The 60948-nt window shown below is 38.9% G+C and overlaps 1 protein-coding gene across 2 annotated transcripts; it reads left to right on the top strand.

Moving 5' to 3' along the window:
* Nucleotides 1-2803: 2803 nt before the first annotated feature.
* On the top strand, nucleotides 2804-41926 carry LRRN1 (leucine rich repeat neuronal 1). 2 transcript variants are annotated; one of them, XM_038565801.1, is made up of 2 exons: nucleotides 2804-3250; nucleotides 35110-41926. In XM_038565801.1, exon 2 carries the CDS (start codon nucleotides 35406-35408, stop codon nucleotides 37554-37556), a length of 2151 nt encoding a protein of 716 aa, XP_038421729.1. In that variant the 5' UTR covers nucleotides 2804-3250; nucleotides 35110-35405; the 3' UTR covers nucleotides 37557-41926. The 2 variants fall into 2 exon arrangements, with proteins under 2 accessions (XP_038421729.1, XP_038421731.1); XM_038565803.1 differs by lacking the exon at nucleotides 2804-3250 and adding an exon at nucleotides 16039-16057.
* The last annotated feature ends 19022 nt before the right edge of the window (nucleotides 41927-60948 follow it).

Below are 60948 nucleotides of genomic sequence, written 5' to 3'. Positions count from 1 at the left end.
TTAGGCCCTTCTGTCTATTTCCATTGTCCTCCAAAGCCTCCAAGGTCTTCTACGATGCCCAAAATAAAAAGTATTGAGATAAAGTCCTTTTCCACTAATAAATTTAGGACCCCAGGACTGGGAGAACACTCTAGGAGCAATTCAGATGGACTTCTAAAAAACAAACAAGTGAGTTTGGTTTAGTTGTCCTGGTCCATTGACTGGGTGTTTCCTCTTCATTCATCCTAATAACAAGGGGCTTTTAAACTATATCCTGAAATCCTTTTATAGAGTCACTGAATGGCAGTTTCTAAAATCTGACCAGTTAGCCGTTCAGGTAATTTATTAAATTTCCAACCACTAGACCAAATTTCAGATTCCTCTGTAATTGTGATGCCTATTTTATCCTTTTCTGTCTCACAGCAATTTTTCTAACACAAAACAATCCCCATTGCCCTGTCCAAGCCCACTCCCCATCTCTGACAGATGCATTTCCTCCCAATGATAATACTTCTGTCTGGAGCCAAATAAATGCACTGGTCAAGTAGAATTAGGCAGAACTTCCATTCTTACTCTTGCCTTGGGGAAGAGGGAAATAAGTTCAAATAAATGATATGCTGATTTTAAAAGAAATGAATAGTTGAGAGAAAAGTCTATTTCTCTCATTGGCGGGTGCTAATGCCTTTAAGAAATCCTGTCACCCGTATCAGTTTTATGAATTGATTATTCCAACTGTCTAATCCGATATTTGGCTTTAGTCTTCATTACCTGGCTAATAATGCCTACTGCTTACATTTATTGATTGCTTACTATATACCAAGAACTGCTATAAGCATTTTATGTGCTCACTCCTTCCATCAGCACAAACCTTTGGGATTGGTAGTTATTACCCCCACTTTACAGCCAAGGAAACTAAGGCTCCACCAGAGGGACACATCTCATAAGCTGCAGTACTGGGATTTAAAGCAGTGTTGGCCTCATACACTGGTGCCTGATTTAGTTTCTTCTTGGCTGGACTTTATACCATTCTCATGAAATCTCTTCCAAAACCTGGAGGCCATTATCAATCTTGCCTCCTAAGAAGAGAATTCCCCACCACCATTAATTGCTTCAACTGTCGCCTAGGACATAGCTCTGTAAAGCCCCACTATAACACTATGCAGGATACAGCATCAATTCCCCTCCATTCCCAGAAAGACAGGCTGGAAAACCTAAAGGGGACTCCCCAAGAAACCTGTGTTCTATCTTTCCCAGATCATTCAAGTTCTATATTTTTACCAGAGGCCTGCCTTCTTTCAGACAAATTCTAATTTGCGTATAATCAGTATGAGATAGGGGAGAAGAGACAAAAGCATGAATCTTGGGAAAGGCTCAACTCCACTTGCTTAGAATGTTCTTAAATCTTATTAATTTATAGGCACTACCCTCTTACCCTAGTTGCATTGGGCCTTTTTACATAGCTATTCTATTCTTCACCTACCTTCTACCCTAAATCCTAATGTCTCCTTTCCCTAGAGCTTTCTAAGGTGCACTGTGACCCACTGGTATCTCCATGATAGTTTCAAGATAGCATAAAGGAGATGAACATTATTAGCATCAGTATTTATCAGACATCTATGAAGGACATCAAGAAATGCTAAAGAGACCAGGATAGATTATTCTTATTAAATTTACACTATGTCTTTAAGGAATTCAAAAGATGATTCTGTAATAATGTATCCTTCCAAATTCTCCAAAAGTTCCAAGCTTGGACATCATGAGGAAATGTCACCACATTGTGGCCTGAAGTTGCTCTGTAGTAAGGGGTTAATAATTGTCTAGCAGATTCCCCAGTGACAAGTACCAAAGGCTTCTCACCAGCCTGGTTCTAAGCTGGTCACTAGAAGTTGAGATTTAGGTTCAGGTGCAGTGTCCAAAAACCCACTTCCACCTTTTGCTCTCAACCCCACTTTCAATAGATTACATCCCTAATCTTCGGGCTATCTGAACACACTTGGACACCAAACAAATCAGAAAGCTGTAATTAAGAAGTTTCCGAATTGTCTTCCTGAAGCCTCCCTAAATGAGGAGTGGCTTCACCATTCACTTAAGAGTGGGCAAATACTACTTCCCAGGACAAGGGCACAAGGGCACCAGCCAGTTCCATAGCCACCTAGGAATGCAAACACACAACCCAGGTAATCACCATGAGTGCGGCGTTGGTGGTATGGTGGTGAGCACAGCTGCCTTCCAAGTAATCGCCATGCATTACAAGGCGAAGGTCAGATTTCATACTGAAACTTGGCTCTGCCTCTGGTTGGATTTTGTCTGATTATCAGCCTCTGAGCCCAAGTTCTATGTTGCGCAGAGATTGGGCTCCATTGTACCTAGCCTGGCCTCCTATCAAGGGCTTTTTTTTTTTTCTTTCTTTCTTTTTTTGGGTGGGGGGGTAGTATGTCTTTTGCTAAGAAACGGCAGTACGCTTTGCCTCCCTAACCCAGCCGCAGCCTGCCGTCCCCCAGACAAAAAGCGGCGGCCCACTGCTCCCTGCAGCGGCGGCGGCGGCGGCCCAGGGCGGCCGGGCTCCCCGGGCTCCCCGGGCCACCCGGGCCACCCGAGCCCCGCGGCGCCGCGCCTTTGTTGGGCGGGCTACAGATGGTGCCCAGCACGGGGCTGAGCCGGGGGCGGGAGGCCGGGAGGGGGAGGCCGGGGGGGGGTCTGGCGGGAGGGGAGGAGACCGCGGTGCAGCCAATCGGCGCGCAGCCCATCAGCTGACCGCTTTTGCTTACACCAGGTGCACGCCGGCTGCGGGGAGCACAAAGCGGGGCGCACCGAGGGCGCCGGCAGCGAGCCGCCGAGCTAGGCGAGGCCCGTGCGCCCGCGCCCGCAGCGCCCTCCGGCTCCGGCTGGGGAGAGGGGCCGGTGGCAGTGGCCCGGGCAGCGGAATCCGCGCGGTGGCATCCCTAGTTGCCCCGGGCGCCTTCCTCGGGACCTGGTCGCCCCCTGCCTCGCCCTCTGCACCCTACTTCTACCCTCCTTCCCAGCCCTGCCCGCCTCTGCCCCAACCCCCGAGAGTCGGGTTGAGCCCAGGCCCGCGCAGCAGCTGTTGCTCCTGTCGCTGCCTCGCCTCCAGTCTGGGTGCTCTGCTGGGGGCCCCCCGAGGAGGCAGCGCGCGCTGCGGGCTGGGAGGGAGGCGCCGCTCAGCCCGCTGTCCTCCTCCTCCTCCTCCTCCTGCTGCTGCTGCCGCCGCGGGTCCGTGCGCACCCCACACCCCCCCCAGCCGGGCCTCGGGGTAAGTGCGCTCGCCTAGCCGGGCGGTGGCGGGAGGCTCGGGCTGCAGCTGGGGAAGTCGAGGCAAACTTGGCGGCGTGGCGGGCCGGAGAGGGTCTGGGGGACCGCGGGGTAAGATCGCGGGCCTGCGGGGGACGAGGGGGCGCGGCTCCTGGAGCTCAGGGAAACGGCCAAGTCTGGGAAGCGGGACTCTAGTGACCCTCTGCCTCCCCTCTCACCAGCCCCCTCCCCCAAAGCCCCTCAGTGGTGGGGTACAGCGATACAGTTGGCACTGAAGGCCACACAGAAATGGGCAAAGGCCAGTGACAGGAGGCGAGCCCGCGGAATTTCAGGCACCAAGGCGGGGGAGGGTGGCGCCCGGGCATCCAGAGGAAGGAGGGCTGCCGGGATGGGAACCGCGTCCAGGGGGTCCGGGGAGTTGGAGAGAGAACCTGGAGACGGGAGAGGAAGGTGGCCGGGAGTGGGAAGAGCTAAGAGGAAGGAGGGCTTGGCTGTGGCCTGGCTGATCAAGAAAGGGGCAAGGGACGAAATTCACAGAGCATTGGGTGGGATGAAGTCAGAGCATTCGGGAGAACCTACTCAATTGTCGGGCAGTGTAAATGGGGGAAAGACCTCTCACCCTACACGTTTTGAGTCCAGGAGTAGCAGCCTCAGGGGGCTGCCAAGGGGATGCTCAGATGTCAGGAAAGCCTCCATCCGCTCCAGGAACCCACCCGGTGCTGGGTGGAACCCACCCCGCTCGGTCGGGGTCGGAGCAAGGAAAGTTTGCCAGCGAGTGTCCTTTGTGCAGCGTGGAGAGGGGTGTGGGCAGCCCCCGACGCGGCGGTTCCCAGGGCCCTGCCGCCACCGCCTCCCGCGGTACCAGTCCCTGCCTTGGGAGGCCGGGGTGGTGTAGAGAGATCCGGCCACGGGAGCGGACCCGGCACTCAGGACTGGTGGAAAACCCGTCCCGGGACCCTTGCGAGGGAGTCGAGGTGGATACGCGGAGTGGGAGACGCGGCGGTGGTCCCTGTTCCGGGAGAAAGGGATCTTGCCTGATGGGTTCACCGCTGTAGCCACAGGGCTAAGTACAGTGCCTGGCGGTACTGAATGAATGAATGAGTGAGTGAATGAATGAGTGAACGACCGGGTATGACTAGTTTTGAGGCATTTGAACTACACGGGCAAAGGCCAAGAGTCCAAGAAAATGGATCCTTTCCTAAATTGTATGTCACCATTAGCATTTTCATTTCCAGATCTGCATAATGAAAAGGGAGATTCAGTGAGGGAAACAGGTATTGCTGACTTGGGCTTTCGCTGGTAGGATTTTCTGAAAGACAATATGTTGTTCTGTTTGCAGTACGCTTTGCCGCCACAGTCTAAATAATATTACTCAGATATGCTCATTACTTCATTATGAAGAGCTAGGACTAGAGACGTTGAAAGTTCAGGAAGACACTTTGATCAGTGTTAAGTCTAGAGTAAAAGTGGTGTTGTTGGCTCCTTGGCCATGTGTGTCCCGAAGTCTCTGATTTGCATGCAAATGTGAGCGAATCCTGGCAGATGTCTGGCCTCATCCTTTCACACGAAGGAATTTGAAAAGACAAGGAGTCTTTAGTTAACAATAGACCTTAAGAAAATGGAATAAAGGCGCAGTGTGAGTTTTTCTGTTTAGGAATTCCATGGCTTGCTGACACCTTTATTCAAGAGCCAAATTCTCTGAGTACTATTGTGTTGAAAGCTCAAAGTACTACTTGCTCTTTACCTGGCGGAGTATTTTTGTGCAACATTCAAGCTGGATGTTCTGAGCTGGATAGTGAGGAAAATGTTTATGTGAAGCAGGCAGTGACTTTAGTCCATTTCTGGTGGTTTGAGGTGATTACTGAATTGACCTTCCAACTTTTAGAGTTTCTTTTCTTTTTATTTTAGTAATTTTACCTCCTGCTCACATTTGCTCTCCATCTTCAGATGGACAAATAGGAAAAGATAATTGTAGTTGGCTGACATGAAGAATGTTTGCTGTTCAATCAAAATTATTTTGCTTGTTAAGGCATCAAACTCGTAGACCTGAAGGTGATGAAACCATCATGTTCCTAGTCAACCTGAGAGGTTTTCACAATGAGTGAGAGGTAGTCATGCACTGGACGGCAAACTAGGGAAATTTCTGCCTTGTCTAATATTAGCTAATAGACCACCGCATTGCTCACCTTCTGGAGCAGTGTGACCACTGAACAAAGGGCTGGCAGTGTGGGCTGCACGTGAGCCCTGGGATTATACCTACTGACAAGCCAGTCCCCTTGCCCTCTTTTGTCAGTCAGAAACACTGTTGAAGGGAAAAAGAACCTATTCACTAAACAGTGCTTGCCCCTGTATTCTATATATTCACTGAAAGGGACATTAAAATACGCCCCCCCCCACCCCCACCCTGCCAAGACAACATTGTTTTGAGGGCTTGGTGTTTGCAGGGGAGGGGTGCACAACAGATGTTAGTCTGCTATTTTACGTGTTTCCTTTAAGTTATTTTTGCTGGTTCAGTGACTTTTACACATAAGGCAGAATTTTCCCAGGAGGGGAAACATGAATTGAGTCCAGTTTAAATAAGAAAATGTTATAGCTAAGATTACATTTTGTGTCTTAAAGCTATCAAGAGGTCAGAAAGTAACAAATCATAATAAACACTTATGTGACTTAAGCCCAAGATTCTGTCCTCATTATGGACTTGAGGGTTAACTATAAAATAGTTGACTTTTCTAAACTAGGCTATAAGCCATTTTACTGTAAAGTATCTAGATATTTTTGAAACAAACCACGTAACTTTAAAATGACCACAGCCTTACATTTGTGAGAACCTATTTTAGTTATAATCCTGCCTGTGTGAAATCTTTATTCTGCAATTCTAATAAAAGGGATGATTAGAGCTCATTCCTTGGTAAATGAAAGTAATAAAATACTTATTGTTTAAAAAAAAAATCACTGTGCTAAATAAAATCTTAGACCAGATCTAACTGCAGACTCTGACCCTGAACAATACTACACCTAGCTATTGAGAGTGTCTGGAATTCAAAAAAAGCAAGGAAAACTCAACCATTGATCTCTCTCTCTGGTTAGTCCCTGCTAAAGCTAGCTTCTTGACCTGAATTGCTAGAGCAATTACCACATATCCTAAAGCAGTGGCACTCAAGGGAACAAACTGGTAGGTACTAAAGAAAATCTGCCTCTACAGAGTTATATTGCTATTTTCCAAGCCAGTTGAGTATGACTATAAATAAACAGAATGGTGGGCTTTTTATGCCACCATAAATAAGCCATACCCCACAAATAAAATATAGTAAATTATAGGATCTGCATGTCACTTTTTACTAGACTTTCATAATGCTTTCTTAAAATTTATTTTAAGCTACAAAATAATAGTTCTTTGAATGATTCACTTGAACACTAATGTAAGGTTGCTTAAATATTATATTTAATTTTTCAAAATTATTATGCTGAATATCTATTTGGGGTTAAGCCAATCTGGAGATAAAGCAAATTCCATTTTAGAATCATATTTTGGTTTCTGGGAACAATGGAAGTTTCTTTGACTCATGAATAGAGCTTTGATTAATATTTTATTCAGGGTGAATATATAATTATACAGATGAAGTCAGGAAAACATGTATCCTCTCTTGTTTTGGGTTTAAAGTATAGAATGTAGACAAAAGCTGAACCCTATCTGTAAAATTCAGTAGTTACTATCCAAGGGAACCATTCGCTCTTCAAATCTTCTTAACTGAAGTTTGTTTTTTAAATTTTTTGTTTTAGCATATTACCGTCTGCCTACTTTACAGATATATTACAGGGGATAGCCTCCCAGTCTTAAAACATAGACAAATGCATGCATAATACATAGTTGACATTGCATTTACAATACATTAGAAAATAATATAGTATATGTTTTCAGACTTATGGCACATATAGAACTGTTAGGCATATTATTCAATAATTAAAATATATACTATTTGATGTTAAACTTTTTTAAAGAGAAATATTTGGATTACCTATTATTTTTTACTTTTTGGATGTTTTTAAAAGGTCTAGCAAAGGTAGGATGTTATTAGCAATTTTATTCATTATTTGGTTGGTAAGCAAGCTACCATCTAGTCCTAGCTGGGTTTTCTTAGACATTTCATGACCCTGCCAGTCCTCAGTGTTCTCATTTGTAACATGACCGTGTTGAGAGAATAGAGTTTAGAAGGATAACTTACTCAGTGAAACTGCTACAGGGTTTGTGAAAGCTGTGCTTCCAGTACCATAACCAACAAACACGTAACTCAGATGGAACCATTATACTTACTGGAGTGAAAATCATCCCTGACAGGCAAAGAAACTAAACTTTAACTTTCAGTGATACGCACCGAAGTTCCATCAACGCGGACGAGAGAGTCCTCTCCCAAGATGCTTCCGCATCTACTTACAACACTTTGTTTTGAAAGCTATGGAATGAAAGTGCTTTTACAGTGGCTTATTGCCTTCCATTTACACTGCTTATGGCAAAGGGTTTGGAATGTTATTTGAAAGCTCTGATTAATACAAATGAGCTGTAATTTTCTGACCCAGGCCATCCTACCTCATATCCATTATACCACTGGCAGACATGTGGATTCCACAGCTGTCCCCTCATTTGTGTATGAAACAAACACACTGGTGGCATTTTTTGGTTACCATAGTTACAATAACAATATACATGTGACATGACATCCTTCTACACGAAAGGTTTTTGTATTTTGTAGAACTGAGAATGAAGGACAACTACATAAAGTTTCAGAGATACGTAAATTAATCTGCATTGTTTTCTGGAGCCACCATTTCAATCATGAGAGGAGAGCTGTCCCTCAGTGGTGTCCAGGAAAGGGCAATTGCAAGAGTTTGGCTCACAAAGATTTCCAAAGGAGGCATTTCCACAATGCCTAACCTCTATAGGAGAATGCTCATTAAATATTCATTTCAAAATATTTGCTCTTCCTATTTAGGCCTGCCCTTTGTGAGATAATGTATTAGCATAGTCATTTTCAATTCATACAGGAAAGAAAGACAGCACCAGTATCAGCATCCATCTCACTAAGACCTAGGAGACAAAAAATCAGTTTGCACTATTAAGCAGTAAGCACAAAGAGAGAATCTTCATTTAGGAACACTAAAAAGCTTTGCAAAGAAAGAAAGGTTGCTTAATTGGTTTCATGCCTATAATTTTCCCCTCTAGAAAAAATGTTAGCATGGCAATAAAGAATATCATTAACCTGCATTGTTATTTCACAATAGTAATAAGTCTTAATTTGCATCCATAATAATCACTGTAATCAAGTACTGTACAGGGAGTCAGGAAGGCACAGGCTCATTTCCCAGCTCTGACACTAATGACTGAATGTGTGACCTTCTAGCTGTCCTGTAGATATCCTGCAACCCTCCCAGTGCTTCATGTCCCTAACTGAGGACTTTTGAAGGATGCAGGAATGCTAGATGTTTCTAGCATTACCACCTGAAAGAATTGTATTTCTGCCCTAAATGCCACAATTGGATGGAGAGCTAAAGGTTTGGATGGAGAGCTAAAGGTTTGGGGAACGTAGCCATGATGCTCTTTTCCACAAGGTATTTTTTCTGGTTCTAATCCCATAGCTAAGAAAATTTTTTGTTTTAAAAATTTTCTCCCACTAATATGACAATTCCCTATCACCTCACCTGGGCCTTCTTGAGGGAAATAGTTTTACCTGGGATACAGGAAGCTGTTTATGGTCTTGGAACACTTGTTCTCCCAATGAATATATACTGAGCTCCAGCTGTGTGCCAGACGTTATAGGAGGTACTAAAACCAAAAGAAATTAGCTTGATTTTTCTGCAGCTTGTACATTAAATCCATCAGAAGCATTTTGTTTCCATCAGTCATGTATTCTTCTACAAATATTTATGGAGTGAAAAAGGCACTCTGCTGGATCATACACAGGGGTTTTCAACTAGGGGTGATTTTGCTGCCCCCCCCCCCACCTGCCCCGGAGAAACTTGGCAATATTTGGAGACATTTCTGCCAGTTGTGACAACTAAGGTAGACGATAATACTGGCATTTAGTGGATAGAAGCCAGGGATGCTGATAAACATCCTAATATGCATAGGACAGTCCCCTCACCACAATTATTTGGTTCAGTGTTAATAGTATCAAAGTTTTGAGAAACCCTGCTCTAAAAGACATTGGCTAAGTTAAAGTCCATTAGGAGTTACAGAAGGAATGACAAGTGCAATAAAATGTGCTGTGATGGCGAAAAGAGTGAGCTACGAAAGTACAGTAGTAGGAGCCTTGATTCAGATTTTGGCCATCAGCAAAGACTTTTAAAAACCTTATGGTGAATTCACAAAACAGGCTTTCACCTGGAACACAGTGTTTGACAGGAGACAATTTTAAATCTAATCTCACTGAACACAAATGAGTGGGATGGTTACTACCCAGGAGGGGAGACTCCTCTACGTTGCTTAGAATTCAGTGCCTTGAGCAAGCAGAAGAGGAATCTAGAAACAGAATGAAAGTCAGTTATAAGAAACCTATAATAGCACATGCTGCATAAAGATGGGCTTCATTGACAAAGAAGGTGAATAATGCCTTGTGTTTTAGAACATTTTGCAGAGTCCTTAAATATGTATTTCATTTGACCTGTATCATTCTGGGACATCAAGTATCATTCTTTCTCTCCTTTTTTTTTTCAATAACTAAGGGACCACAGGCATGGACAGTTCAGTGTGACCTTGGACAAGTCACTTAATACATTTCTAGGGTTCCATTGTAAAAGAAGAAGGGTTGCAACTTTCTTTATCCTACCGTAAGTTGCATTTATGTAAGGTCATACGTCTAGGGTAAGGCTGAATCTGGGATGAGACCTGAGGCTCCCTGCTTGCACCAAGCCTACTTCCTGGCCCATGGTGACAGAACAGGTAATATGACAGTGACTCAGCATTCTAGCTCTTGGGTTACTAAGGAGAGCAAGGATCTGGGATGTATCAATTAAAATATATCATGCAGGGAAATTTAAGCTGGGTTTCCCAGACACCTAAGGACTAATCAGACTTTCTTTCTAGTATCTTACCTTAAACTGACCTTAAGAAGCTTAAAACAATACTTGTGACAAGCTGGGAAGAAACATTCATAGAAAAATGATGGCTAGGATAAGAAAATGACATATCCCAGAACGTGGGCAGGAATTGAGGGTGTTCTGCTACAAAAGAAAAGCAACAGTGGCATGGTTTTCTGGTTTTGTTGAGCAGAGGCATTTTAACTTCGTGTGTAAGATTCCATACAGAGAAGTTTGTTTTTGTTTTCAATAGTAAGACTTGTTTATCAAAATGAGTTTTGTAAAGAGCCTTCTCTCAAGGTCTTAAAGATGTAACTTCCCACTTCTCTGAGATAGTGTAATGTTTGCTTGTGAGAAGGAAGACTGAGAAGCTGTACGATCACTCAAGGTTCTTTTCATCTTCACAATTCTTTGATTGTCAAGATCATGAGTGATAGTTACATAGGACTTCAGCCCATGTCCTGAGAGTTTCCAAAACACTGATGGAATCCATAGTAACTCATCCAACCATGATAGAACCACTGAAAACACTGGAGTGGCAATTAACTGGATTTCTCTGCTTGTTCTTTCAGCTCATTATGGTTCTATGTAGTGAAGACTACATGTAAGGTTTAAAACCCTCAAAGGACTAGTTAGTTCTGTTACGTCCTTTGGGGACAACTTGGCTCTGGAATCCCAGCCAAACTCACATACTCGCAAACTCATCGTTTCTCACCTGGGAGACCAGGTTAAAAAAAAAAAAAAAAAAACTGAGCGTCTTCAAAATCATTTGAAAGAAAAACAGAGTATGTGGGCAAATGCTGGTGAGCTATTTTCCTCTTCATGCATGAAGGATAGATAGTACTGTCAAAACAGAACCATAGTAAAGAAGCTTACAAGAGGCTTTACCCTCAGGAGGGACACTGGAGGAAGAGATTCATTCCATGCAAAAGCGATGCTTCAGTAATTAGGAGGAAAATATTACACAGGATTCCTGAATTATATCCCCAGAGCCCCACTATATTACCTAATATAGAGTGTAGTAGCAGTAGGAGAATGGTGATGATGATATCCAACATACTGTGCCAGGAACCATCCCATGCACCTTATATGTATTAACTCATTTAATCCTTGCAAAAACTCTATAATGTGGATACCCACTTTACAGTGCAGGAAACTAAGGCACAATACAAGTAACTTGCCCAAGGTTACACAACTAGTGTATAATTGATAAATATTTGTCGAATGAATGAATACACATCTGTTTTAGAGGAGAGAGTCTTTTTGAATTCTCAGTTTATAGCAGTCGTGCTTTCTAGGCAGGGCACATGAAAAAACTGGCTCTGTGACTGAATGACAGGTAGTTTTAGAGCTGGTAAGTGGCTGAGCAAGAATGTGAATTTGGGTCTGTCTGATTCTGAAACTGCACTGTTAAGGCACTGGGCTGTTCCTTCATCTTTAATTACAGCTATAAAACAAAAGGATTGGACTAGACTACATCTTGTAGCCCATCAGGCCCTAAACATTCTGTAATTCCATTATTAAAGTAAGGTTTATATAAAATAAGATGATGCATTTTATTATTTAAACTTTAAAATCTACCTTGGTATTTTTATTTAACCAATCATCATTGAATTATTCTTTAAATTGATATTGGCATTATTAACAGCATTTTTTAAAAAGATTTATTTATTTTATTTTATTATTTTTTTAAAGATTTATTTATTTATTTTATGATAGACATAGGGAGAGTGAGAGAGGCAGACACAGGAGGAGGGAGAAGCAGGCTCCATGCCCAGAGCCTGACGCAGGACTCGATCCTGGGACTCCAGGATTGCGCCCTGGGCCAAAGGCAGGCGCCAAACCACTGAGCCACCCAGGGATCCCCAGATTTATTTATTTTAGAGAGAGAGAGAAAGAGAACAGGAGGAGGGGAAGAGAGAAAGGGAGCCAGTGTCAGGCAGACTCTGTGCTGAGTGCAGAGCCTAACGCTATTCTCAGTCCCATGACCCCAAGACCATGACCTGAGCCTATATCAAGAGTCAACCAACTGAGCATCAACGTGCTCAATCAACTGAGCCACCCAGGTGCCCCATTAACATCATTTTTAAGTGTATTTACGATTTAAAAAAATTTTAATGAATAGAAATGCATAAAGATTGCATTATCCTAATCATTACCATCTCACATTGTCATATCATCATTGTCTAAATTTAGAAGGTCTCTAAAAACTGGAAAACATCTTTCTGTTACACAGAAAAAGAAGTAAAATGATTAATTTTGAGAAAAGTTTTTATCTTTGATATTTGCAGAGTTTAGATTGCTGAATTTTATGAAAAGTGTTGAATGATTTTTACAAGAACTTAAAACTGCTAGCAATATTAAAAACTACTTGAGTTTGCTTTTATAGATTGTTTTGCTTTAAGGGATCTTTCTGACATGCAAGTGATACATCAGAACAATGTGAGTCACTACCATAATGATAGAGAATGTATAGCTCAAGGCAGGGCAAAGAGAGGGGATAACTAGGCAGGACTCAGAGTTGGGAAGGATTACTTCCAAAATTGCATCTTTGCTGTGTGGTCTGGAGTGATTTAAGTGAACCTCTTAGTATCCTCATCTGTAAAGTAGAGTTAATAATAGAACCTGCCTTATGGAATTATTGGATTCGTTCAATGAGATCATGCATTTACAGCCCTTTGCACAATTCCTGGACCAACGTAAGTACTTTGTAAATAGGAGCAATTAGTAGAAGTGGTATTCTATTGAAATCTGACATTTCTGAATGTATGGTGTCTACATTCCAAGGATGCTCATTGAGAGGCAAGTGGAGGGATTTTAAGAGACAACAAAATTCAGACTAGATGTTTGTGAAATCAGTAGTTCACATGGTTTTCACCTTTGTGGTGGACCCTAAAAGAGATCTTTTTGTCCAGACATTCAAGAAATCTTAAGTCAGCTGACATGCTTTAAAAGAAAAGGCAGACAGATGAATACATTACAGCCTTTTTTGTTTGTTTCTATATTATGTTCTGTATCCACTCTCTTTTCTCACTCTGAAGTATAACAATGCCCCTAAGTTGTAATTCATATAAGTTGTAAGTTGTAATTCTGACCAAAGAGAATAGATTTGGTTCAGAGCTACCATTCCTCAAAGAGGAACTGAATTCAATACATTGTCAGAACTAACAGATGCAAAAGCTTCAAATTTGAGGGATCCAGTGTTATATAATAAAGCTGTTGGGGCCTGTAAAACTGTTAGAACAATGGTTAGCATCTTGTAAGTGCTCAGTAAATCATGCAGCTACCATTGTTATTGTTGATTCTTGGTATCATCATCATCTTCTTCATCTTGCTTCTAGACCAAACTGCAAGACTCCTGATTGGGACTAGATTAGAACCCAATGCAGTATAACCAAGAGTCCTCTTGACAGCAGGGTCAATTACAAAGCAATAGGTCATCAGACAAGCCAAATAGGGTAACCCTTAAGGAGACATAGCCTCTACCCTGTTATAGCTAGCAGATAGATTTTCATATACACATGAAGGAGAACATCAAGAATATGTATTAACTGCCTCATTATTCTATGAATTCTTTTGGAGCTATAAATAATATTTACAAAGAACTTCATTTTTATTGTCTTATTTAATCTTCCTAATCAGTGTCCCAGTTGAGAAGTGACTGCATGTATAGGTAATTAGAGATACCTATACTCTTAGTTCTTGGATACAGCAAGTACCACCACCAAGCTAGTCACATCTGGCAACTCTTGTAGGACAATAAATAGCATTTTCTAAGTGTGCTGAGAGAAGTACACAGCAGCTCTGGTAGGTATTAGCCTCACTTTTAAGATAAAGAAATCTGAGGCAAAGAATTGGTCCAGTATTTTAGAGCCGATAAATATATAGGACCAGGTACTTGCTCTCGGTTTTCCTCCTGGCTGAGTTAGTCACAATGTCCTTGATTTTCCCACATTTGCTTGTTTTCAAGTATAGGATGTGCTATCTTAATTTAGGATTATTTATTTTCATCTCTCTAATAACACCACCAACAGAAACTCTGTGAGGGAAGACCATGACTTACTTAGACTTGGATCCCTTGCAACTAGAACACTTGGCGCATGGAAAATGCACTTAGCAAATAGTCAATGAATGAAAGAGGAAAGGGATTTTCATATCCTATCTATTTTGTCATACTGCTTTTTCTAAAATTTTTTTACAAAATTATTTCCTATATAGTTTGGTGGAAATGAATAGATTATAAACCTGTATTATATCAGAGATGTGCTGCATTACTATTTGAGAGAGGTTATTACAGAAAGTTGAACTCATTTGGGGACGCTTTTATGATATTAATGCCAGGGAAGTGTTATTAATCAAAAAGTATTCATTAAATGCATGTAGAATATCAAGTGCCATTAGAAGGGTGATGTGGGGGATGAAAAAAGTGTACATCATGTTACTTCCATCCCAAATGAATTTTAAGACTCACTGGGGAGAAAGAATGAACAGAAACAAGACAGAAAATAATTAAGTGATCATCTATGGAAATTCCATGACAAAACAGAAAGAAAACAGCTCAGATGAGATGGGTCTGTGTATGATTGCAACTCTATTACATACTAACTGTATGATTTTGGTTAAAAGACTCAATTTATTTGACCCCCAAGCTCTTTCATCAAAGAATGGAAGAATGATATGAACCCATAGGTTTGCAATGAGAATATGTGAGAAAGCATTTGATACAGTGCTTAGAACACGACAGTTATCAACTTCAGTCATTTGGCAAATATCAACAACACCACCTCTGTGCAGATCATTTTCTTTGAGCTGGTGATACAGTGAGGAGCAAAATGTGGTCCAGTAATTCTGATGTATGGCTTGCCATCTGATGGGGGTAACAGCATTAATCCAATTACCACACAAGTAAATGTAGAAGTATGGCTGTATTAACTCCAGTGAAAGAGAAGTACACAAGGCCAGAAGAAAATATTACATGGAGGATTCTAAGAGAAATCCTTCCTAAAGAAATAGCATTTCAATCAAAATCTCAAGGGTAAATGAGAATTACTGAAGCAGGAGGAGTGCAAGGGAAGAACTTTGTAAGCCAAGCCCTGGACATCTGAAGGAGCTTGATGGGTTTGAGGAACAGAGAGACCAATGTGGCTTAAAATAGAAAAAAGGGGAGATCATTAATGTCAAACCTTCCTTCGCCCCTTCCTCCAAAGCATACTTGGAGTTCAGAGAAAACAGAATTGCTAATTAGTATGAAGTTCCACAGAAGGAGAGTGTGCATTATGCATGGAGGGATTGGGATATGTTGAATCTCATCACGGAAGGGGGGGAAGATGACAGAAGGCTTTAATGTCTGGAGAAATGAATCACATAAGCAAGGATTCAAGGGTCTTGTCTGGGTTAAGTGCATGCTGGTACTTGGCATGTTTGGACTGGCACATGCCAACCTCCAAGAGCTAAAGGGCACACCAGGAAGAAAATATCTCCTTCATTTCTATGACTCTTGGTTAAAGATATAATGTATGTGAAAGTGGTACACAATGTCTAGTGATTTAGTTTATCTTCTTTTATTATTTGCTTTCCATTGCCTCTCCCTGCCCCCTTGTAATACATTTCTCTTTTATTGTGGATGAATCTTTCATGATCTCCATTTTGTAAATTGTACTTAGCCACATCTGGCTGGTGTTAACATGAAAGAGGTGATGGGTGTTGAATGTTCAAGATCCTCCAAGAGAGTTAGATGGTAAGTAATTTCATTAGGGTGCTAATGACCATAAAACCTAGTTGTTATTGATTTGTCCTCCATGGAGAGATCTACTTTTCTGCCTCATCTCAGTTATTATCATTCATAATGCAGAGATCATTTCAACACTAAGTTACTAATGCATGTCCCTATAATAATTCGTTTTAGCTCCATCTTTGTATTGACATATAACTAAATTCAGACGCTATCACCAAGTAGTTATCAAAGGAGATGGTGGAGGTAGTGACTTACTCTTCAGTAAGATGCAGAGTTAACCTTCAACTTGTACTGTGTTTTGTAGTGGTACATCTCGGGCTCCACTGAGCCCTTTCATTTTCTCTCTATGCCTCTTGAGATCTTAAGTTTTCTATACTATAACCTCATGAGAAAAACATCCAACTTCTCTATAACTTCACTCCCAAACTCCAAATGCCTGCTGGCGATTTTCACCCTAAAAATCACATCACCAAAGGGTCAAAGAGATGCAGTGGTATCTAGGATCCAGAATGAGCTATGGCTGTACAAGAGTATACCATAGCCTTCTTCAGAGGAATAAGCACCAAAAACTGGCCCAGCAGAGAGAACTAGAGGAAAGCATACTCTAACCTCTCTCTCTTCCAACCCTCTAATCACACAAATGGAAACTCAGCCCACTTTCAAAGTGAGCTCTTGCTTTTGCATCCCCCTATCTTGTTTTGGCAACCACTATCCTCAAAGTCAAACAGGCTGAATACCTTGATATTATTTTCAATTCTTCCCTCCCCATTTCTACATCTAGTCAAGGGTTATATGTAAGTTACCTCTCTACTTGTAAGTCTCCATTGTTTCCTAATATGGCTCTTCTCTGTTCTTACTATCACAATTCCAGTTCCATCACCTCTTATTTCACCTATTGTGAGTGCTTCTTAATGAGTTTCCCTATATCCATCATGTTCCCTCTCCACAGTCTGTCTAACACATAGCTGATTGATACATTTTTCTGAATTATAGAAATGATTCCGTAGTTCCCATTGTAAGACATTTAGTGATCCCCACTTGCTGTAGGATTGTGCTGGATATTTTCTATACCCTTCCAGATCCATCCTGCCCTTCTCCACTTTTCTTTGTACTCTGAGTATCAGACTTGAACGGACTGCCTCAGTGGATCCTTTACCACCTGGCTTCTTGTTGGCTTTTGCTTCTTGCAGCAGCTAACTCAGAGGTGTTTGGTCATCCTCTGTGAGTCTGCCTTAACCTTGCCCATGCCTTGTAAATGGTCGCTATTTAAAACTTTCCTTAGTCACTCCTTTTTGAGTGTACCATCTGTTTTCTGCTAGATCTTGGACAAGGATAATAAATGAAAAAAAAAAAAAACTCTTTAGTGAAGCAGTAAGAGCCTCCATATCTAGGTACCATCCAACCTTTCTGACTTGATTTCCATTCCTAGCTTGGCAGATCTTAAATCCCAATAAAAATGAAACAGTTGCTGTTCCATATACCTATCCAGGCTCTGTTGCTTTGGTACCTTTACATCTATGGTTTGCTGGTAAATGTTTAACACCAGCTCTCCAAAAACATAAAACCCTGATTCATAGTGTTCGCCAATTTCTGTGGTGTAAATACACCACTAGTACCAGTTTTAAGCTATGGACATGATGTTTCTGAACATCATCACATTTGGAAGGAAATGGTGACAATTAACCAAGGATGCCACTGCTTCTCATACACGTTCCCCTTCACCAAGAATGCACGGTTTCCTGCCCCATGACCCCCAGAGCCTTACACAGAATTCTTGCTCAGTAAACCATTATTCAGATTGATTTCTATCATTCCTGTGGGCATTTGGAATGTTACTGAATTGCCAGCCCACGGTGATGGTATTACTTCTTAACCCAGAATTTGCTCTTCACTGCCAACATGGGTGCTAGATTTTTGAGACTTAAAAGCCCTAAAGCAAGAATAAGCTACACATTTTATGCCAAGTTGCAGAAGCTTACTACTTAAAGTTGCCTTATTCTCCAGGAAAATGAATCTCATTTGCTGGTCTTGTTTTCAAATGTGGTCTTCCTTATTCTTTTTTTTTTTTTAATTTTTATTTACTTATGAAAGTCACACACAGAGAGAGAGAGAGAGGCAGAGACATAGGCAGAGGGAGAAGCAGGCTCCATGCCGGGAGCCCGAGTGGGACTCGATCCCGGGTCTCCAGGATTGCGCCCTGGGCCAAAGGCAGGCGCTAAACCGCTGCGCCACCCAGGGATCCCCGGTCTTCCTTATTCTTATTTAAATATCATTTGAAGTAATAAACCATCATTAAAATATATTTCTTCTCCATTTTAACAATTTGAATATTCCACAATTTAAATTGTGTCTCCTTAAACCTAAAGCTCTACAGAAAACTTTTAAGGTGCATGTTAGTTCTAGATAGATAGGATTGCACTACAATTTATCTAAATTATATTTCATTAAGAAATAGCCTTTTTATTTAGAGATCATTTTAATTTTGTTTCACTGACAAAAATGATTCCTATATTTAAAGTTCAAAAAATAACTGCAATTTCTATTAGAGTTGGAGGTAAATAATAAAGATGATCTTTTAATAGCATTGCATAATTGTATGTTTTAATGGCTATAAATGACAATATAGATATTCAACTAAAATTATTCTTTTTACTTTCAATTTAACAAAACACAGGAGTTAAAGAAAGACTATAGAAAACACTATGATTTATAATGCCTCCTGGCATTTTAATGTTCTCAGCTGTTCTTTTGCACAATATGATTATACAAAGCCTAAACTGTGTAATTAAGGACCATCCCACTAAAGTGCTCTGGTGGATTTATGGTGTCCGGGTCATCAACAATCTGAGCACTTTGAGTATTGGACCATTAGTTTCAAATGCATACTAACATAGGGGAACACACTGGCATCAAGAAGAACCTATAATAAGAAACAATTTCAAATTCAAGGAAGTAGCTTTCACCTGATTTTCATTTACCAAAACAATTTTAAAACGTGATTACCAGAAATTCTAATTAACTAGAATTTTTTTCCTCTGGAGTGTGCTTTTAGGAGAAAAGGGAAAACTGGAAGAAAATAAGTAATAACCAAGACCTTCCATTTGGGAAAAAAGATTTCCAATATGAGTTCATTATCAGGGCTGGAAGAAAAATGTCTTTAAAAAAAATACCTAAAGCATAACTACCCTTACCAAAAAGCAAGAACAAGGGTATTAAAAATTGAAACTAAAAGTTTTTTAGGAAACCTTCAGCTACCCAGAAAATTAAATTCACAGATTCCCTTAATCTTCTGGCTAACCCAAGTTTTACTCTGTAAGTTAGTTTTCCTTGTATGTACATAAGAGAATGCTATATGCAATCACAATCTTTCAGGAGATCCAATAAGATGATTGGAACAGGTGGTATCACAGAAAAGGCTCTGACTTAAAAACACAACAAACTTGAAATTAATCTCAGCTCTTTGACCAATTAGCTGTGGGAATTCTGATAGGTCACTTAATCTCTGAGCTCTGAAGTCATTTGTAAAACAAGAATAATCACACCTGCCTCCATTGGGTGCTGTAAGATCATAAAGCACTTTCCATGGCGCTGCCCCTTTTGTTCTAAATCCTCTCTGCCCCTGTCTTTTGGCCATTGTGACATTTCCTTAGAGAGCCACTGCAGCCCCAAGCCTTCAGAGAGAAGATTTGAACAGGCAGGCACACTTTTTACTATATTCATTCTCCCGATGATGAAGAAAATCAAGTTCTTTAACTCTTTTATTAGAACAGTCATAAAAAAATAATTGCAAAAAAGAACTTGAAGCCAAGTTTATTTTAAGAGTTCAGGGGCAGATGGCTTTATTTTGCTTCTTTAAAAGAGATGGCATTCTGTAGAAATACGGTGTGCTTGAGGTCTATCAAGCTGAAGGGCAAATGCTGTCATTTACCCGAACAGGGCTGTCTTTAACTTTGAGTAGCAGGAACTTTAATACTAAATATATGTACACTTCCATGTATCAGTCTCCACTTGTTAAAGGAACATTTTAATGTGGAAGGGATATGTTTTTGAGATTTTCTGTCTAAAGTTTAAACAGCAGTTAGTCTCCTAATTGGCAAATTCTAAGCAGATAATATTTCTTTAGAGAAATATCATTAGATCAGAGCTAGAAGTATAGGCTCCCACCTTAAGGACATTGGATGTCTTATGTTTTTAAGTAAAAATTTTGTTAAAATGTCACATTGTTAAGATATTAGTGGATTAAAGAATATAACAAAAGATGGTATAGAACTCTTTGAGCAAAGAAAAATGCAGTAAATACTCTGAAAAGGATGTGACAATGCTTGCCATTTTCCTGATGAGAAGTATTTTCACTATTACGAACTAAACTTTAATTTGGTCTAAGAGCAAAAGCAAATCTGATACAGTCTAATGGGATCACTTTCCTTGATTAGCATCCAAAAATCTACAGTATTGGTATTAGCAGCCTACATATTGGCACTTTCAGTACCAACTATGATAAGTGTGGTCTGTCTGTAGTTTTGAATGTATAATCAGGAGCCATTGTAGCAACTGGCTCCTTATGCAACATTTATTAACATGGCATGGTGAAATCTCTGTCTGCGTTGAAAATACTAAGCGATATACTGTGAAGTACTTAAAAAGAAGTAATGAAACTGAGCCTTCTAGGCATATAAGGCTGCCAAACTGAAGATTTTACATTTATTTAACATTTAATCATGTCGGTAATTACAAAGCAATTATTTCATATAGACATATTATGGGAGGAGAATTAAAATAATTTGTAAAAAGAATAAAAGTAATTGATTTTATGGTAGTTTTTATATCACTACACTTGCTGGTACTAAAAAGGAGCAATAAAATAGCCCAGTTGTTGGTTCATGTTTTGTTCTGTTTAGCCTTCTGTCAGTTTCTCAATTCAATAATGTTAAATTGCTACTTTATGATTCCAGCAATGCAAATAGCTAATTTCTTAAAAAGAAAGAAAAAAAAAAAACTTTCTTGGTCCTACTTTGCCTATCGCAGAATCTCAGGTTTTTCAAAAGATAGTCAAAAGATCATAGGTTTAGGAATTCTTTAAAGTGTATCTGGTGTATGACTTTTAAAATACTGAAGGAAAAATTATTTTGGCATACAGCTGAGATCATAAAAAGCATTAGTCTTGTTTGCTAGATCCTAGAAGCAGCAGCAGCAAAGATCATTAAGTTTACCGCTGCTTTTAAAATTAAGAAATGGGTGTCTCACCATCCATAAGATTACAGACAACCCGTAGAAAATATTTCCTTTCATAATCAATTCTTTTTTTTTTAATTTATTTATTCATGAGAAACACAGAGAGAGAGAGAGAGAGAGAGAGACAGAGACACAGGCAAAGAGAGAAGCAGGCTCCATGCAGGGAGCCTGATGTGGGACTCCAGGTCTCCAGGATCACGTGCTGGGCCAAAGGCAGGCACTAAACCGCTGAGCCACCCAAGGATCCCCTCATAATCAATTCTTATATGTAGTAGGTATGCAGTGGGGAGAAGGAGGGTGAGGAGAGTCAGCATCTTAAGTATTTAATAAAATAACCATTCATATAAAAATAATTAGGAGTAGCTGATGCACATAGAGCACTCTATTAGTTTCCTAGGACTGCTGTAACAAAGTACCAAAACTTGGTTGGCTTAATAGAAATTTATGGTTTCACTAGTCAAAAATTTTAAATTCCATTTCTCATTCACAACAGCCGCATTTCAATATTTACTACCTAATACCCTACAGGGAGTGTCAAACAGAACATTCCTGGCATTGCAGAGAGTTGTACTGACTAGTGCTTATGGAGCCAGCACAGGTTGGCAACTTTCTGCTCTTCCCAAGGATTCACATAATCTACTCATTCCTCCTTTTTGACATGTTATCTTCTTTTACAGAGTCATTTGGGCATTTGTCTTTTCTCCCCACAGGATTGTAAACTCTTTAAGGGCATGGTCTGGTCTTTCTGGCCCTGTGACCTAGTAAACACCCTGTCAGTGTTTAATTACTCTAATAAATTAGGCACCAGTTTATTGGACCTCTTTTGCATTTAGTCTGAATCTAGATTTTATTGGAGTCTGTAGAAAAGAATGAATCAGAGAGCAGGTATTTCCTAAATCACCAGGATTCGGACGTATGGGCGGCAGATATGTGCTAAATGGCAAGGGTTCTTGTTTGTTTTTGTATCAGCCCAAGTATAAGAAGAGCCCCAGCAGGACTGTATTTACAAGCTTAAAATTATTGTTACATTTGGGTACCTGGAAAGCATATTTTAACTGATTCACTTAATTTATTTATCTACTGAGTGCCCACAAGGTAGATGGCAGGTTAGTGCCTGGCCCTGGATGACTCACTGAACAAAACAGAAACAGGGTCCCTGTCCTGTGATACTTAATTCTAGTTCTGGCAGATTAAAATATTAGCAAGGACTCCCCCTGTCCAGAAAGGCTGGGATGAGAGGAGTATAATTTGGGCTCTAGCCTCAGATGCCTGCATTCACGTAGAACCTCCACCACTCTCCTGGCTCCATGACCTTGACCAGATTGTTTTATTATATCTGAGTCTCCATTTTAGCATCAGTAAAAATGGGGGGGAAGATGGCTCCCACCTCATGCAGTTGTGAGCATTAAATAAAATAGTTTGTGTGAAGTCCTTATTCTGTGCATGTTGCATAGTAAAAGCTAAGTGCTTATTAGTAAGTACTAACTGCTATTATTCTTATGACTACTACTGAGCCAGAATGACCCTGCAATGAACATTAGATGTAAATAATGGGAAGTGATTATATGCTAGAAAATACCTCATTATTTGGAAAGTTATGTTTCCTGTTTTTCATGGCCTAACAATTTAATTCCCTTTGCTTACTGTATTTTGCACCTAGAATAACTAAGATGGAAGTGTGTCCTATATGCCCACCCTTGGGGTGCCTGGGTGGCTGAGTCAGTTAAGCAGCTGCCTTCGGCTCAGGCATCAAGCTCCTTGCTGAGCAGGGAGCCTCCTTCTCCCCGCTGCTGCTTCTCCTGCTTGTGCTTTCTCTCTGTCAAAAAAATAAATAAAATCTTAAAAAATATAATAAATGCCCATACCTTGTTTTACTTTTTTTCCCCTTTGGTATAGGGTTTTATTAATTTGGGATACTTCTTTCTAAAACAATTAAGAACAGAAATGCTTTGAATGTCATTCAACTCTTATGAGGGAGGTATGCTTTTTAACATAGTTGCAAAGGAGAATCCTTTAAAGAGGCTTACCATTAAACTGCAAAATTGAAATCCTAAGTAACTAGCATGCAAAGATTTAATTAGCATGGTCTCATTAAAATAAATGTGTGACTTTTTTCTTCCAAAAATGACATTGCCTTTGAAAATACATCCTGGAAATGAGTTGTAAAAGAGGGGAGAATTGAACTTCAAATTAAATTGAAGGCAGTCATGTGATGCTTGGGGGGGGGGGGGTTGCAGTTTCAGATTTTTCTGAGCCCTGTCCATTGTTTGTCTGATGGAGACCACCTGCTTATGTACTGAATATCATATTACATAAGAAAATAAAATAAAAATCTTGGAACTACCAGATTCCCCTATAAAATTCATTGCAAACCAAACTGCAGAAATATTTCTGTGCCTTTGCTTTAAAACCTTTCTCATATTCTAGAAATCTATTCTATCATTTCCTGAGGGACCTCAGAAACACAAGATTTCTCAGTGGTAACCAACCTATTTGGCAAAGAGATGAGTCATCCCTAGGTTTTTACTATGATTTGTTGAGCTCCCATCAAAGACTGCATTGTTTTCAAGAGCTATAAATGCTCCCAACCACCCACTTCTGATACTTCATCGACAGTCCCGTTTATACACTTCAAAACTTAGGATTCTTTGGGATGACCATGTGACATTTGAGACTGTGTTTAGGGCACAGGCTTTGGAGCCAGGCTATCTCTGAATCCTGCTCTATCACTGTCTAGCTGCAGTTACTTACTTCTCTATGCATGGTTTCCTTCAATGTGAAAAGGGACAGTCATACTGCTTACCTCCCATGGATGTTACGAGGAAAAAACAAAGCACCAAATAAGGGCTAGGTTTATTTTATTATTATTATTTTTAATTTATTTATTCATGAGAGACACAGAGAGAGAGGCAGAGACACAGGCAGAGAGAGAAGCAGGCTCCATGCAGGGAGCCTGCTGTGGGACTCAATCCCAGGACTCCAGGTTCATGCCCTGGGCCGAAGGCAGATGCTCAACCGCTGAGCCACCCAGGCATCCCAAGGGCTAGGTTTAAAAGAAAGGAAGGAAGGAGGGAGGAAGACTAAAAGAAAGGAAGGAAGGGAAGGATATCTGTTCTAGATAATTTTCAAGAAAACCATTAATTTCCTTTTTGGAAGAGCAAATATTAACTTAGGTTTTTAGCACCTGACTCTAATTTTCTAACTGAGAACTCCAAAGGAAATTTATGATTGTCAAGATTCTACTCTGTACCCACCACTGCTCAAGCCTCGTTCCCTCATTTAATCTTCACCCATATGAGGCAGATCTAGAACTATCTCCTAACAGATGAGGAAACCAAGACCCATGAGGGTGGACAATTTATCCAAGGCACCATAGATACTGCCAGGATATGGATTTAGCTCTGTCTGCCTCTTGAGACCATGGCTTTTCTTTTAAAAAAATGAAAACAAAACAAAAAACTAAACACCGTGGTTTTTTAAAAGCCAGGACCAAGTGTTTTGCTCCTAGCCATGAAGAGTGCTGCTTATATGGGTGCCTTTAAAAGTAGAAACCCAGGAAAAAGTCATCAAATGCCTAAAATCCTGGAGCTGGAGAAGCCCTAAGACATCTAGATTTAGCCTAACCTCAACACTTAAACTTAGGGCACATAGCCTGCATGATCTGAGTTGGAGCCAAAGCTAGAGAGGTAAGGACCCCCTAACTGTTGTCCAGTGCTTTAACCTCCGTACCATGTTACCTCTCAACCTTCCTGAAATTACCAGATAGGGATTCTGAACTAGATAGCTTTAGGGTGTGGGCTCTATGTCTTTGACTTGCTATCTTTTTTTTTTTTTTTTTAAGGATTTTATTTATTTATTCATGAGAGACACAGAGAGAGAGAGAGAGAGAGAGAGGCAGAGACACAGGCAGAGGGAGAAGCAGGCCCCATGCAGGGAGCCTGATGCGGTACTCGATCCCGGGTCTCCAGGATCATGCCCTGGGCTGAAGGTGGCGCTAAACCGCTGAGCCACCCGGGCTGCCCTTGACTTGCTATCTTATTTGAGATCTTGAACAAGTGACAATTTCTCAGAGAAAATACTTTACTATATATTCATTATAGCAGTGAATATATAGTAAATATTTTATTAAATTAAGTCTGTTATTGGGATGCCTGGTGGCTCAATGGTTGAGCGTCTGCCTTGGCTCACGGTGTGATCCCAGGGTCCTGTGATTGAGTCCCACATTGGGCTCCCTGCAGGGAGCCTACTTATCCCTCTGCCTGTGTGTCTCTGCCTCTGTGTATCTCTCATGAGTAAATAAATAAAATCTTTTTTAAAAATAAGCTTGTTATTAAAGTTAGATATATTCCTAGTATTATATTATTCTTAAGGCCTCTTCTATCTTGAATGCCCATTTCCAACTCCTACTAATTGTTCATATCCACTTTATATTTCCTACATTTGAATTTCTCTGCCCTTACGAGTTTGCAACACCTTATCCATTATCAAATTAAGAGAAGTTTAATATATGCATTCTAAAAATTAAACTTGTGATTTGGCCATGCTTATGTAGAATAGATCAACTATGATCAATTCACTGCTGTGTTAAAAAAAAAATTCAATGAACATGGTTAAGCTAACCTGACTTAATTTTTTGTTATAAGTCGGCCATCAGCATGATTGATTGAGCTGTCCACCCTATCCCTGATCTACCTAATCAAAGGTCAAGATGGTGGTTATTAAACATGCCATTTCACTCCCTAAATTGAAGGATGTTTTCTTATGCTTCTAATAAAGGATAATTGATTAATAGAGCACTAGAAGGTAAAATCCTTCAAAGAATTTTAGTTCCTGCGCAAGTGATCAAGAATATAAATTTCAGCTAACCCTATTCTAAGTGAAATAGTGTGGGGTTCTATAGTGTAAAGAAACAGGTGTTTGGAGAATAGGAATGGAGTCAAGTTTGTCTTCCAAACATGTAACGTCACTTCTCTGGAAAATGAGGTGTTTTAGATGTGTTAGATGCCTTTTCCAACTTTTACAATTTGTGTTTCTCATACTTCACAGGGAGGTTAGCTTGTTTGCCTTTGATTAGTTGAAGCCAAAAAATCTGAAGTACATAGTATTCCCAAGGGCTCTTCCGCAAGCACCTTTCCCCACCAGGCCAAGGCATCAACTTGGATTTGGATTTATGCCAGCAGGCTATGTCTGGATTTTTTGCTTTTCATTTTTCTTTCTTTTTTTTTAAGTTTCTTTTGTAATTCTTTAGTCCATTTAGTCTAGCCTTGTCATTTACCGTGCCTGGCCAAACCTGCAAGGACTAACGTGCTGTCCATGCCCAGATCCTCTTAGGAGCTGAATGAATTGTGACCCCAGCTTCTATGCTAAGCTTGGAGACCAGCTGCGCCTTTGGGTTTTTCCCAGAGATGTTGGCCGATGCTGCACCTGCAGTGTGATGGATTTACCCTCGCCCAAATGAGGAAGGAAAATGAGGGGGAATCAAAAGATCACTTGTGTTCACCCTCTTCTTTGCACAGTAGTGCATTTATACCACCCAAATATACCAGAGATTTTTTGAGACTTTATTAATTAATAATAATAAATATAAGAAGAAGAAAGTAAAATAAAACTAGAGAACAGACAAATTTTTCTCTGGGAATCTGGAAAACCATAAACATTTAAAGTGGTCAGATTAGTAAATTCTGAATTAGGGATCAAGGCATTTGGGTTTTATTTTGTTTCTCTGCCAATTAACTGGGTCATCTTGGATCACCTAGGGGACCTGTAAGGTTCTGCCTGCCTTTGAAAGTAGGTCTTCCAAAACAAAGAAGTGTAAAATGAAATTTTTGTAAATGCAACACATCTTTTTAAACCACTAAAGTTTTCTTCTGAGCAAAGATTCAGACTGTAATATACTGAGTCTCTAATTATAGGCTTTCACATATGGAGTATTTACCAATAATAGTTTAAAATTGATATTCAATCATCTGCTTATCAAATACATTAGCTCAGCATTATAGCTGATAAGATGATTATTATATTTATATATAATTCAGAGGTTGCAAACTGGCCACAGGCCTTTAAAAGCAGATGGTTTTTGTTTGACCTACACAGTTAACATTTTTGGATGCCTTTAAAGTCCATGCACACTCCAGCTCCTTACATGACTTTGTTAGATTCAGCTGACTTCACCTACCCTAGCCCCCGAAAACATTAGAGTTTGAGATCTTGGCATAATCAAGCTAGTTGCCCCAATAACAATTTAATAACAAAAAACGAAGGAAAGAAGAGGAGGATTGCCTTAGAAAATGGCTAGAAGTAGTTTTTCACGACACCAGGAGAATGGGTTGAAAGATGACTTCCTGAGGTTCCTCTTAGCCTGGGAAGCTGTGACTACCTTTCCTCTCAACCTACTTACTATAAGATAAATAAAATAGGACACAAAGTTACTAGACTTGCTCAAGGTCAGTTAGGAAGTTTGTGGTGAAACCAAAATTAAGAATCCCTTCCCTGGTGTCCTCATTCTTTTGCTCGGCCCACTCAGACATGCTGCTGCACTGCTTGCTGATGAATAATGTGGGCTCTCAGGAACAGTTCCTTATGCAAAAGAGCCTCAGCAAGCTCCATTATGTCCTTGCAAGGGGAGAGACTTTATTGTTTCCTTAATGCATTATGGAGACTATTATAGCTCTTCCTCCCATATGAACCCTCCATCTGTGATCACTAACACATACTACAGGGTGTTTTGCTTTGGATAATGTGTGAACAAGGAACATAATTTGGGGAAGTGGTTGAAAAAAGAAATCTAAGATTCAAGAAGGGCTAGGACCAGACAAAAGTCCAAGAAACTAATGTCTTTAAAAGCAATCCATTCAGGGGCGCCTGGCTGGCTCAGTCAGTAGAGCATGTGACTTTTGATCTCAGGTTCATGAGTTGGAGCTTCATGTTGGTTATAGAGGTTACTTTAAAAAATAACAATAATAAAATAAAAATAGCCTATACAGATGCATTGTTCACAATGTATTGCTAGACCTTATTTCCTTCCCAAGGAAAATAAGAAATACCCTCCAGAAGGATTTGCTGTGATCTCTCGATGGCTCTACCTGCACTAGCCATCTACATTGTTCGAAGCCTCTGGCCACTCTTTAGAACTTGTAGTTGCTAATGTCACAAAAGGTACCCTCTGCTGATTTCAACTTCCTACTCCTTCCTTTCATACTCAATACCCATTAAAAAGACTCAGAGCCAATGAGACATCAAACATGTAAATATAATACCTAACATCTATTGGGCACTATGTGCCAGGCCCTCTGCCAAAATCTTTACATTTAATATCTTATTCTGTTTCTCTCCCCACCCTTGCAAGGTAGGTTTTATGATCTCCATTTTCTAAAAAAGTTACCTGAGACTCACAAAGAAAGCTTCAGTAGGGACACTTGGGTGGCTCAGCGGTTGAGTGTCTGCCTTCGGCTCAGGGCCTGATCCCAGGATCCAGGATCAAATCCCACATCGGTCTCCCTGCAGGGAGCCTACTTTTCCTTCTGCCTGTGTCTTTGCCTCTCTGTCTCTCCGTGTTTCTCATGAATAAATAAATAAATCTTTTTTAAAAAAAAAGCTTCAGTAATTTGTCAAAGGTCACAGAACTGAATTTGAAACCAGGTTTGTCTCTCCAGAAGCCACACTCTTAACTGTCTGTACTCTAAAGTCCTGTTTCTAAAAGTTGTAGCTAGGTGCGGTTCAGTTGAGTGACCAAATCTTGCTTTTGGCTCAGGTCATGATCTCGCCAACTCTTGGTTTTGGTAGGGTCATGGTCTCAGGGTCCTGAGATCAAGCCCTGCATTGAGGCCTGTATTGGGCTCCATGTTCAGCAGGGAGTCTGCTTGAAATATCTCTCTCCCTCAGCCGCCCCCCCTGCCCTCCCAAGCCTGCCCTTGCTCTCAAATAAATAAATAAATCTTTAAAAAAATTACACACAGCCTTTTGAGCCTAATAATCAGCCACTTGTATATGCAGCAGAAGTTAAGGTGGCCTTCGGCATAGAAAGTTACTTCTGGGAGGTCAATCTAGTAAATGGAGTCTGGGTCCATCTTGCTCCCCTCTAACCACATTAGAGTGGATTCAGGAAGAATTTGTATTGAGACATTGCATTTTTTAACCAGAAGGAAAGCTTCATTGAACAAAAATCCCATTGTTCCATTATTAAGCCATTCCCAAAAGAGGATAAACAAATTTGAATGCTGCATTACCTCTGGATCTATTTGGGCACCTAGAAAGCTAAAACATTTATTTTCATAAATATTATGTGCACAGTGTGAATTTGGCCACCAAAGGCAATGTGCATAAAGGTGCATGTCTTAAGAAGGCATTTTTCTTCATCTTTGGGGGGAATAAAAAATTTAGTTCTTCATTGCTGTGACTACTATGTCTATGAAAGGATGCTAATTTCCAGGGTGAAACTTTATTTTCCATAATTTGCTTGCCTACATAGGGTTTTAATTTAGCACAGTACCATATTTGGTATCTGAATTTCTAACACTTAATTCCAATAATACTGGTTGAAAATATAATAGAAATGGTAAAAAATAACAGTGACTTTTTCTAAAACCTGTCATGCCCAAAGGTCTTAAAGAGATTTGCTTATTCATTACCTCCCAATACTCCTGTAGGGTGAAAATGAAATTTAATAGCAAACTTGATGAGAGTTCCAGAGATTCAAATAAGTATCTCAGGGCTCACTCCATGCTGGACTCTTTCCCAGGCTCTTTATAGTTATCATAATTTTCATATATGAAGTATGTATAATTAGCCTTAATTTAGGCACAGAAACTGAGATAGAGAATTTCCATAGTTTATACAAGGTAAGACATCTAATAACTGAAGAAGTTGATCCCCCAAGATGCAAACTGAGGGCTAATCTGGGTTTTAATATAACTAGAATTAACTTAATCATGTTATTTTGATTGCTTATTTCTTTTGCCCAACTTCATAAGAACTTAATGCATAAGGATCCAACCCCAAGTCATACTAAGTACTGTGATTTTGTTAAAATAACATCCCATCTCATATGATTGTATAGGGACAATAAAGATAAGTGCCAAATTCACTGATGGTGATGACCATGCAGTCCATTTCTTTTGTAATTTTATATTCAGAGCAGAGTGTCCCAAACATATCTTATTGAAAAAAGAAGCATCAAATGTAATTATATAATTGTCTGTGGGCCTCTTTGAAAGGCATCCCTTGCCAATTCTGGACCTTTAAAGCCATGGATTTTTATTTAAGGGATTGTTTCTTTAAACTGCCAGACTTGTTTATGGAACATCATTCTGGTAATTAGCAGGACATTTTCTTCTCACATTTGACCGACTTAGTCCAGTAAGCCCTAGAACAAGGCAATTCCACTTAAAAAAAAAAAAAAAGCTATTTTTTATTTGTCGCGGAACTTAATTAATTGGTATGTGTGTGATAAAAGTTGGCCTGAATTCTAATGGATTCATGTTTTTTAATGATAAAAAATTACATTAAACTTACCATCTCTCATTTTTAAGTAAACAATTGTAGTAGTGTTATACAACAGAGTTCTCAAGGTTCTTCATCTTGTAAAACTTAAATACTCATTAAGCATAAATTCCTCCTCTCCCTTTTCCATAATCCTTGACAACCACCATTCTACTTTCTGTTTCTATAATTCTGACTACTTTAGCAGTCATATAAGTGGAATCATGTAGTATTTGTCCTTTTGCGATGGTCTTATTTCATTTAGGGTAATGTCCTGAAAGTTCATCTACATTGTAGTTATGACGAGTTCTTTTTTTTTTTAAGTTGGGTGATATTCCATTTTGTGTTTATGCCACATTCTCTTTTTCCATTCATCCATCTATACACATATATAGGTTGCTTCTATCTCTTGGCTATCGTGAATAGTGCTGCATTGAACATTGATGTGCAAATGTTAACTTCAAGATCTTGCTTTGAATTTTTTTGGATATATACCCAGATGTGGGGTTGCTGGATCATAAAATAATTCTATTTTAATTTCAGAACCCCCATACTGTATCCCATAGTGGAGGCATCATTTTACATTCCCACCACTTGTTACTTCTGTTATTTTGATGGTAGCCATCCTCATGGGTATAAGGTCATATCTCATTATGGTTTTGATTTGTATTTCTCTTATGATTAGCGATGTTAAGCATCTTTTCATATGCTTATTGTCCACTCATATATCTTTGGAGAATTGTCTATTTCAATCCTTTGCCTAGTTTTTAATCAGATTGTTTGTTTTGTTGTTGTAGTTATAGAGTTATAGAAGCTCCTTATATGTTTTGGACATTAGTCCCTTATCAGATATATGATTTGCAAATATTTTCTCCCATTTTGTAGATTATCTTTTCACTCTGTTGATTGTTTTCTTGGATGTACAGAAGTTTTTCAGTTTGATTTAATCACATTTGCTATTTTTGCTTTTATTGCCTATGCTTTGGGTGTTATAGTCCAAGAAATCATTGTCAAATCCAATGTTCTGAAGTTTTTACCCTATGTTTTCTCCTATGAGTTTTCCAATTTTAGGTCTTACGTTTAGGCCTTTAATTCATTTTGAGTTAATTTTTGTGTATGGTATAGGGTAAGGGTCCAACTTTATTCTTTTGCATGTGGATATCCAACACCATATGTTGAAGAGACTATCCTTACCTCATTGTGTAGTCTTGACACTTTTGTCAAAGATCATTTGACCATATATGGGAGAGTTTATTTCTGTGCTCTTTCTTCCATTGGTCTTTATACCAGTAACCCACCGTATTGATTACTGTTGCTTTATTGTATCTTGAACTCATGAAGTAAAGGCCTTCAACTTGGTTCTTCTCTTTTGGGACTGTTTTAGCAATTCAGAGTCCCTTGAGATTCCATATGAATTTCCAGATTTTTTTTTAAATTTCTGCAAAAACTGAGATTGAGCTTTTGTTACCAATTGCAATGACTCTGTAGATCATTTTAGAAGTGTGGACATTTTAATAACATTAAAATGTCTTCTAATTCATGAACATGGGATATATTTCTATTTTTTATATTTTATTTCTTTTAGCAGTGTCTTATAGCTTTCAGTGCACAAGTTTTTCACCTCCTTGGTTAAATTTATTTTCAAGTGTTTTATTCTTTTGATGCTATTGTAATTTGGATTATTAATTTTCTTTTTGGATTGATCATGGTTAGTGTATAAAAACACAATTGATTTTGTGTCCTGAAATTGTTTATTAGTTTTAACAGTAGAGTTTTTTTGTGACCTCTTTAGGGTTTTCTACATGTGAGATTGTACCATCTGCAAAAGGAATTTTATTTCTTAATTTCCAGTTTGGATGCTTTATTTCTTCTTGTTGTCTAATTGTTCTGGCTAGAACTTCCAATACTAAGTTGAATAGAAGTGGCTAGACTGGGCATCCTTACATTGTTCCTAATCATCAAGGAAAAGCTTACATTCTTTCTACTAAAATATGACAAATAATAGAACTTTTAGGACTGGCTACTTGTTTACTGGCTATTAGTTTACTTTCTGGTCAATCACAAGGATAACTATGTTTTGCAAAGTACATAGTAATAGCTAATATGAATCAAATGCTTGCTATGTGTTGGACACTAGACTTCAAGTACATTATATGCTATATTTTATTGAATCTTTACAGTAATTTTATGAGGCTAAAGAAAACACTAGTCACTGAAGGTCCTTCAGTACTCAAAGCTGACGTTCATTATAGAAAGACAAATGTAAGGAAACATATAACTCTATTTTTAATAGCTTAGCAAGTGACTGGCCTAGTTTTGAGAAAGCAAGATAGACAATGGACCCACAGAGGCTTTTTATACCTGATTGGAATCCAGAAAACTAGAACCATTAACTGCTAATATTATCTTTATAAGCAGATGTGCAATACATATTTGACCTCAGAAGACCTTATTAAAAGCAATAGATGATGACTAAATAAAATCAAATGCCCTCAGTTTTCCTTCATTTATTTGTCCTCTAACAACCACTATTCAACTAAAACTGATAAGGAAGAGAGATATAATAAGATGACAAGAGGGACACCTGAGTGGCTCAGTCGGTTAAGTGTCTGATTCCTGCTTTCAGCTTAGGCCATGATCTCATGATTATGAGCTCAAGCACTGTTGTCAGGCTCACACACTAGGCATGGAGACTGTTTAAGTTTCTCTCCTCTCCCTCTGCCTCTCTCGCCCTTTAAAAGTATGGCAACAAATGTAATTAACTTTTGTGAGCTTTATATAGATTCCTTTAATTCCCTTGATAATCTTAATGACCAGTCCTATTTTTTTTAAAAGATTTTATTTATTTATTCATGAGAGACACAGAGAGAGAGGCAGAGACACAGGCAGAGAGAGAAGCAGGCTCCATGCAGGGAGCCTGATGTGGGACTCAATCCCAGGACTCCAGGATCATGCCCTGGGCCAAAGGCAGGCACTAAACCGCTGAGCCACCCAAGGATCCCCCCCACCCCCAGTTCTATTTTATATAGTTGAAGAAGCTGAGGCTTCAAGATACTAAAGAACATATCCATGCTTTATAGCTACTAAGTGTCCAGTGACATTCCCACGAGATTGTTGAAATTAAACATGTGTAAGTATGTTTGTTTTTTACGAAGATTGGTGATAATAGTGAAGTAAAATCCTTTGACTATTTTATTCAGTCAAGATCAGCTGTGACTGTTAGAATATAAGGAAAACCGATACTTTCTTTTCTTTTTTTTTTTTTTAATTTTTATTTATTTATGATAGTCACACAGAGAGAGAGAGAGGCAGAGACACAGGCAGAGGGAGAAGCAGGCTCCATGCACCGGGAGCCCGATGTGGGATTCGATCCCGGGTCTCCAGGATCCGCGCCCTGGGCCAAAGGCAGGCGCTAAACCACTGCGCCACCCAGGGATCCCCGATACTTTCTTTTCCTAGTTGTGTTCAATTAATTTCTTGCATAAAAATAATAGCTAGAAAAGCACTAGCTGAATATATCTACAGAATATACCATTTTGGAAATGAAAAACTGCTGAAAACAAATTTAAAAAATTAGTTAAAATATAAAAAGTTAGGGGCACCTGGGTGGCTCAGTCAGTTAAGCGGCTGCCTTTGGCTCAGGTCATGATCCCAGGGTTCTGGGCTGGAGCCGCCTATCAGACTCCCTGCTTCATGGGCAGCCTGCATCTCTCTTTCTCTCTCAAATAAATAGAATCTTTTTTAAAAAAGAAAATAAAATATAAATAACTAAAAATGAACTTGGAGTCTTTTATAAACTGCCTTTCATGTTTTGCTTTTGACCTTTTGATTTTTTTTAGAGCTTTGAAAGGCAATTTTTAAAGTCAGCTTTTTTTTTTTTTTTTTTTTTTAAGATCTTACTTATTTATTCATGAGAGACTGAGAGAGGCAGAGACATAGGCAGAGGGAGAAGCAGGCTCCCTACTGGGAGCCTGATGCAGGACTCAATCTCAGGACCCCGGGATCATGCCCAGAGCCGAAGGCAGACACTCAACCACTGAGCCACCCAGGTGCCCTGATAACTTTGTTTTTAAAGAGATGACATCTGTGTGTTCTTCTGAGTGTCCCTATTAACTGTGAGTATTTGTGTGCATTTGATGATTTTACCCAATTAAATTGTAAAAGTGGTAGTTTTAGTGTAGTAAGTAGAATATAGGAAAGTATATTGTAATTTAAAAGCTTGTATAGTTACTTTGAAGATTTTGTTAATAGATTTGTGATTATGCCTTTTTAGTAGACAACAGAAAGGCTATAATATTAGAAAATATGTGGAAAAAACATAACTCCTGTCCTAATCTAATTTTCAGGCACATCTCCAGACTTTGATTTGGCTGAAGTAACTTATACCACAGAGCTGTGGGCATGCCTGGAGTTGAGAGACACAGTTAAAAGACTCCCAATTCATTCCTACCTTTGAAAACTCCTGAAAACCATCCCTTCGGACTCCGGAATTATACACATCTCAACCAAGACTTTGCCTGGATGTTTACATTTTCTGCTTGCTGTCCTATATACCACTATATAGTGTTCACCTTTTGTTGAAACTTTGGAGTGTCAGGAGTTGAGCTTGGCTCATTCTGAGTTGAGCTTGGCTCATCCCAGCATGGCTAGGATGAGCTTTGTTTTAGCAGCTTGCCAACTGGTGCTGGGCTTGCTAATGACTTCATTAACTGTGTCTTCCCTACAAAATAGTGAGTGTCCACAACTCTGTGTATGTGAAATTAGGCCCTGGTTTACCCCACAGTCCACATACAGAGAAGCCACTACTGTTGATTGCAATGATCTCCGCTTAACAAAGATTCCCAGCAACCTTTCTAGTGACACTCAAGTGCTTCTCTTACAGAGCAATAACATCGCAAAGACTGTGGATGAGCTCCAGCAGCTTTTCAACTTGACTGAGCTAGATTTCTCCCAAAACAATTTTACAAATATTAAGGAGGTAGGGCTGGCAAACCTGACCCAACTCACTACTTTACATTTGGAGGAAAATCAGATTACAGAAATGACTGATTACTGTCTGCAAGACCTTAGCAACCTTCAAGAACTCTATATCAACCATAACCAGATTAGCACTATTTCTGCTAATGCTTTTTCAGGCTTAAAAAATCTTTTAAGGCTCCACTTGAACTCCAATAAATTGAAAGTTATCGATAGCCGCTGGTTTGATTCAACACCTAATCTGGAAATTCTCATGATTGGGGAAAACCCTGTGATTGGAATTCTAGATATGAACTTTAAACCCCTCTCAAATTTGAGAAGCCTGGTTTTGGCAGGAATGTATCTCACTGATATTCCTGGAAATGCCTTGGTGGGCTTGGATAGCCTTGAAAGCCTGTCCTTTTATGACAACAAGCTGGTCAAAGTCCCTCAACTTGCCCTGCAAAAGGTTCCAAATTTAAAATTCTTAGACCTCAACAAAAACCCTATTCACAAAATCCAAGAAGGGGATTTCAAAAATATGCTCCGGCTAAAAGAACTGGGAATCAACAATATGGGGGAACTTGTTTCTGTGGATCGCTATGCCCTTGATAACTTGCCTGAACTCACAAAGTTAGAAGCCACCAATAACCCCAAATTATCTTATATCCACCGTTTGGCTTTTCGAAGTGTTCCTGCCCTGGAAAGCTTAATGTTGAACAATAATGCCTTGAATGCCGTTTACCAAAAGACAGTAGAGTCTCTTCCCAATCTTCGTGAGATCAGTATCCACAGCAATCCCCTGAGGTGTGATTGTGTCATCCATTGGATTAACTCCAACAAGACCAACATCCGTTTCATGGAGCCTTTGTCCATGTTCTGTGCCATGCCTCCTGAATATAGAGGGCAGCAGGTAAAGGAAGTTTTAATCCAGGATTCAAGTGAACAGTGTCTCCCAATGATATCTCATGACACATTTCCAAATCATTTAAACATGGATATTGGCACAACAGTTTTCCTAGACTGTAGGGCCATGGCTGAGCCAGAACCTGAAATTTACTGGGTCACTCCTCTTGGAAATAAGATAACTGTGGATACACTTTCAGATAAATACAAGCTAAGTAGTGAAGGTACTTTAGAAATATCTAACATACAAATTGAAGACTCAGGAAGATACACTTGTGTTGCCCAGAACGTGGAAGGGGCCGACACACGTGTGGTAACAATTAAGGTTAATGGAACCCTTCTGGATGGTACCCAGGTGCTGAAAATATATGTAAAGCAGACCGAATCTCATTCTATTTTAGTGTCCTGGAAAGTTAATTCCAATGTCATGACCTCAAACTTAAAATGGTCATCTGCCACCATGAAAATTGACAATCCTCACATAACATATACTGCCAGGGTCCCAGTAGATGTTCATGAGTACAACCTAACACATTTGCAGCCTTCCACAGATTATGAAGTGTGTCTCACAGTGTCTAATATTCATCAACAGACTCAAAAATCATGTGTTAACGTCACAACTAAAAATGCCGCCTTTGCACTGGACATTTCTGATCAAGAAACAAGTACAGCCCTTGCTGCAGTAATGGGATCCATGTTTGCCGTCATTAGCCTTGCGTCCATTGCTGTGTACATTGCTAAAAGGTTTAAGAGAAAAAACTACCACCATTCATTAAAAAAGTATATGCAAAAAACTTCTTCAATCCCGCTAAATGAGCTGTACCCACCACTCATTAACCTCTGGGAAGGTGACAGCGAGAAAGACAAAGATGGTTCTGCAGACACCAAGCCAACCCAGGTTGACACATCCAGAAGCTATTACATGTGGTAACTCAGTGGATATTTTGCTTCTGGTAGTAAGGAGCACAAAGACGTTTTTGCTTTATTCTGCAAAAGTAACAAGTTGAAGACTTTTGTATTTTTGACTTTGCTAGTTTGTGGCAGAGTGGAGAGGACGGGTGGATATTTCAAATTTTTTTAGTATAGCGTATCGCAAGGGTTTGACACGGCTGGCAGCATCTCTAGGCTTCCAGTTTGTGTTTGGTTTTTATTCTTATCATTATTATGATTATTATTATTATATTATTATTATTATTATTATTATTTTGTTTTAGTTGTTGTGCTAAACTCAATAATGCTGATCTAACTAAAATGCTCAATAAAATGATTAATGAGAGGTTGGGGTTCCCCTGTGCTTTTACCCCTTCTTCTGAAGCCATCAGTAGAAAGTATCATGTCCTCCAAAAAGCTAACATACAGTGTGAAGCAGCATTGAACCTTTTGTAGCAATCTGGTCTACAGACTTTTAACTCAAGAAGCTAAGACTAGACTTGTTACTTTATTGAATGATGTTAGTTGACTGTACTGTAATGTTGTATCAACTGAATTGAATGTTTGCCTTTGAACAATGACTTTTCTTTTTTTGTAATAGTTAAAGAGGCTTAGAACAAGCTAACAGGCAATAGAAATATGTATATCAGATTTTTTAATGTAACAAACTACATGTTAATTGTTACCTTATTCTTTTTATCTTTAGTAGACACTTTTAAAAGAAAAGACAATTTTGTTGTGTTTAACTCACCAACATGTGGTGTTTAATGAAGACAGAACTATAATAAATTAGTTTTGTTCTGATTTTTTAGAACACTTGCAATAATGTATCATTTATAGTTCTTGCTAGTTGCAGTGGTGATATATTTCACATCCCTAAAACAACCACCAAAATAAATCAACTAAAGCATGATGCTTTTTAAAACTAGGCCCAAAAAAGTTTTGAATTCTTTTTATATTCAAATAAAATATCTATTTTAGTGAAGATATTTTAATGAAAATTATTTCTATATTTTAAATATTACCAATCAGACCTAATGGAGGGTAACATTCTTATGAACAAAAGCATATTACTGTATCCCATACATAAATATGGTTTAAAAATAGAGAGAGACACATTGATAAAGAGATAGATATGTCACATTCCTTTTCTGTAAGGGTTTTGTTAAAATCTGAATTTCTTTAGTAGTATCCACACTCTCCATCAAAGTCTAAAACATACAGCTATGCAGTATCCCAAGATATATGTTACTCCTTTTTTTAATGGCTTTCTATATGCTAGACCCATATTAGCCCATATATCCATGTAGAGATATCTGCTGAGACAAGTAAATGGTTAATAGAAAACTGAACAACTTCTGTACATTTGGCATTTTTCAGCCAAATATATAGAGACAGTTTGGCAGAATTAAATGTTTACTGGGAAATGTATGTATGACATTTAGGACAGAAAAAAAGCTAGATTTAGGTAGAAGGTCAGTTCCACAAAGTATGTGTGTTGGGGAAAGTGGGGGGAGAATTGAAGATGTAGTTAGAAGAACAAGGAACCATTTGAACATGCAGATTAATAATACAGAGAAATAAAGAAAAGCTTCTCCAGATGGCACCTGCTGCCAGGGACGTGCCATCACACCAAGAATGATAAGACTGTAAAAGGAGACTGAGTGCTAGCAGGTGCCAGCTGAGCAAAAGCAAGAAGGAAGCAGAAAGAACATGCAGGTGAGGCAAACTGAAAGGATTTCTTTCTTTGTAAAATTCCTTGTTTCATGAATCATTTAGGAAAAAAAAAAAAAGATCATTTTTTCCCCATTTCTAAAGGGGAAAAGTTTTTTTCATATGCTAAAGCAAATAAGCTGCAGCAGCAAAACAAGTGTATGAAGTAGAAGCATCTCTTCCCACAGCCTTCATTTCTTGGTGAGAAAAACTAATACCCAGAGAAGAATTGTAACTTGCCCTGGTCAGACTCTCCTGCCCACTGAGAACTGCACTCTTATCTTTTGCTCTGGATCCTGTGGCTCTCTAGACTCCTGTGCAGAGCTTGTCTCTCACAGTTCTCAACAACCTCTAGTGATCTCGCTTCAAAAATGCATTATATCCTCAAATTCTCATTTACTCAGGACAAAATTCAGCACAAGGGCAGAACTGGAGGGTCAGGAAAGCTTCTCCATTGTTGACATTACCAAGTACATGTAGGAAACCCAAAGAATTGAAATTGCTTTGAATGCAACCATGGGGAAGTTTCCTTTTGGGTGATTCTTGTCTTCAAATGTCTACAGATAGTAATACACCATCTAACAAACCCCTGGTAATTCTGCAAGCAAAGAAGGGGAGTGGCACCAAAGCATTAGGCCTAGAGCAAGGAGAAAAGAGGAAGCATTGTTAATCCTATGAAGCAATGATTTGAACCTGGCACATAGTCATCACTCAAATACTAGTGGAATAAATGAAGGAAAACAAGCATTTCTCTATTCTGGTTACATAGCAAGCACCAGGGAATTCAAGTGTTTTTGTCAACTACCTTTTGCCAGGCTAGTTTGGGGGAAACAGTCCCTTTTAACTTTTACTCCTCCAATAAAATATTTTGAGCTTATTTTTCCTTGTCTGTGCTAATTGGGTTGGTTTTCAGCTGATAGAAAGCAAAATGGCATGGTACTTTTTTCCCTAGCCAAGTATTTCTTCATTTGTGCTTAATTCAATTTGATAAGTTAGACAGCCAGTGAAATTAGGCATCAAAGTAGTTCCTCATTGATAATGAAGGTTATATCACCTTGACCAGTGAAGTGACTATTACAGGTCACTTGCTAATTTCATATTTCCCTTTGGCTTCCTGCTGCCCTCAGGACATACAATGTATTTCTAACCTGATTTTACGAGGTTATTTTTGGAGGTGTTTCTTAAAACAGGCATTCTCAAATTTGCCTGTTTAATTAATGACATATTGAACTGATGCCATGGATATAAAAACAAATGCAATGTTTGAATATCATTTTTTCTAATTTGGCTGTGGGTTTAGTTTAGCAAAAAGGAAACAACCCCATTCTTTAGCAAATAAACACTACTAAAGTCCATTATTTTCTCTTATGTGGTTTTCTACTCATTCATTCATTCATTCATTTGCTGAAAACCCCACGATCAACTCTACCTGCCATTTTCTTTTTTTTAATCTCTGCATTCATCTTCCAAAGCATTTTCTTTTCTTCCTTGCTGTTTTTTATTAATGGAGGAAGAAAAATATTTTGTATCTGTAGCACTCTGCCAGGAAAACCATACTTTCTGCTTTACTAGTCATTGGAAAGGGGAATTTAACTACTTCTGATGCATTCTAACTACAACTGAAAATGTTTTCTTTACCTCAGTCCTTTCACTCTTACCCTGGTTGCAAATAGACTTTATTATTATTATTCATTGTTAACTGGAGGTAAAATATTTCTATAAAGATGAGTTTTAGAATCACCCTCCAGAGCTGTAGAATAATCTTGGTCTAAAAATCTCTGCAGGACTCAGATAGGTATGATTTCTCTCTCCTCCTGCCCCCACATAACTTTGGAGAGAAGGATCAGCCCTTGTTCTGCAAACCCTAAGTCAGAAACTTAGGGCCCATGGTAAAAATAAGATGACAGTGGAACTCATTATTTCTGAACTTGGTTCGGCATTGCCCAGCACAGGTTAATGGAACTAAATGAGTGGGAGTTTTGTTTGTTTTATTTTGTAGAATTCCTCAGAGACTTGATGGCACTAATATAAAGTACACAGCATTTCCCATAGCCTTTTACCATGGTATGTCTCGGTATTATTCCATCCTATAGATCCTGAGAAGTTGAAGATTTAACTTGACCCCCAAAACAGTTCAAATGAACTGGGTATTATTCTTTCCAATTTACAGATAAGGAAACTAAGGCCCATAGGAGTAGTCATTTGCCTGACACCAAAAAGCTCCATAGGAGGGTGACTACACTGGGGCCCTTCACTTCCAGTTTCTTCTCTGTCCAGCAGCCTTCTAAAAAGTGGAGAGAGGAGCATCTGTGAAAGGGCAGAGGCTGGAGGTCACAGGACATGTGGGAAAGACAGTAAGTACACCAAAGAGAGCTAATGGGAGAGGACATTTTATGTCTAAAATGCACTTATCTCTTCCCCCTTAAGAAGCTTTATGTGCTGGGGATCTGTGAGCTTCGCCTCAAAACTGTTTATGGCAGGCTAAATTTTAATTCAAATCTTCAATTCTCCCTATACTCTCCTGTTACCTGCTCAGAAAATTAAAGTTTTAAAGATTTTGTGGAGGAGATTCCAAGCTCATTCTTTTCCTTAGCAGTAAACCAGGGAAGGCAATGTGAAAAAAAAAAAAACCTGACAAATTTCATGTTTAGCTCAAAAGCACCTGTGGGGAAATGTGAAGTTCATGTAATTGGGCAGTTGTAAGGGCAGCATCTGACACACCTGGAAACAAATGACTTGTAGAATCACCATGTTCATGGAGTTTGTGGGATACTTATACACAGGAAACTGTTCCCTCAAATGAGTCCATCTGGAAGCCATGGGACATTAAAAAGGTTTTTTTTTTTTTTTTTTTTTTTTTAATAAACGCAATAGCCTCCCCCAACATATCCCATTGTCAGTTATATACTACTTTTGATGAAGCAAAACCAGTCTCCTGCACCTCACTAAAGTAGCTCCGGTACAGTGTGGGTCAGACATTGCCCTTTCTCCTTTTCTCCTTGGTGTTCCTCTTCCTCCCATAGGATTAAAATGACAAGGTAAATTTCAGCCTGGGCCCTGACAGAATGATCATGAATTCCTAATAAGGGGGATGTCCTGAATTAAGTAATATTTTAATGTATCAGTCATCTTGTTAGCATGTCTCACTAATATAAACAGGAAACAGGGTTGGGGGGGAGGCAACAAACCACTTACCATAGTGACTTCTGAAGGAATATGGAGGGAAAACACTGTATATGGCTCTTCTCTAGGAGCTTCACCTAGATCATTTACATTTAATCCTCTTGATTGCCCCAGGTGAGTCCTATCATCCTTACATTAGAGAATGATAAAAAAAAAAAAAGAAAGAAAGAAAAGGAAAGAAAGAAAAAAGAAAGAAAGAAAGAAAGAAAGAAAGAAAGAAAGAAAGAAAGAAAGAAAGAAAGAAAGAAAAAAGAAAGAAAGAAAAGAAAGAAAGAAAGAAAAAAAGAAAAAAAATGGGTACCCAGCCTCAGAGATGCTGGTAAGAGCAGAATGTTAACTCAGGAGTCTATATGACTGAGACAGGGATTCCTTTATAAAATGGTCTGTAAAAAATAAAATGGTCTGCAAGCTAAATCTGGATCAGGCATGTAGAACACATAGCCCGAAAGTCAGTTTGGCACTTGAGACAAAAGGAAAAAAAAGGAGGAAAGGAAAATAATGCCCAGCAGTGGGCCTCCGAGTTACAGGCATCTAATTAAAGGTCCAAACCTGAGATAAATACATGGAAACAACAGCAAGCCAAAGAGACTAAAATTAAAGGACAACTATTCAAAGTTTGTGACAACATCTGCATATAAACAAATGGAAGACAGTGAAGCTGCAGAAGAAGAAAATTGTTTAAAAATGGTGGGGCAAGGTGGAAGTCTGAGTAGATACCATATATCGCTCTATGTGAAACACTTGGCATATTCCAGATGTGCTAAGCACTTGACCTGTGTTATCTCATGGAACCTTGAATAACTTGATGAGCAAGTAGATCTCCATTTTTCACATGGAGAAGCTGAGTTTCAGTTCACCAGTCCTTAGTGCTGAAGCCCAGGTTTCAACCCTGGCTGTCAGAATCCAAAATGCAAGACTAGCCACTAAACTTTCTTCTAGTTAAAGAAGCTCTCAGTACTGGGCTCTGCATCCCATTTGCTTGATTGGTTTAGTTCTTTCCTGAGAGTGGGGAGCAAGAAAAAGAGTAGGTTTCCTGACCCATGTTGGATCTCTCCTGGACCTTCCCACAAAAGGTTTGTTAACATGGAATTAATGCTACAGGCTTAAGAGGAAAAATGCTGCCTCTTTTTCTTTTGTAACCCTTAAAGTTAGTCATACATTTTAATAATTTGTCTGACCTGTTTTTTAAAGCTATACCACATTATTCAGAGCAAAGGCTTGTTCCGATTCCCTATGTAATCTAATCTTAACTTTCCTGTAAATTATTCCAGGGTATGGGGTGCAGGGAGGACATACTCACTTGAGAGCTGTTAAAGTGGGGAGTTTTACACCTAATCCCATATCTCTGTGATCTCAATAGCCCTTAATTAAAAAAATCTATTACTCTCTATCTTCTAAGAGACAAATTGGTTTAAGTATCTCCCATTCTACTGACGAAACTGTGAAAGGAAAGACACTATGACTCTTAACTAAAATATATGCTCCCATATTATTTTCCTTGTTGTTAGAAGATCACACACTTAAAACAATGCTTGATTTCCCCTAATTTTATTCTAACCGGTTAGGTGTATTCCCTTCCCCCACACCAGAAGATAGTTCCTATCTGCCATTCATTTTGAAATGCTATTTTTTTTTTACTTCTAACACTAATGTATGTTCACTCTAGAGAATCTGGAGAAAAGTATGTATTAGGAAAAAATAGCACATAATTCCACAATTCTAAAAAAATTGAAATTTTGGTGTTCTTCTGATCTTTTATCCCTCTGTGCATATAGTTATATATGTATATATACATGTAATTATAAAAATATATGTCTTTATGAATATAGAATTAGTATCCTGGTGTATATAGTTTTGTATAGTGGGTTTTTTCTGTTATACACACAAAAAAATCATTTTTTCCATATTATTAAAGATTCTTGGAAAGCATGATGTTAAAGTCTGTATAATCATCTACTCCATAGAATTCCAGTATTGAAAATTTCTTCTTTTCAGGGGATTTTATCTTTTGTACGTCAAGCACTAGGGGCATGAAAATGAGCCTACTGTGCTCATGCTCTCCAGGTCACAGAGGAAGACGGATGTCCATATAAATGACCACCCAGTATGAGAAATGCCACCAAAACGATGAAATGGTGGCACAAAACCACAAGGAAGAAGAACCCCGGGTCAAGTCGAGAACTCAAACTTCAAATCTCACAATTTAAGCTCAGAATTAAAAAATGAGGTGAGTGTTCACCAAGTCAACGTCCAGAGGGAAGGCATCTTAGGCAGAGGGGGCAAATCCCCCTGATTACAGAGGTTCCGAGAACATGGAAGAAAGCTTCCCAGAGAATCTGGAGAGTCTGGAGGCATTTCTGTGATGGGAAAAAGGAACCACACAGGAAGTTGAGGTAGGAGAGAAGTTATAGCAAGTTTTTATGCAAAGATGAGAGGAAGAGGGAGTAATACAAGGAAGCTATGCATCCCAGAAAGAGCTTTGCTCCCTATTTAATTTTTTTTTAAGATTTTTATTTACCAATTCATGAGGGACACACAGAGAGGCAGAGACAGGCAGAGGGAGAAAAAGGCTCCCTGTGGGGAACCCAATGTGGGACTGGATCCCAGGACCTCGGGATCATAACCTGAGCCTAAAGCAGAAGCTCAACCACTGAGCCACCCAGGTGCCCCTAATTTTTTTTTTTTTAACCATTCAACGTCATCCTTGGGGAATTACCTCCCTGGTGAGATAAAACAAGCTTGCAAGAGCAGCTTGATAAACCTCCAAGCCCTGGGGCCTCAATGTGGAATATCAGCTGTAGAATACATAAAACTAAAGTTTTAAACGGATGAGACATTGCCCAAATTTCTTATGTCTACCCCAGTCAGTAGCCTGCTGTCACTATAGGTTGCCTTTGGTGTCTGTGGTATCCAAGAAATAGGAAGTATATGGTTAGAAAATGGAAACTGATGATGTGAGGTTCTAAAGCACAAACCAATCCTCTGTTCAACTTGCTCCTGTGCCTACTAAATACCAATATTTCTGGTTCACTTACTTAGGAAAAAAAAATCTGATTTTTTAGTAGTATAACAAGACCTTGCACTGGGAATAGAAATAAAGGACAAGCCATACTTTGATGCATCTACTCCCAAACTCACACACTGCACCCTCTTTGTTCCCAAAAGTAAAACAAATCAAAGACATTGGAATGTAACCTAATACAAAATACTTCTGAATGTAGAATCTATTCCTACAGGATTTCCTTTGGATTTTTAATTAGATTAATTCCTGAGAATAGAAATTCATGGTACAAGAAGAGATTAGTATGCAAAAGGTATTTTTTCCCTAATTCTGTTTTTAACAACTATACTGGTGGACATGATACTTAATGGCTTTTTTATCATTGAGAGATATTTCCAAGCCTGTTTTCAGAATCCACCAACCCACCCTGTGAATTATTAGTCTCTTTCTGCACAAAGATCCAAATAACCACTCTACAGATCTCTTCATTCCATTCTATTTCCCCAGACAGACAATGTAAGTTATAGTTAGCTTCCCATTAGGAACATAAATTGAGACAAGCAGTTTTGTAGACAATGAAAAAACACTGGACAATCCAAAAGTCAATAGAGGTTTATTGAATGAATGAAGTCATTCATAACTTTGACTTTGGAGTGAATAACAAGTTTTTGCTAGAAGCAGATTCATCTTTCTAGTTAGATTTTTTTTTGTTTGGTAATAGATTTTTAGACCACTGCAGAGAGCAAGCCAGCATTTGCTTGATTTGAGAAATGGATAGCATTTCTTTTTTTTTTTCCTTCGGTACTGAGGCCTTGGGAAATTTTCCCCTAACTTCAATCCAAGTTTGTGGAAATCCTGCAACCCAGGACATCAGCTTGGGCTGAGCCACTCATGGTGAGCCGAGAGTGTTGAGATTGTGGTTAGCTGCCAAGGTGCTATTCTGAACACACAACACAACAGTTCACATTGTCGGTGGGTATGGTAGCTTCAAATACTCCCTATGTACGTAAGTACATATTCTTTATAGGTTAGTGAAATACACTTTCCCAATCCTCAAAGTCTGAAAGCTTTGTTCAAAACAATAGTCATCCTTTTTGTTTTGGTTTGGTTTTCCCAGAAAACCTTGCACTTTAAAGACTAGCAAGAATTCATAAACAATCTCCCTCACATTCCATAACTACCAATGGCCCCACTGGGGAGGTGTCAGAAAACTGTAGAGGCAGAGTGCAGACAGACATCTACCTCTGTACTATGCAACCATGGCAGGGGTGAGGAAAGGACAAATCAAAGTTGGCTGAAAGAAGAACCTTTTAAACTGATATTTTCCCTCTCCATTTCTCATTTCTCAAAGCAAAGCTGTCTAATATTTCTGCAATTACTCCCAAACCCTCTCATTTGAGTTTCCTTCTTCATAGGCAATGTATATTTTGGGGAGTGAAGAGAACTTCAAGTTAAACCTAGAAGAATGGAGGCAGGTTCCTAATTTTTAAGTTTTCTTTTAAGATGTCCCAGCCAGTTCCCCAGGGAATATGAAAAGAAAAATCCAGAGCAAAAGTTCTCTCCATGAATTCTAAAGAACTGGATGTAGTTGGCTTGAGCATCCCCTGGCTATTCCTCTTGGAGATTAAAGAATGAATGATAGGGTCTAGAATAGCCTGCAGTCACAGCCGGATGGGTTGGATGATTCAATCCCAACCCTTGTCTTGGATTCTTCCTCTTATAAAAATAATTGAGCTGCTCATCTTTTCTAACTCACTAGCTTCAATTTTCACATTCCTGCTTCTTGCCTCAGCAGTGCGGCCACACTATACTGCCTTTTAGATCCTTGGTCAAACCTTTCCTTTTTTTTTTTTTTTCCACCTTCACACACCACCCTCCTCTCCTAGAATACCCCCTCCTTTCCTTACTTAATCCTCACTCTCTCCTTGCAGCTTCCTTACACAAGGCTTCCACAAACCCTCAGATTAAGTTTGGTCAGCTTATTACATCTTCTTTCATCGGCCTGTTTTCTCCTCCTTAGCAATCGTGAAAGCTGTTAACTTTATGCACTACTTGAAAATACAGGAGGAGGAACCACATTGTCCTTATTCACTAATGAATCTCCAGCATCTTGTTTGTTGTTTTCTCCTCTTCTCCCCAATGAAATAATGAGTAAATATATGTCCAACTTCTGCATCAAGGATTGGGCACTGAGGCATGTGGTCTTCCCTCTTCGTGTGTCTATGTCGCAATCTCGTCTTTTTAGATGGACTCTAGTCCTACCCTAATAATCTCACTTTAATTTGATAACCTCTTTAGAGGCCCTATCTCCAAATACAGCAACATTTTGAGGTACTGGGAGGTTAGGTTCCATTATATGATTTTGGGGGGTATAAAATTCAACCCTCAATAGCCCTGCTTGGGAAGATTGCTTGGATGGGCACATACAATTATGCCAGCTATCACTATGAACTCTAGGTTGAACACATTCTTCATAATAACATACAAAGTGAGTTTTCCTTTCCTTATTCATCAAATGGGTGCCTCTGACTTGATAGCATCTCGTAGAGGCTTAGTGAGAAATGAATGTTGGAGGAACCTTCACAGACTAGTTTAATACCCTTCTTTTACAAATAGAGAAACTGGAAAAGATATCAACCTGGCCAAGTTCTCCTAACCAGTGAGTGGAGAAATTGAAACTGAATTTGAGAAATACGAATACCAAGATTTGCTCCCAGATTTTCCTTCTTGCATTATCAGGATAATTGCCTCAGGTTTATTTCATTTAGTCTATCAGGGATGAATAATCTGTGGTCATATATAGTTCTGGTTATGAAAATCTTACAATTAGCTCCTATATGTGGAAAGTTCCTTTTTGTTTTTACCCTAACATCTTGCCCAAATCAATATGCTAAGCAAAACCATAGGCATCACCTCCCCAAGGCCATGTCTATTCTTCTTAAAAAGGGACATTTATTCAAAATATAGAGGACTTAATTTTTTCCTGCCATCTTGTGAAGGAAAAAGATGGCAAGACAGAAATAATCTATCATAATCTTTTCAAATACCAAAGCATTCTGCTTCCTATGCAGTCATTTTTAACCTGGGCCATGACTGTAAATGATAGCTGTCATAGAGAAAAGAATTATTAATCCAAAAAGATTCAGCTCTCACATATAGAATTCCCAAAACTAACTTAAATTCATGAATCATAAAATGTATCTGACATGCCACCAAATCCTCCCAGGCTCAAAGCTCAAAGGCTCTCAGAATTTCACTATACACACATCCTGAGGAATTTCAATTTAGGTTGAAACAAGGTCTTGTGGTGGAGCGATATACATCATAGCCACAGAAAGTTCCTTTCACTCCATAAGATTCTTCCCTTGAATACATATTGAGCATCTACTGTATGCTGGATGTGATCACAGGGTGGGTGTGTTTACTACTTAAGGTCAGGTAGCATGCTGGGGAGGATTGACATTACCTTACCCCTGAGATGCATGAGAAAGGAAGAAATTCACTCCAGATCTCAACTACCTAAGTGAGAATCCAGAAGAGCATCCTTGATTCAAGTGGCTGCCACTTTCAAACTCAGGAAAAAAAATGTCAAGGGAATTTAGAGAAAGGAGAGATCACTTAAAACTGTGGAGAGCAAAAAGTAGGAATTACTTTTATGGATGCATTTAGAGAGGAGGGAGCACTGTGACAGGGCATCAGAAAATGAAGAACACTTGAACTTGAGAAAGTGGGGGAAGAGTAAGGAAAAGAATGAGGCAAAAGACATCTGAAAGAAAATGTAAATTATGGGATACTTGCAATAGTGCTTGCAACAGTAATTAGTTCAGTTGCTGGATCAGGAGAGAGAAGTGGTAAAAACAATCTTTTATTGAGCCTTTGTAGTGTTCTAGGCACAATAGTGAGCACTCCATATGCATAATTTAATTTAATCTTCAAAAAACCCCATGAATTATGTTCTATTATTTTCTCCATGAGAAAATGGAAAGGCTTAGAAAGATTAAGCAATGTACCCAAGATCACCCAAGAGGCAGAATCAGATATTTAATTCCAGAATCTATGCTCATAACCATAACACTATTCTAGAATTTGATTAGGAGGAAAACCAAGTGCCAGAGTAAAAGCCTGACACCTTATTCTACAAGTGTTGAGGAGCTGTGAAAGGTTTTGAACAATGAGAATGACATAATTAACGTCATTCTTCAGGAAGGCAAAGGGATCTATGACCATAGAATGTGTGTCCAAAATATTTACAAAAAAAAGACCTCCTCAGAATTTATACAGAGGTTAAAAAAAAAAAAAAAAAAAAAAACACGATGCACAACTATCAAGAACAAAGCTATTTCCCACTCTCAACTACCATTAAGGAATTAACACAGTCACTAAGAGATTCCCCATCCTTCCTCACCCCCATTTCATGCATGGCTTCAGATCATCAGGCCTTGGGCACCAGAACAAAGAAAACTATAGGGACGGATGACTCAAATCCTCATAGGTGGTTGTTGAAAGGTTAAACACACAAACTGTCTCATCTTTTAAAGCTATAGAAGCAAAAATCAATCACCCATAGAAGTATACAGGTTGGGAATTATCCAGGGCAAGTGATTAATCCCAATGTATATCCCTACTGCTCCCTCACCACCTTTCTGCCTTCAGTGATGTTAGTTATTTAGCTTTACGAAACTAACATAAAACTGATGCACATTTTACAGCAACTGAACAAAATAAAATGTGGGCAAGCGTTCTTTACCAGAAAAATAAAGAAACAATACAAATTACCTTCCAAACTAAGAAAGAATCCACATTCTGAATTACCTATTTTATTGCTATCAGATACATGCTACACTACCTCAAGAGGTTCCCATTGGTATACCCAAATATTCGGTATCTGTGTCAATTTATTTATTTGTTGTCCATAACTGGTATCTTTAAAACCACATATATGGGAAATTGCCTATTTGATTATTAGAATTTGAATGCTCAAATCCTGTCATAAAGGAATAGAAGATCATATCATGGATTACATAATTCTTTCATCGACCACTAAATGAGTCTTTATTGAGCCCCTATTATTTGTGAGGCACCATGCTGGACACTGGGAACAAAAAAACCAAGTTGACTTGAATAAATAAGTTAAAGAATTAATTAACTACACCTATGATAAGTGCTATAACGGAAAAAAAAAAGTACTGAGATAAGAATAATTGGTGTAGGAGAAAGAGGGCAATCCATTCCTTTCCCCCTGCATGGCTAGCTACAGTATATTCTAGATCATGCTAATATGAAAAATCCCTTGGTGTTGGCTTTGTAGTGAGAGCTAACTGTACTCTGATGAGGATGCTTTGTTAACTTAAATATCTCCCTAGCAGAGGACTCACAGCAGTTTGCAAATGGCATGCTCATTCATCACTGCAGCACTCCTGAGAGGCAAGAGAGAGGTTCAAGCCTCATTACCTCTATTTAAGAAAGAGGAAGGGCAATGACCAGCCAAATATCAAGGAACAAAGCAGCTGCAGGGTTGATGCTGTAGCTGAGCTCAGAGCCCACTGTTCCTAGCTTTTTCCACTAGACCATTCTTTCTGTCCTTCAGCCTAAATTGGCAACTCACACATGCCTGGAGGTTCTGGAAGCAAACCAGCTTAATCCCAACTCAGCAAAAGACCTTATTTGTTACAACAAGAAAATTGTTCCCAATAGTCATTAATATGAAGTTTGTTTACCTAAACTTATAAAATTTCCTATGTGAGAAATCTAGTAAATGGAATCACAAACTGAATAATTTTGTTGAAAGTTTCAGCTGGTTTTATCCTCTTTACAACAGCAAACAAACAAATGGCGCTACATTGGAAGTTCCTTTGATAGAAATTCATAGTAGTCACATCAAGTGGAATTTATTATAAGGTAGAGTCATCATGAACCGCATTCAGAAGAATAGAAAACAGTTGTTTAAAAATTCAAAGGACATCAGAGAATCATAAATGAGTGTTCTGGAAGAGATGAAGAAGAATCACTTAATTCAAACCTTTAAAATCCCAGACATGGTTTGAAGCCAAGAAAATTAAAATGACTTTTCTAAGGTCTCACAACTATTACGCCAGAACTCAAATTACAATATTTTGATTCTAAATCCAGTGCTCTTTAAAGGTATCAGAATGTCAACACATCCTTGAGACACAGTGAAGATAGACATTGTGACTTAAGAATGCTGAGGACATTTTAGGGGCACTTGGGTGGCTCAGACAGTTGAGCATGCAACTCCTGATTTCAGCACAAGTCATGATCTCAGGGTCATGGAATCGAGTCCCATCCCACCTTGGGCTCCATGCTCAGTGGGAAGTGAGATTCTCTCTGTTTTCTCCCTCCCCCCTGCCACTCCCCCTACTCACACTCTCTCTAAAATAAATAAATAAATCTTTAAAAAATAAAATATTTTAAAAAAAATCCTGAGGACATTTTACATATAATGACAAGATAACAGCCTATAGGCAACCAGGGCAATGACTCAATGATTTAAAGCCCTTATACTCTTTTACATTTAAAATTTTTTTGACATAATTAAGGTACATGTGAAAATTGCAAGAATAGTACAAAGAATTCCTAGACACTTTTATCCAGATTCTCCAAATGATAACATTTTATTCTATATGTTTTAAATCCCAACCCCTCTTTTCTGAACTGTTTTAAGAATAAGCTTCAGATATGATGTCCTTTTATGCTTAAATAATTCACTATACATTTCTAAAAATAGGAATATTCTTTTAGGTATTCTAAATAGAAAAATAAGAATATTCTTGAACATGACTTAGTACAATGTACAAAATCAAGACAATTTAATGTTGATAAAATACTATAATCTATAGCATTTATTCAGATTTTTCCAGTTGCTCTAATAATGTTACTTAGAACAAAACAAAAATCCAAGATCACATGCTTCATTTGGTTTTTAATTTATAATCTGTAATAGTTGTAATAGTTCTTTAATCTTTCCTTGCATTTCATGACACAGATATTTTTGAAGAGGACAGGGCAGTTATTTTATACAATGTCCCTGTTTTCATGATTAGATCCAAGTTATACACTTTAAAGCTAGAATGCCATAGAAGTGATGCTGAGTTTTTCTCAATATAGCAAAAGGCATATGCTATGAATACATCCTATTAACCAATTATATCATTTGGTTATGGTAATGTCGACCAGGTTTCTCTACCATGAAGTTTCATTTGCCCTTTATAATGATCTTGTAGGAAAATACTTTGAGATCATGTTAATTCCTATTATTCTCACTTTCACTCCCTCATTTTAGCATCCATTGAATATTCTTGCTTGGGTCAGTTATTAATTGAGTTTGTCAAATAACAACTTGGCATCATCCCATCCTCCCTTCTACATTTATTACATTTGACTATAATGAAGAGCTTTCACTTCTTATTTGTTGTTGTTGCTTTTATTTATCAATGGACTCATGGATTCTTATTTTATTCAATAGATTGTAATTCTTTATGATCATTATTTATTTTGATGCTCCAATTGTCCCTGGTTTGATCAGTGGGAGTTCCTTCAAACTGGTCCTTATGTCCTTTTAATTTGTTCCCACCATTCTTGGAGAACTCAAAGAATTCGCTCTTCTAAGGGTTTATAGAAATTAAACAATTGAGCTACAAGAAGCAGACTTGAATGCAAGCAGTTGAATTTGGGAGGTTATTCCAGGAAATAGGGAAACAGTGAAACAGGAAATGGAAGAAAACTAGAAAAGGGTTTATCAGTGAGCTAGTAACCAATGTAGATAGCTGGAGCTAAATCCCACTGGGAAATTCTGGGCACTGTGTAGAACATATGCTTAGACTTCTCCCACTCAAAGAGGAGGAAACTGGCATGTTTATACACTGAGGTAAACAATGATCCCCAAAGATATCCCCATCCTAATTCACAGAGTCTGTATACCTTATAAGGCAAATTGGACTTTGCTGATGTGATTAGGTTAAAGATATTGAGATGGGGAGATTATTCTGGGTTATCCAGGCAGATCCAAAGCAATCACAAGGATCATTATAAGAGGGAAGCAGGAGGATCAGAGTTAGAGGAGAAAATGTGACCATGGGGACAGAGGTCAAAATGATATGGTGCCAAAAGCCAAACAATTCTGGAAGCTGGAAAAAGCAAGGGCACAGATTTTCCCTTGGATCCTCTAGAAGGAACACTGCCTTGCTGATACCTTGACTTTAGCCCCATATGACCAGTGCTGAACTTCTGATATGCAGAGCTATAAGATAATAAATCTGGCGATGCCTGGGTGGCTCAGCAATTGGGCATCTGCCTTCGGCTCAGGGCATGATCCTGGGATCTGGGATCCTTGTGGGAAGCCTGCTTCTCCCTCTGCCTGTGTCTCTGCCTCTCTCTCTCTCTCTCTCTCTCAATCTTTCTCTCTCTTTGTGTCTCTCATAAATAAATAAATAAAATCTTTTAAAAAATAAATAAATCTGTATTAAGCCACTGAGCTTGTGGTAATTTGGTATACCAGCAAGAGGAAACTAATACATAACACCAACTTACTGGTTAGGGACTGTTCCTGGAGTGTTAATTCTTCAGTATTTCTGGCTTGCAGGCAGGTAAATGAACTAATGTGAGAAAAGCCTTCAGGCAAAGAGAAACCGGTGTAGGCATCTATACCTCAGGCTGGTGTGCATCCAACAACATAAGGACAGAACAGGAATGGCCTCTACTATATCACCACACTGCAGCCTATTTCCTAATCTCCCAGAGCAGCAAACGCCTTCTGTTCCACCATAGCAATTCAATCATTAAGTAAGCAGTGAGGAGTATTATTGAAAGAGACAAAATCACACTTTGATGTCTCTCTATGAATCTCATCTTGGAATGTTACTTTCTTGCTATGAATTCTTGGCAATTTGAGATAAATGGCCTTGTATATTATCTGAAAAAGGCCCCAGATAAGGACAGGAACTTATGATACATTAGTGTTGTTGTTTATAGAACCTAGCTTTGCAACATCCTCTGTGATGTTTAATATCCAAGTATCACAGATAAGACCAAAGTTTAATTTTTAAACATCTACAGAGAAAGCCCAAGAAAAATAAAGGATTTTAATCCATACTATAATCACAAAAGAAGTCTATAAAAATATTCTTAAATATTTGGAGATATTACTATGTGGCACTATCTACAGAAGGAAATGTAGGATATAAACAGTATAAGGAAATAACCCAAGTGAAATGAAGGCCAAGGTGAGTTGGAAATATCCACTGTCAACCTCTGACCATTAATTGCTCAATATGTATTCCTAAAGTTCCTTTTGAGCATCTTCCACTAATCAACCCATGCTGTCTCTTTCTACACTTCTACTTCATGTGCATACATGTAGGGCAGTATTATAGTAAGATTCTGGTATTGTGCCAAGTAGAGAACCACTGCACATGAAGAAAGGGTAAATAATAAGTGTTAGCAACGATATGGAGAAATCGAAATTTTGTATATTGCTGGTGGAAATGTAAGATAATGTAGATGATGTGGAGAATTGTTGGGCAGTTCCTCAAAAAGTTAAACAGAGTTACCATATGACCTAGCAATTCTCTCCTAGCCATATACCCAAGGGAATTGAAAACATAAGTGCACACAAAAACTTACACACAGATGTGATATCATAGTAGCCAAAAAGGGGAAACAACCCAAATGTCCATTAATTGACATACACATACATATATACATACACAGATGGCCCTTGAACAATGTGAGATTAGGGGTGCTGACCCCTCACACAGTAAGGAATTCGTGTGTAACTTTTGACACCTCTAAAACTTAACCACCAATAGCTTAATGTTGACCAGAAGCTTTACTGATAACATAAACAGTTAACACATATTTTGTATGTTGCATGTATCATATACTGTATTCTTCCAAAAGAGTAAGCTAGAGAAAAGAAAATGTTATTAAGGAGATCTTCGAGTGCCTGGGTGACTCAAACTGTCCAACTCCTGATCTCAGCTCAGGTCTTGATCTTAGGGTCGTGAGTTCACACTGGATGTAGAGACCTCTTAAAAAGAAATCTTAAGGAAGAAAAAATACTTTGCAGGATTATAGTGTGAAAAATTCATGTATAAGGTCACTCACACAGTTCAAACCTGTGTTGTTTAAGGGTCAACTGTATACACACACACACACACACACACACACACACACGAGTGCATGAGCACAATGGAATATTATTCTGCTATAAAAAAATGGAGTACTGATACATGCTCCTACATGGCTGGACCTTGAAACATGAATGCTAAGCAAAAGAAGCTATTCACCAAGACCACATATTATATGATTCTATTTAGATCAAGGTCTGGAATAGGATAATTTTTAGGAAAAAATCTACAGAAAGTATATTAGTGGTTGTTAGGAGCTAGGAGAGGGAACAGAAAATAGGGAGTGACTGCTAATGGGTACAGGGTTTCTTTTAGAGTGATGAAAGTGTTCAGGAACTAGTGCTGATGGGTGCACAACTTTAGGACTATACCAAAATAAAAACCAACCAAGTAGATAGTTTAAAAGGGTGAATTTTATGGTATGTGAATTATATCTCAATAAAAACATGTAAAAGAATAAGAGAGATAGAATAAGTGGGCTATGCCTTCATTTAAAGTCTGTTATTTATAACAACCACCACATGTATAGAGCATTGTAGGTGTCCACAGACAATGCTAATTTTAATAAGTAAAGTGTGCTATTTTCCAAAAATTGCTGAAAAAGAAAGTGTATATGTGATTGGAAACTTTTTTTTAAAGATTTATATATTTATTCATGAGAGACACAGAATGAGAGAGGCAGAGACACAGGCAGAGGGAGAAGCAGGCTCCTTGCAGGGAGCCCGATGCAGGACTTGATCCTGGATCCTGGGATGACGACCTGAGCTGAAGGCAGGTGCCCAACCACTGAACCACCTAGGCATCCCTGTGATTGGAAACTTATCACTGAATCTACTTTCTGTTTTTAAGTCAATTAGCTTCATGTCTTTATATTCTCAGCATCAATTTGACTCTATGTGGGAGTTTTAGAGGGAACATTATCTGATCATATTATTTTCCTGCTTAAAAGCCTGCAGTAATTTGCTCATAGGATGAAGTCTGTCCTTCTAGAAGTATCATATTACACCCATCACAGTTTGGCCCATGTCTGTAGTCTTTTTGTCCAACAATCCCAAGCAGTGGCCCACCTCATCCTCACACCATCCTCTCATGCAGCATGCCACTGCCAAAGCCATCCCTCTGCCAGGTGGTCTTTACCTCCTAAAGTGTCTGGAAACTCCCACTCAGGTCATTGTCTAGGCACACCGAGAGGCCCTGGGAGCATCCTGTATACATCTCTGTTAATGCCACCACCTGTGAGGACATGTTTTCAGGGAATTTTTTGTCCCTTTGCCTTGAACTTTTTGAGGTGGGATTGTTGCTGAGTCTTTGTACCTCAGTAACTACTACATTCACGGCATATAGGAGACATTATAAATGTCTGTTAGCTAAATGCAAGAACAAATATTTTAAGAGGTTCTTAAAAATCGAATTGAGAAAGCAAGAGGCAGTTTGATCTAATTGCCAAACTCCTACTCTTCAAACAAGCAGACATGCCCTCCAATTCTAGTCCTGTCACTTGCCTGCTATGTGATCTTAAGCAAGTCATTTACATTCTCTCTCTTGAAAATTTTAGCATTTTAGAAAATTTTTCAGTTAAGAAACATTTAGACAATACAAAGTCAAATACTGCATTGTACAATTTAGATTCCTACATCAGGAGTTCGAAGAAGAGAATGGATGGGAAAATTTCTTAGAAAGGCAAAGAAAACATCAAGCAAGGTTCTACGACCCACTAGGATCTGCTTCATACCAAACTGTGCGCATAGAAGGAGGCCCAGCTATATGTTACTCTGTCAGATTACCCTCGCCTTCTAATTCCTCTTTCATGCTTTGTTCTTTTTCCCCTGACTCCTCAGAAACACAGTACTTCTAGGAGTTGAAAATTAAGTTTTCAAGAAGAGTTTTTAAAAAGTGACTCAATTTTGCCTATAGAAATAAAGTTGAGAGACAGCAATAAGTGTGCTGTGTAAGAGAAGATAGACTCCCGTGCTGTACAGTTTCGGTAAATCCTATTTTTCACAAAAGTGATCTGCAAAGTTGGCAGTTGAAACATGAACTTGAGATGCTCAAGACAAGAGTGCTGTATTTAAAACCCTCATTTTAATTGCAAAGTTCTCAGAAGTAGAGGCTCCTGAGTCAAACTGTATTGGGTCAAATACAGGCTCTGCCACTTACTGAGACCTTGGACAAGAACTTAACCTCTTCAAGTCTTTTCATTCATTTAAAAAATTAAGCTAATAATAGCAATTACTCCTACAGGATACTACTGTACATATGGAAAAGATAATTCATATAAAATAATCAACACAGAGCCTACTTGCAACCTGTATACCTAGCCAATATTTCTCAGGTACGTACTACTTTTGGGATACTTTTGAGGCTGCACTGGCCATTGGGAATACAATTATGAGACTCACCTTTGCCCATAAAGTACAATGAAAATGCTTATTCCCTCATTCCCCCACTCCAACATGACATATGGTTAATAAAAGCATAACTGCATGTTCAGAATACCTTGGAGAGAGAAAGTAGGGAGTGAACAACTTTTAAATAAAGACAGTGGAGAATGTTTCAAAAAGGAAATTAGTCTTATGGCTACTATTTCTTCTTCTAAATGTCTTAGTCCCCACTTCCACCCCACTGTTTAATTAGGAAATTCTTTAATTTTTGCATTGGTTAGGGACTGCACAATTTTGACACAAATTCTTTACCTGTGATAGTGGCAACAAAATACAAGTTAATCTCTGAAAAATTCTGAGAATACATGAGCACCTGGGTGGCTCAGTGGTTGAATGTCTGCTTTTGGCTCAGGGTGTGATCCCAGGGTCCTGGGATCAAGTCCTGCATCAGGCTCAGCAGAGGGAGCCTGCTTCTCCTTCTGCCTATGTCTCTGCCTCTCTCTCTGAGTCTCTCCTGAATAAATAAATAAAAATTAATTTTTTTTTAATTTAAAAAAAATTCTGAGAAATGGTCAGGCCCCACAATTTGGATCTGATTACATTTGTCTTATTCCTTCCTGCCCCTGTTACTTTCCTCTCCAGGGGCAATGCGTATTTGTTTGTAAGTTTGGTGAGCTGAATGTACTAAGTTTCAGAATCCCATTTTTTCTTCAAAGAAATACTGAAGAATAGAAGGTATTTTAATGTCTTTGCTTTATAAAATTTCAAATAAGCATTTGTTTGTATCTAGATATTTAGTTCTTTGGTTTTCATTTTAATTGCCCACTTAGTGGAACAATCAATAATCCTGAAGGGCTGACCTGCTAACCAAATAGAGATATTATTTTACACCCCATTTCTCTCTGTAGCTCTTGGATACAATGGAAATTATACTTAGTTTTTGTTTGTGTTGCTGTTGTTAAGTCTTGAAGTGTCTGAACAAATCTATCTAGTTACATAATACATTTTAAAAAAAGATTATTTTATGATTAGTCCTTGAAGCAAAGTAGAATTTTGCCATTTGGCAAAACAGGGGTAAAATTCCAGTTGACAGAGCAGTAGAAGCAAAATACAGAAGTATAAAAGTAAATGATATGTTCTTAGAAATGCAAATAGTCTAGTCTGACAAGAGCATGAACTTCCAGATGGGGAGCAGTGAGAAAGGAGGCAGGCTGAAAAAGTAGGTTTCCTCCAAGTACTGACAAACTGACTGATCATTTTGGTGATTGATTGCTTTAACAAATATTTACTAAGCACCTACTATGTGTCAGATATTATGCTGAGCACTAAAAATAAAATGAGGAATAAGACAGACATTGTCTCTGTCCTCATGGCAGTTGCCTTCTAGTGAACTGCTGTTGGCTACAAGGTTGCCATCAGAGACTTTGTCCATTTGAGATCCACATAAAACTTTCACATGAGGACAAGAGCAAAACTTGATCAACCCAAATTACAAAAACATCAGTTTAGTTAGATATTTGAAAACTAATGGGAAAACTCATTTAAAAATTAGTGAAAAGACTAGTGTTGGTAATAACAGTACTATAAAGCTTTTCTATCTACATGAACAATATGGTTTACATATTTACACTTGTTATTTGATTCTTCATATAATCCTGTATTAGGTAAAATAAATGTTATTACTTCAATTTACAGACATGGAAACTAAGGTGTAGTAAATTAAATGGTTTTCTCAAAGTCACAAATAAATTCTCAGATCTTGAGTAGAGGACATATAATCAGCTAGGCCAGCCTGGGGAGATGTACCTGGAAAATCTAACAGGCCCTCACTTCCTCTGATGGCACCTACCTGAATTATAAGCACAGTTATAAGCACAGCCAACTAGCCCTTTCCCTTCACCTATAAGGAACTCCTTATTTATGGGATCTAGGTGAAGACAAAAGTGTTCAGAAAAAGAAGGGGGCTCTGATGTGGCAGGTGCTTCATTCTACTTAAAGACCATCTCCTTCCTTCCTCCCTCCATAAAATACTCCAATGTCTGGCTATACCATTTACTACTTCTCCTTGTTACCAGCTTCTATGGACTCCCAGGTCACTTTCTATGATTCTTGAAGATTTTAGGTCCTGACTCACTTGTTGCTTTTCCAATACAACTCCTACCATAATTCCTGATGCCTTTTTTATTTAAGATTTTATTTATCTATTCATGAGAAACACAGAGAGAGAGAGAGAGAGGCAAAGACAGGGGCAGAGGGAGAAGCAGGCTCCATGCAGTGAGCCTGATGTGGGAGTCGATCCTGGCACCCCAGGATCATGCCCTGAGCTGAAGGCAGATGCTCAACTGCTTAGCCACCCAGGTGCCCCTCCTGATGACTTTATTGTCCACTTAGATAACCCTTCCAATCACATAGCATCTTAATTCCTTAGCTCCCTTCCTTTCTTCCAATGACTTTGCCTCCCCCACCCCAACCTTGACCTCAGTCACTTATCCCCACAGGCATACTTGGAATTTGTCATTCCTAACAACCCTTCATACTCTCAGTTCGAATATCCCACTCCCCACCTACCATCCCCTATCATTCCAGCTCACTCTGATAATTCTTTGTATACAACCAAGATAAGCAATCTATTAGTCACAATGCCATTCTTCTGTCCTCTACACCTCCCATGTTGTCATTTCCTCCTTACCCAGGTTTTGTTCCTGATATATCATTACAGTCTTTGAGGTACACACAACACCCATTCCCTTGCCCAACTTCTTGTTTTCACACTTTCCACCCAAACTCCACCCTAGCTAGCTCCAACTATTTTTGTTTTGTTTTGTTTTAAAGATTTTATTTATTTATTCATGAGAGATGCACAGAGAGAGGCAGAGACTCAGGCAGAGGGGAAAAGCAGACTCCCCATGGGGAGCCCAATGAGAGACTCAATTCTGGCACCCCAGGATCATGCCCTGAGCTGAAGGCAGA

The sequence above is a fragment of the Canis lupus genome, chromosome 20, assembly GCF_011100685.1.
Source record: "Canis lupus familiaris isolate Mischka breed German Shepherd chromosome 20, alternate assembly UU_Cfam_GSD_1.0, whole genome shotgun sequence".
Taxonomy (NCBI): domain Eukaryota; kingdom Metazoa; phylum Chordata; class Mammalia; order Carnivora; family Canidae; genus Canis; species Canis lupus.
This window is presented reverse-complemented; position numbering and strand designations above follow the sequence as displayed.

Coding starts and splice junctions, on each gene's coding strand:
- LRRN1 (XM_038565801.1), top strand. CDS start 35,406: ATGGCTAGGATGAGCTTTGTTTTAGCAGCTTGCCAACTGGTGCTGGGC.